General features: G+C 32.6%; 4 protein-coding genes, 1 long non-coding RNA gene and 1 pseudogene across 6 annotated transcripts in view; 3 read left to right on the forward strand and 3 right to left on the reverse strand.

The window, feature by feature from the left end:
• Positions 1-18,168: 18,168 nt before the first annotated feature.
• Positions 18,169-19,212, forward strand: LOC123221502 (UPF0481 protein At3g47200-like). The gene has a single exon (XM_044644342.1). It carries the CDS (start codon positions 18,169-18,171, stop codon positions 19,210-19,212), a length of 1,044 nt encoding a protein of 347 aa, XP_044500277.1.
• Positions 19,213-43,277: 24,065 nt separating this feature from the next.
• On the forward strand, positions 43,278-46,048 carry LOC123220539 (UPF0481 protein At3g47200-like). The gene is made up of 2 exons (XM_044642786.1): positions 43,278-43,642; positions 44,699-46,048. The coding sequence occupies exons 1-2, from the start codon at positions 43,509-43,511 to the stop codon at positions 45,960-45,962; spliced, it is 1,398 nt and encodes a 465-aa protein (XP_044498721.1). The 5' UTR covers positions 43,278-43,508; the 3' UTR covers positions 45,963-46,048.
• A 1,294-nt stretch (positions 46,049-47,342) lies between these two features.
• LOC123220110 lies at positions 47,343-48,607 on the reverse strand. The gene is made up of 5 exons (XR_006502991.1): positions 48,450-48,607; positions 48,301-48,356; positions 48,066-48,228; positions 47,517-47,551; positions 47,343-47,430 (listed from the first exon to the last, which is right to left on the reverse strand). It is a non-coding gene; the product is annotated as an uncharacterized LOC123220110 (long non-coding RNA).
• A 10,642-nt stretch (positions 48,608-59,249) lies between these two features.
• On the reverse strand, positions 59,250-59,830 carry LOC123221503 (annotated as a pseudogene).
• A 1,139-nt stretch (positions 59,831-60,969) lies between these two features.
• LOC123220157 (deoxyribodipyrimidine photo-lyase) lies at positions 60,970-63,780 on the forward strand. 2 transcript variants are annotated; one of them, XM_044642185.1, is made up of 9 exons: positions 60,970-61,420; positions 61,511-61,851; positions 61,934-62,174; positions 62,470-62,654; positions 62,776-62,812; positions 62,982-63,040; positions 63,172-63,253; positions 63,327-63,398; positions 63,479-63,780. In XM_044642185.1, the coding sequence occupies exons 1-9, from the start codon at positions 61,097-61,099 to the stop codon at positions 63,650-63,652; spliced, it is 1,515 nt and encodes a 504-aa protein (XP_044498120.1). In that variant the 5' UTR covers positions 60,970-61,096; the 3' UTR covers positions 63,653-63,780. The 2 variants fall into 2 exon arrangements, with proteins under 2 accessions (XP_044498120.1, XP_044498121.1); XM_044642186.1 differs by having other exon boundaries at positions 62,497-62,654.
• A 468-nt stretch (positions 63,781-64,248) lies between these two features.
• LOC123221019 (mitochondrial Rho GTPase 1-like) overlaps positions 64,249-72,089 on the reverse strand; it is a 7,901-nt gene continuing 60 nt past the window's right edge. Inside the window, exons 1-15 of the mRNA XM_044643684.1 lie at positions 71,834-72,089; positions 71,275-71,499; positions 71,017-71,149; positions 70,296-70,445; positions 69,732-69,908; positions 69,312-69,566; positions 68,195-68,263; positions 67,967-68,022; positions 67,152-67,233; positions 66,749-66,960; positions 66,577-66,643; positions 65,708-65,820; positions 65,270-65,420; positions 64,687-64,873; positions 64,249-64,584 (exon numbers count right to left, since the gene is read on the reverse strand). The exon at positions 71,834-72,089 is cut by the window's right edge and continues 60 nt beyond it. Coding sequence (XP_044499619.1) covers positions 64,511-64,584; positions 64,687-64,873; positions 65,270-65,420; positions 65,708-65,820; positions 66,577-66,643; positions 66,749-66,960; positions 67,152-67,233; positions 67,967-68,022; positions 68,195-68,263; positions 69,312-69,566; positions 69,732-69,908; positions 70,296-70,445; positions 71,017-71,149; positions 71,275-71,492 — 1,944 coding nt within the window. The 5' untranslated portion in view covers positions 71,493-71,499; positions 71,834-72,089 and the 3' untranslated portion in view covers positions 64,249-64,510. The remainder of the gene's footprint in view (positions 64,585-64,686; positions 64,874-65,269; positions 65,421-65,707; positions 65,821-66,576; positions 66,644-66,748; positions 66,961-67,151; positions 67,234-67,966; positions 68,023-68,194; positions 68,264-69,311; positions 69,567-69,731; positions 69,909-70,295; positions 70,446-71,016; positions 71,150-71,274; positions 71,500-71,833) is intronic.

A 72,089-nucleotide genomic window follows, 5' to 3' on the forward strand; every position in this document is an offset into this window, starting at 1 on the left:
CACGTTTCCCTGCTTAAGAAGAAAGTGGGCGAATCCAACACTGCTATAATTAATCTGCCACTAACAGATGATGATGGAGCAGTTGTTTTAGAACCTGATGCTATTCTGGATACCCGTTGGGTTAAAAAAGGCTCGCGTTTTGTTGAAGAAAGTCTTGTTAGGTGGAAACGCCTACCGGTCGATGATGCTACTTGGGAAGAGACTGCAGTCTTACAGGATCGCTTCATAAACTCGAACCTTGAGGACAAGGTTCTAGTGAAAGACGGGGGTATTGATAAGCCACGACCTCAACAACCACGAAGGTCTCAGCGAATTCAACGGCCAAATCAGAAGTATATGGACTAAGTCATGGGCAGCAATGTTCACAAAGAAGGAGTCACAGTGCAATTATGGTCTCATTTATGATGACACGTAAACAGCCATTTTTCCGGCACGTTGTTATTTAAATTGCCATGAATTAGTTTTTGTTTTATGCATGTAGTTAGTTTCTATTTATGCATGTAGGACGTGGTCGCAATAATAGGAGAGGGTGTTAGGAATCTTTTGTATTTAAACGCTTCTAATGAATAAAGAAGGGCAGAGAAAAATTTCTAAATATTGTGGTTTGTTCTCACCCGAAAAGAACTATTTGCTAGTTAATATATTAAGCTTGGACTGGGACCTATCATAGATGCAGTGGTGGCAGCGGCAGTCGGGGCATTGGCACGTGTACCATGAAGGAAAATATATCTTGACCATTCCAAAAATGTAGCAAGGTCCCACAGAAAGAATTTACCTATTATCAGGAAAATAGAAGAAATAGTATACTTGAATGTCTTCCATAATCTTACATTTTCAGAGCAACCGTTCCTTCTAGGGCTGCATTATCGGGATCATGTTCACAAATCTGGACAGGTAACATAAAAAATATTCTCACTTTGGAGTTGAAAAATATTCAAGAAAATTAAGGAAAACTCCAAAAAAATATATATTTATGTACAATTTTGTAGCCCATCTCGGTTTTGTATCCTCTACAATACGCCACAGCTGTTGCAGTGCCATCAAGATCATGGTGTTCATGGAGCTGAACGTCCAAGTTGATACTACAAAAACAGAATTCATCGTGTAAGTATAAAACTTAAGTGCCCACTCAACATACAGTCCAGGTCTGAAACCAAAATTTAAGCAAGATGAAGGGATAGTTAAATTACTATGATTGTGGAATTAACTTCCCGTTCAGTTAAGTCCTGAAAATTGCATCGAAAACAGTATTCATGAGAAATGCAGATCTATGTGATCAATTAAGTCATGTTTCAAGAAACCATGAAACCATAAATTAAATCACAGAGATAGGAAGCTAATGGTTCAACAATATCCAGACTGTGATGAGAAGCTTACTGTGCTATATTCCTTCAGGGGTAGCAAAGTGAGTAAGGCATTGTCCACACATGAAGATCGGCAAGCCTGAATCAAAATTAAATCGCTCAATATCGTTATTTACCATTGCAAGTCTGGTTGATAAAGATCTTCGGAACTTTAATGTGTGCTCTCAAGCGAAGAAGAAGAAGAACAAGACGGGAATCTCCAAGAAAATAGCAGTTAGATGAGAATTATATTTTATATACAGTTGGAGGAAGTGAAAGAAGCGGGAAATTAAGGTAGTTGATTCTGTTTTTTCTGTTATAACTGACATTTGACATCGAGTGTTTCTAAGCAATTTTTTTATATGATTTGTTTTCATAAATGTAAAACAAAGAATGCTCTGTTTTTCATTCAGTCTTGTATGGTCACGAATTGGGATGTGGATTTTCAAGGAGAGATGTGATTGATTAGGTCTTGTAGTCCACCACTTATCTCGTATAAGTCGCCCCCACGGTACAAGCCACATGACTCCATGGACAAATTTCTAACTACATTGAGCAAATTCAGTGGACATAAGGTAGAATAACAACAATGTGCAGAAAAACAGGAATGATCTATGGACAAGATAGGTACGAACTATTGATGACATGCGGCTTGCAAGTGTATGTATAAAGTATTTGTCAACTAACGTTCGTATATAAAAAGTTGTATTAAAATGTCTATATAGGCAGAGAATGTTGCATAATAGAAAGCAAAGACAAATATCATCTTTATTTACAATTTCTTATTATTAAAATTGCAAAAAAAAAAAAGTATACGATCAACTCATACTTGTTTGTTCAACTATTGACAATTTTCATCGTATTAGCAATATTATTCATCACTCCAACAAAACTTTAACCTGTCGAGGAACTTTTGATGGCATTTTGTATAAGCTTGAACGAGTTTAAACTAGATATTATGTTTTCAATACAAGCTCAAGTTGAACCTGGCTCCAATCACTTTCATACTTACAAATTAAAATATTACTATACAGACATTTTTCCATATAATTTTTTTCCACAGACAAAGGTAAAATATTATGCCCATGATCATCACATTACATTTTTTATAAAATCCAACTTGCATTCTTTATTTTAATTTTGTTTCACCCAATGTATTGAATAAGTTTTCTCAATGCCAACTCCAACTCAACTTTTCAGATAGCCTCTGCAGCCATTGATGGCATTGGTCAAGCATTCTTAATCCATAATCTACCATGACATTGGCAAGTACTTCATTATAGATAACATCAAATAACCAATTCCGTTCCAAATCTTTAGTCTGGTTCTGCAATAAGATTTTTCTATAATAAATACTACAAATATACACATAATTTAATATATTTCTGAAGAGCAATGCTATATGCAACCTGTTTTGAGTACTAAATTGGATAACCGGATGAGATAATGTGTCATATATCATCTAATCATATGATGACACATCATTTAGGTATTCAATTTAATACTCAAAATTGGGTATATATCATGTTATTAATTTCCAAAAACTTACATATACAGAGCAACTTTTCCTAGTCAAAATTCATAAGTGGGATCATTTTAAGATCCCCTACTTGTCATGATGGTGGTAGCAAAGACTTTCGAGGCAAGAGGGCCTTCTAGTCCAAGAGCAATAAAAAGAACTAGAGGGGCAAGAAATAGAGGAGAGAGGATTAGCTAAGGTGTGCTGATCCCTCTGCTTGCGTAGATGTAGGCAAAGGCATAGATTAAAAGAATTGACGATATGTATCAAAAGAAATGATTGGTATGTAGTTTGTGAGCTTAATTGACGTGGCATGTTGTAAGGGGTACCAACAAATGGATACTGCTTATGCGCACATTAATTAAGAAGGGAAGAACATTATGAAGGCGAACATATATATAGGCCCAAACACTTATTCCTACTTAAGATATAGTGAAATTCTAAACTCATATCAATTAACTTTTAAAAACTCAAACACTCACTCATTATTCAATTTTTATTAAAATTTTTTTATTAAAGTAAAGATAAAATCATCATTTTATCAAAAATATTAAAAAAATTATAATTTAATCATATTTTCTTTCTCAATATTTTAAAAACTAATAATTTTATCCAATCTCAACTTTTTTAATTTTGAAAAATAAAATTTTTCTCTCAAATTTCTAAGGTTTCTTTCTTCCCTTTCTAGCGACCATTTGAAGACGAGACAAAGAGACATCTCTTATCTTTGACAGACGACAACCAGCCTTTTGAACTAGCAAACAAGTATGTTAACAAATCACAAGAAGACTACGTACGTAAGACTACCCGTCAACATTTTAAAAATATTTCAGATGTAGACAGCAAAATTATTTAATTCTCATTCATTTCCACAAATCAAACAATTTTAATATCGGAAATGTTATATAATTGTTCTCTCTCACCAGCATTTAAGTATTATTTGTCTTTGTAATTTTATCACAGTAGTCTATTTGAGTCATCTCTCACCAACATTCAAGTGTTATCTGTCAGTCATAAGTATAGTCTTTCTTTAATCTGGTAATTACGCAACTTGTGCTTCGAAAGGACTGTTGAAGCATCTCACCACGAGAATTCACAGGCATACAGCCGAAGGCTTTTGCTGCTATCAGTGTAATTAAGAATTAACAGAATCGTCGACAACCAATCTCTAACAACAAGCACCGCTGGCACTTGATGAACGGACAAAGAAGCCAACAATTAGTGGTCATTGAATCAAAGAACACATTGTTAAATTACTGGGAAAATATATTTAATAATAGTTATTTAATACAGCAATTATGGATTTAATTTAATAATAATCGTCTTTTAACACGATTTCAATTATTGGGTATGCGCATAACTAAGAAGGTAAGAACATTATGAAGATGAACATGTATGTAAATGTACAGTGAAGATAGAGAGAAAACCACATTGCAAAGAGAACATATATGTAAATGTCTTTCAAGTTCTGGTTTTAATTTTATAGAATTGATTAATTTCAGTTCTGGTTCTGGTTCCACCTAATAAATAACAAAATTGAAACCGAATTAATAACTAATGATCTATCCAAGTAGTTGACGAAAACTGTGGTGCTCTGTTTCTATTAATTTGGAAGAGTACAATTCATTCATGAAAATGGTATTGGAGTGGAAAAATTATTTTGATACATGGGAATTAACAAGAGTCGTCATTATGCATCATGATGTCACCTATGATTCAAATTGCATGCAAAGACATTTGTCTGGTCAACTTGCCTTTCTATCAAATAATGTCACAGACAAAAGAAATTCTTCTACCTCGATCGTTTCAAATTTGGCTTTCATTTGATGGTCACAACCAATGAATGCCCTCCATGCCACTTGCATTTGCATAAAGTCAGCAGTAGCCTCGAGCCTGATTAATCTCCTCACTTCCCATTAAGGCCAAATCTATTTATTGCACAAAACGAATCCATTGAGTTTAACACTATAAATACACTAGAGGCCTTCACATATTTTCATCAACTGAATTGAGAAGAAAAAAGTTGACAACAATAAATACACTATATGTGAAGAAAAAAGTACTTCACATATAGACAGCAAATTATGGATTTAATTTAATAATAATTGTATTTTAACACTATTTCATCTAAACGATTTCATAATATGGTTTAAATATAACACCCTGGTAGTTGAATTGATTGTGATTAATTTTGTCTCAATTAAGAAGGGAAGAACATTATGAAGGTGAACATGTATGTATATGTATAGTGAAGATAGGGATAAAACCGCATGGCTAAGAAAAGGAAGCAACAAGAGTTAAACCTGGATTTGAAACAAGTCTATTCAAATTTGAAACAAACCCGAAACGAGCTTATCATAGACTAATCTGAGCATAAATACAAGCCTAAGATTAAAGCAAAAAGCAAACCTGAAGCAAAATCCGCATATCGGTTGTGCTTGCCTCGCGAGCCAAGTACAACTCGCCTATTGCCTTTCGAAGTTTTGGATGTGAAACAGTGGAAGCTTAGAAATTCAGAAACAAACGGCTGACTGGGTGAGTTTAATTTGCTGTAGAGTATATTTTAGACTAAAAAATAATATAATACATTATCTTACAATTCCCAAAAGGAGAGAAATGTAATTACGTGAGGAATCTCCTCAGGCTTTTCTTATCCTTCAACTTTCCAAATAAAAAGAATTAAAAATCCAGCCTTATCTTTGACTTTCAAAAACAAATATTCTAGTCTAGAGAGATGCTCTCATACATTCCTGTGAGAATTGGCGCTGGCATCTGGATGGTGGTGCTGAGAAAACTATCTTTTTTTCCGGAAATATTAACCAGGTTCTCATGCACTTAATTTTCTTCCTTTTCTATACGATTAATTTGCTCAAACTTATTTACCATTCATGTTTTTCTTTTTCAATTTTGCTTTATCCTGTTGAGTGTAATGATTTGAACTTTAGACCTTTGATTATGATACTGTGTTAACATTAAATTAGTTCAATCAATCTTTTAAAACTGTATCGGATATCAATTCAGTGTAGGAGCGATCTAGTCAACCAATATTTGGATCGGTTGATTGGTGATCAGATCGGTTAACTATTCAAAAATAATATTAAAAAAATTATATAATTTATGATCAAATATAAAATTTTACTTATTTAATATTAAAATAAACATAGTTTGATGGGATATATTTTCAAATAAGATAAATAAAATCTTGGTTCAAGTTTTCATAATAAATTTTTGCAAAAAATCAATTTTTTTTACTGACCAAATTAAATCTAGTTTTATACTTAGTTTAATCGGTTTGGTTCAACTGATTGGAATCCAATTTTTAAAACCATGAGTTCAATAAACATTTCCAGGCCATACAATTGAGAAACACAGTCTCTGTAATTTTTCTTAATAGAATGAGCACATCTTTTTTTTTTTTCTTTGTTACTAAAAAAGTAAGCTCTTACAAGGTAGAGTTAACTTTTATTTGAAATTTTTGTCTTTTTTGGTCATTAAACCCTATATATTGTGTCATGTACTGGTGTCTCTGTGAGAGATATTTTGAACAAATTAAAGCTTATCCACAATCAGTTTTATAAATTCATAAACAAATTCTGAATACTATTTTATGTAATCTAATTAATATTAATATCAAAGGCAGGCAAAATGATCTCTGTTTGAGGTTTAATGTCATCATTATGGTATTAACTAGGTACTACATTACGGACACGAAGATGAGTTATTCTTTTAATCGAGAGGCCGATCTATTGGTCAGATGACCCGGAGCCTGATCCTTCACATTGGTGTATCTATGGAGTCCCTCATAGTATTCGTAAAGGAAACCAAGAAGCTTGCACTCCTCACATAGTTTCAGTAGGCCCTTTACACCATGATAAAAAAGAATTAAGAGACATCGACAAAGAAAAACGGAGATATGTGAAGAATTTTTTCGAACGAATTGATAAGAAACTTGAGGAAGTTTTAGCCTTCATCAAAGACCGTGAGCAACAGATACGAAATTGTTATTCAGAGACATCTAACCTCGAGAGTAGTCAGCATGTTAAGGAAAATTCTATGTGATGCTATTTTTATCATGGAGCTCCTGTTGAGGAATTTTGATGGAGCTGACGACAGGCTGTTTTGGATACTAGCTCATCAAATTGCTTTAAAGTTGGACTCGCTGTTACTGGAAAATCAACTTCATACTTTTACTCGAGGGAACATACAATCCAATAATTTATAGGCCAAAGGAATAATTTCCATTTAAGTTTAAGTGTGTTTTTAAAGTCATATTTATAAAATTTAAAATTTTATCTATGTCATAATTATCGCTAAAATTTTCTGTTAAAAGCAAATATAAAATTATTATTTTATTAATAATATTAAAAAATATAAAATTTATTACATTTTCTTCACTAAGTTTTAAAAACTAATAACTTTATCTCTACCTAAAATTTTCTAACTTTAAAAAGTCACATTATTCTCTAAAATCTTTTCTTCACCTCTTCGGATATCATCTCCGATGTCGATGACCTCCCCTCTCCACCTTAAACCATTAGTAAAAACACGTAAACAAATCTGGAACATATTTCTAAGGTTTTAGAGGGAAGGAGAATGTAACTTTTCAAAGTTAAAAAAACTTTAAGAATGGATAAAATATTCGTTTTTAAAACTTAAGAGAGAAAAATATAATAAATTTTATATATTTTTAATATTATTTTTAAAATAATAATTTTATCTCTATTCTAAACAAAAAATTTTAACTTCAAGTGACCAATAGCTAAAACCTTAAATAATTCAAATTCCACAAATATGAGTTTGGCCTATTGTAAAATTAAATTGGTGATCCATCCAATCAAAACTTCTAACGTATAAAAATCAATCCTAACCTCTGGCTCTTACCTGTTTGTAATTTAATTGGACCAAAATGCACGTGAAAGCTGCCAAATATGGGATTAGCACGCGGAAAACATGCACATTGACCGAATCAAATAGACAAGCCAAATGTGAATGACAAGAATAAACCTTTATTTATAAATAAATTATATAAATTTATTTCTACAAAATTAATATAATAATTTATGATTAAATAATATAATTATTTATTTTTAAAAATTATTTATATAAATATTATCTCACCAATTTACATAAATAAATTTATATTATTTAATAAAATTATAATTATTTTTTTAAATAATATATATTTATATTTATTATTATAAAATTTAATAATTTTAAATTAAAAATAAAATAATCTTTAACTATATAATATATAATTATGTATTTAAAATAAATATATAAAATACTATCTGAAATTGACCGTATTTAGTTGTACGTAGTTGTCATTAATTCAGGTGAAATAATTGTACTTCCCCTTAAATTAAATTATTGTCATTAAGTGGCCAACAATTTAAGGCCCATCACCTCACCTTTCAATCTGACTCAGCAATTACTCACTCGTCCTCGTCTGGTTGAAACAATTATAATCAGTCACGTGGTTTGAGCCCACGTAACCTAATCAATGTCGCTCAGTAATCATTATCTAGATTTCCAAACAGTCTTATTATTATTTAAAAAAATTATCAAAAAAACTTTACATACAAAAATTATATTTTTATTTTAATTATTTTATATTTTTTTCCTTTTTTCCTTTTTCATTCTTACTTATTTACATGTCAAAAACCTACTAGAGTTAGACAAATGTACACATAATTGAAACTTGCGCAAATGAAAAGATATCTCAAAGTTTTAAAAAACCATAAAATTAAGTCAATGTAAAGCTCTTCAACAACAAATTTAGACATGAAGCCATAAATTTAAATATGAAATTAAAAAGTTCTGCGTATAATTGAAAATATAGGGATAATGAAAATATCTAATAATATAATTATAAAAAATTGAAAAATTGGTTGATGAAAATACATTTTTGAAAATGTGGCGACAATAAAAAAAATCTGAACAAACAACTATAAAAAATTGAAAAGTTGATTGATGACAATGCAAAAGTGACAATAGTAACAGAGGAATAATACTGCTGACAACTATTATAGTTTATCGTTTTTATAATTATTAATTTTTTTGATAAATAATTTATAAATTTTTAGAGGCAATTTGGTGGTGAGTATTTTTCTTTTTTACCAATTATATAAAAAATTTAATAGATTTTATTAATAAATTTTAGTGGAGAATAAAATTTTCAAACTTAAGTATCGAAAAACTTTTATTTTATCAATAGTTCGAACAAAAAAAATCATTCTAGCTTGTTTCATAAAAATAAGATTTTATATATATATAAATTTTACTAACTTATCATCTCACTCAATTTAATAAACTCTAGCATGATTAATATAAACAAATAAAAGGCCAAAAAACTTGTTTCCATCCAAAGTTTGTTGCTTTCCCAAAACAATACTTGTTAAATATTTAAAACTCGAACATCCACCGGTCAATGGTTAAAACTAACAAAACCAATTAATATTATCTATTTCCCCTTATTTATTAAACTTTGAAATATTACATTTTTCTCCTAGAGTTTCTTTCTTTTTCTTTTATTTTTCGACATCGTTACCAGCCGACTTCCCTCTCCCTTTCTTTGCCAGTGTCAAAAACTATAACAGATAGATGTTTGTTACTAGATGAAGACGTCGTCTTCGTCCAGTAATGAACATCTATTTGTTATGGTTTGGGGTACTGACAAGAGAAGGGAGAAGGAAGTCAATTGGTGATGATGTTGAAAAAGGGGAGGGAGAAGAAGAAAAAAAAACTCTAAAGGAAAGATGTAATATTTCAAAGGTTAATCCAACGAAAAATTGTTAGTTCTCTAAACTTATAAGAAAAATGGATAACATTTTATTATTTTTAATATATTTTCATCCAAAATAATTATTTTACCCCTAGAACTTAATTGATTTTGTCAGTTTTAATCATCTATAGATGAGTATTTGAATTTTTAATACTTTACAAGTATTAATTTGGAAATACAACAAACTTTGGATGGAAATAAGTGTTTTGGCCTAAATAAAATTAAGGCCAAAGGACTATTTCCCACTCAAGTTTAGTTGTGTTTTCAAAGTCACACTTATAAGGTTTGAAAAACCTAAAATCCCACCCATGATAGAATTACCATTAAAATTTTATGTTAAATGCAAGGATAAAATAGTTATTTTATTAATAATATTAACAAAATATAAAATTTATTATATCTTCTCCCCTAAGTTTTAAAAATAAACAATTTTGAAAAGTTACATTTTTTCTTTACCTCTCCAGCCACCACCTCTAACGCCAACGACCTTTCCTCTCTACTCTAAACCGTTAATCGATGTATATGTAAAAAAATATGGAATAGATCTCTTCATCAGAGATGAAGAGATCTAACGAGATCTAGGTAAAGAGATTTCAGATCTCTTTGTTGACGAAGAGATTTTGAATCTATTTGTCGGAGATGAAGAGATCTGAAATCTCTTCATCAGAGACAAAGCGATCCAGCGCCCAGATCCCTTCGTCAAGGAAGAGATCTAGATCTCTTTGTCGATGAAAAGATCTAGAATCTCTTCACCCATATCCCTTCATCAACGAAGAGACTTTGTCGTCATTCTTTTCAAATCATCGGAGAAAGTGACCAAATGAGAAGAAAAAAATTCTAAGGTTTTGGTTGGGGGGAGGAATGTAACTTTTCAAAGTTAAAAAACTTTAAGAGGGGTAAAATGTTAGTTTTTAAAACTTAGAAGTGAAAAATGTAATAAAACTTAAAAGAGAATTTGATTCGAACAAGCCCAAAACAAGCTCGATTTAAATGAATTCGAGCTTGAGCTCAAGTTCAAGTTTGAAAATTAAAAATTTTTTACTTTGAACTCGAGCTCAACTTTAAGAGGTGTTTGACTTACTAAGCTCATAAGCCTATAAAAATTAATATGAATAAATGAAAACAATATCGTTTTGACCAGTACATATCAAAACACATAATTTTGGTCATTTTTTGTTTGATTACAGTATCGAACTGAGTTCAAAGCTTAATTTGGTTCAATTTGAGCTCTTTTCTTTCCAAGTAAGCCGAACTTAAACAACTTTAAGAGGAGTTTGGTGAGTTCGAGCTCAAGTTTAACTTTATTCAAATCAAGTCAAGCTTGAGTTTAGCTTGATAAGACTCTAACTCTATAAACAAGTAATAGAGCCAAACTATGTAAGAGAAAGTCATTTGTATTTCTTACTTATCTATCTCTTTCTCCATAACATTATCTAACCCTCTCCCAATATATATATTTATGTTAATATTTATAAGCCACATTATATATATTAATATTAATAGTTATGTTTATTTTAATTTAAAATATATTTATGTTACTGTAACAATAACCCTCTTAAATCATGATGAACGGACAAAGAAGGCAACAATTAGTAGTCACTGACTCAAAGAGCCCCATTGATTAAATAACTGGGAAAATGTATTTAATAATAGACAGCTATTATGGATTTAATTTAATAATAATTGTCTTTTTAACATGATTCCTCCTGGACAATTTCATAATATGGTTTAAATATGACACGTTGGTGGTTGAATTGATTGTGATCAATTTTGTTTCAATTATTGGTTATGGACATAATTAAGAAGGGAAGAAGAACATCATGAAGGTGAACATGTATATATACATGTACACTGAAGATAGAGAGAAACCACATTGCAAAGAAAAGGAAGCGATTAGGGAGATACTAGTACATTCCTTTGAGCTTCGGCGCTGGCAACTCTGGATAGTGGTGCTGAGAAATCTATCTTTTGTATTGGGAAAATTACTCAGGTTCTCATGCACTTAATTTTCTTAGTTTTCTATACGGTTAATTTGGTCAACTTATTTACCATTCATGCTTGATGTTTGGTTGGAAGAAATTAATAACTATATATGAAATGTTGGAATGACTTTCTAGATTGACTCAGGATTGGAAATATCATTAAATTGTCTTTCCAGTCAAAAGTTTAATAATAAATAGTCCGAAAGACCTACTTACTAACATGAAACTTTTGATTTTTTTTTTCAATTTTTTTTATCCTGTTGAGTGTAAGGATTTGAATTTTAGACCTTTGATTATTATACTGTGTTAACATTAAATTAGTTTAACTAATATTTTAAAAACCTCTTTCCTAGAGACAAAGAGATCGTTCTAAAATGTACATCCCCATGATTCATCCCTTTCGTTTAGCGTATAAATTAAATTAGGCCAAACGACTATTTCCCACCCAAGGTATGCTGTAATGACGAGTTTCCACCCTTTAACTATGGAAACACCAAACACCCACCCATGGCCGGTTAGATTTAACCAAACCCTAACGGTGGTAAATTTAATTGCATTTCCCCCCCTAAAAGTTTAAAAACTAACATTTTTCCCTAAGCTAAGTTTGAAAATATTGCATTTCCCCCCCTAGGGTTTATTTCCAAACCCTTCCAATTTCCAAACCCTTTTCCGTCGCTTTCTCTGGCGCCATCACCGGCCGTCTTCCCCTCCCGACGGTTTCTCTTCCACCGACGGCGCCTCTCAACTCGACCTCAACGTATCCGACGCAGAGATAAGCCGTCTGGGAAGAGAAATCGTCTTCCCCGACGAAGTTCTTCGTCTTCCACAGCTTCTCCGACTCCGATTGGAAGTCCAAATGGGAGGAAAGAGTTCTCTGGAAGGTGAGGATGCTTCGGGAGGGAGAGACCGTCGGCAGTGGAGCCGGAGACCGTCGGCAATGCTTCGGGAGGGTGAAACTGCGATTTTTGAAAACTTAGGCTGGGGGGGGAATTTTAGTTTTTAAAGTTTAGGGGGGCAAAATATATTCTATTTTAGTTTATTTTTAATATTCTAGAGAAAATGACAATTTTACCCTTGCCACCGTTAGGGTTTGGTTAAATCTAACCGGCCATGGGTGGGTGTTTGGTGTTTCCATAGTTAAAGGGTGGAAACTCGTCATTACAGCATACCTTGGGTGGGAAATAGTCGTTTGGCCATTAAATTATTGTAATTAAGTGGCCAACAATTTAACGCCCTTCAATCTGACACAACAATTACTCACTTGTCCTCGTTTGGTTGAAATAATTATAAGGCCAAACAACTATATCCCACCCAAGGTTTAGCGTTTTCTCAAATGTGTCCCCTTTAACTATAAAAACATCAAACACCCACTCATGACCAGTTAGATTTAACATAACCCTAATGGTGATAAGGGTAAAATCATTATTTTTACTATAATATTAAAAATAAACTAAAATAGAATATTTTTGCCTCCCTAAACTTTAAAAACTAAAATTTTCCCTTAGCCTAAGTTTTAAAAAATCATAGTTTCACCCTAGGGTTTGGTTTTGAAATCTCCGGTGACCTCTCCGACTCCGTTGCCGACGGCCTCTCCCTCCCGAAGTAACCTCTCCTTCCGACGATTTCTTTTCTCTCATTTAGAGGCCTGATCGACGCCCGAAGACGCTGTAGGAGATGAAGAACTTCGTCGGGAAGACGAAGTTCTTTGTCTTCCCAGACGAAGATGAAGCCGTCGTCTTCGTCTGGGAAGACGGTCGTCTTCCCAAAGGTCTTCTTCTGGGAAGACGACGACGACTTCGTCTTCATCTGGGAAGACGAAGAACTTCGTCTTCTCGACGAAGTTCTTCGTCTCCCACGGTATCTCCGGGTGCCAATCGAACTTCCAAATGGGAGGAAAGATATCGCCGAAAAGAGAAGTTGCTTCGGGAGGGAGCGGCCGTCGGCAACGGAGCCAGAGAGGTCGCCAGAGATTTCAAAACCAAACCCTAGGGTGAAACTGTGATTTTTTAAAACTTAGGCTGAGGAAAAATGTTAGTTTTTAAAGTTTAGGGGGGCAAAAAGAGATAAAATTTTTAGGCATTAGGGTTCTGTTAAATCTAACTGGCTATGGGTGGGTGTTTGGTATTTCCATAGTTAAAGGAGGGACATTTAAGAAAACGCTAAACCTTGGGTAGGAAATAGTCATTTGGCCTAATTATAACTAGCCACGTGGTTTGAGCCCACGTAACCTGACCAATCTCATTTAGCAGTCATTATTTAGATTTCCAAAGTCTTGTTATTATTTAAATAATTACCAAAAAAATTACACTTACAAAAATCATATTTTTATTTTAATTATTTTATTATTTTATCAAAAAGTTTACGAACACTTTCAAAATCATACCTATATAATGTAAAAAACTTAAAGTTTCACATATAATATAATTATCATTAAAATTTTTTATTAAAAATAAGAATAAAATTATCTATTTATTAATAATATTAATAAAATATAAAATATATTATATTTTTTCCTTTAAGTTTTAAGAATAAATAACTTTACCCTTATTTAAAGTTTTTTAACTTTAAAAAATTATATTTTTTTTAAATTTTTTCTTCCCCTCTTCATCCACCATTTCCAACATTGACGATCTCCCCTCTCTATCTCTTCCTCAAAAATGAAAAAACTCGATGAGATCTAGGTAAAGAGATTTCAGATCTCTTTGTTGACGAAAATAAAGAGATCTGAAATCTCTTTGTCAAAGACAAAGAGATCTAAAGCCCAGATCCCTTCGTCAAGGAAGAGATTTAAATTTCTTTATCAATGAAAAGATTTGAAATCTCTTCACTCATATCTCTTCATTAGCGAAGAGATTTTTTCATCGTCCTTTCCAAATTGTCAAAAAAAGTAACTGAATGAAAAAAAAAATTCTAAGGTTTTGGTGGGAGGAGGGGGGAAATGTTACTTTTAAAAGTTAAAATAGTTTAAAAAGAATAAAGTATTAATTTTAAAAACTTAAAAAAAATATATAATAAATTTTATATATTTTTAATATTATTAATAAAATAATAATTTTATTCTTATTTTTAATAGAAAATTTTAACCTTAGATAACGGATGAAACTTTAAATTTTTTTGAATCCTATAAATATGAATTTAGAAATATATCTAAACTTGAGTGTGAAATTGTGATTTGGCCTATTGTAAAATTAAAACGGTGATCTATTCAATCAAAACTTTTAACGTGTGAAAATCAGTCTCAACCTGTTTGTAATTTAATTGGACCAAAATGCACGTGACAGCTGCCAAACCATTTGGGATTAGCACGTGGAAAACATGCACATTCACCTAATCAAACAGACTGTGAATGATAAGAATAAACCTTTATTTATAAATAAATTATGTAAATTTATTTCTACAAAATTAATATAATTATTTATGATTAAATAATATAATTATTTATTTTTAAAAATTATTTATATAAATTTTATCTTATTAATTTACATAAATAATTTTTTTTAATTTCAATTGGTCTATAAATAGAACTTTAGGGTTTTTAAATCTGTAAATGTGATTTTGAGAATATACCTAAACATGAGTAGGGAATAGTATTTTGACCTAATTTTGTATATATACACTTAACCCCCTTGACTTATTAAAAAAATCAATTTTATATATATACACTCACCCCACCATTTTACCACCTCATATTATATGTATGATATGTTATGCTATCAAGTGTATTTTCAATTTTTAAATAAGTAAACAAATAAAGTTGGATTTGAGTCGAACTTGTTTAAACTTAAAAAGAAATTTGATTCGAATAAACCCAAAACAAACTTGATTCAAATAAATTTGAACTTGAACTCTATTTCAAGTTTGAAAATTAAAAATTTTTTAGTTTGAACTCGAACTCAACTTTAAGAGGTGTTTGACTTACAAACTTATAAGCTTGAAAAAATCAATACAAATCAATTAAAACAATATCGTTTTGACCAATATGTATCAAAATAAAGTAATTTTAGTCATTTTTTGCTTAATTACAGTATCGAATTAAGCTCAAAATTTGATTTGTTCAATTCGAGCTCTTTTCCTTTTAAGTGAATCGAACTTGAACAATTTTAAGGAAAGTATTTGGGTTTGTCTGGTTCAATGATTTTGTCTCTTAAGATTAATAAATCAATCAATTACTAGTTAAAATATCGCCGCCAAATTTGAATTGATTGTGATCAATTTTGTTTCATTTATTGGTTACCGGCATAATGAAGAAGGGAAGAAGAACATTATGAAGGTGAACATGTCTATATATATGTACACTGAAGATAGAGAGAAAACCACATTGCAAAGAAAAGAAAGCGATTAGGGAGAGATACTAATACATTCCTCTGAGTTTCGGCGCTGGCAACTCTGGATAGTGGTGCTGAGAAAACTATCTTTTATTCCGGGAAAATTACTCGGGTTCTCATGCACTTAATTTTCTTAGTTTTCTATACGATTAATTCGCTCAACTTATTTACCATTCATGTATGATGTTTGGTTGGAAGAAATTAATAACTATATATGAAATATTGGAATGACTTCCTAGATTGACTCAGGATTGGAAATATCATTAAATTGTCTTCCCAGTCAAAAGTTTAAGGGAAATTATAAAAAATAGCCAAAATTTAGGGGGTCTAAGTAAAATTACCCAAAATATTTAGGTTTAAGCAAAAATGCCCATGTTTTGTGAAATGACGAAACTGCCCCATATATAAACATAGCAAATTTCCTTACTTCTCACGGTCAGTTCACTGTGCAAATTCAAAATTTCCCACTTTTCCACGGTCATCCCACGGTCAACCAAATTTTCGCCGATTTTCTTGCTTTCCGGCAACCGAAAATGACAAAGAAGGTTAGTATATCTCCCGTAATCTTGTTTGAATCAAGTTATTTCACATATGATTAAGATTTGATTGAGATTTTGAGGTTTAAAATTTTAGGGTTTCGACTTGAACAATGTTTAAAATGTTTTGATTCTTGGTTGTTTTTGTTGAATTGATTGAGGGGTTTTGTGTTATACAACGTGTAGATTTGATTTATGTAGAAATTGGAGGCTAAAACAACCAAATTTTTGGCTGAAAATGGCTGCAAAGGAGCTGCAGTTTGACCGTGGGAACAGTGTTTCCCACGGTCAAACAATTTCTCCCACGGTCAACAGACATTGACCGTGGGTTAGGGGGGTAAAATGGATTTTTTAAAATTTAGGGAGCCAACGAAAATTTCTTAGAACACAGTGGGTTTTTCGGAAATTTGTCATATAACAGCAGACTTGTTTACAATATAAAATATCCAAAAACCCCCTATATTTATCTAAATTTCCATTTAACCCCCATAGTGAGTGAGAGAGTTAAATAAATGAGGAGAAGGGTAATTTTGGTATTTTTTGCTTAGGAATAGTAAATTTGGGTATTTTTGCTTGGAAATAGTGATTTTGGGCATTTTTGCTTAATGGGAGGGTATTTTGGCTATTTTTTAAAATTTCCCAAAGTTTAATATTAAATAGTCCAAAGGACCTACTTACTGACATGAAACTTCCGAATTATTTTTTTCAATTTTTCTTTATCCTGTTGAGTGTAAGGATTTGAACATTAGACCTTTGATTATGATATTGTGTTAATATTAAATTAGTTCAATCAATGTTTTAAAAATTAGATTGGATATTAATCCAATTGATATTCGGATTAGTTGATTGATAGTCGGGCTAGAAAAAATTTGTATAATTTATGATCAAATATATAATTTTACTTGTTTAACATTAAAATAAACATAATTTGATGGTGTATATATATTCAAATATAATAAATAAGGTTTTGGTTTAAGTTTTTATAATGAATTTTAAAAAAAATTAATTTTTTATATTGACTGAATCAAATATAATTTTATATATAATTTAATCAAATTAATTGATCTGATCTGATTTTAAAACTATGAATTAAATAAACATTTCCATGCCATATAATCGATAAACATAGTCTCTCTAATTTTCTTATTAGAATGAGCACATTTGTTTTGTCCTTTTTAACTGAAAGAAGTAAACTCTTACTGGGTGGAGTTAACTTTTATTTGAAGTTTTTTGTCTTTTTTGGTCATTAAACCCTATGTATCGTATCAAGTACTAGTGTCTAGGTGTATATATATATACACACACACGAGAGATGTTTTGAACAAAATAAAGCTTATCCACAATCAGTCTTATAAATTCATAAATTAATTCTGAATACTATTTGATGTAATGTAATTAATATAAATATCAAAGGCAGGCGAAATGATCTCTGTTTGAGGTTTAATATTATCACTATCTATAATGTTATTAACTAGGTACTACATTACGAACACGGAGATGAGTTATTCTGTTGATGTCCCGGTGGATCGTTCGAGTTATTGGTCAGATGAGCCGTAGCCCGATCATTCACGTTGGTTTTTCTATAGAGTCCCTCATAGTATTCGTAAAGGAAAGGAAGAAGCTTACACTCCTCAAATGGTTCAATAGGCCCTTTTCACTGTGATAAAAAAGAATTAGAAGACATGGACAAACAAAAACGGAGATATGTGAGGAAGTTTTTCGAACGAACTAATAAGAAACCTGAGGAAGTTTTTGACTTCATCAAAGAACGGGAAAAAGTGATACGAGAGCGTTATTCAGAGACCTCTAACCTCATTAGTCATGAGTATGTAAGCATGATTCTACGTGATGCTATTTTTATCATGGAGCTCCTTTTGAGGAATTTTGAAAGAGCTAAGGACAAGTTGTTAAGGGTACCAGCTGATAAACTTGCTTTAAAGTTGGACTTGGTGTTACTGGAAAATCAACTTCCGTATTTTTTACTTGAGGAAATATGCAAGTCAATTGTCAGTAGCCCTTCCTTTACTGAAATTTGTTTAAAATTCTTCGGGTCTCTGTTTTTTGATCGTCGTATTCAAGCTGACCGCCGAACAGGTTTCAAGCATTTCACAGATTTGCTAAGACGGGCTCTGGTGCGACGCCTCCCTAATGACGAGTCGGGTTCGGAAATAATTGAAGATGATGAAGATTTACCTCCGTTACCTTGTGCCACGAAGTTAGATGAATCAGGAGTGAAATTTACAGGCTTTTCATCGCGGCACTTACTTGATGTAAACTTTGATGGAGGCGAGCTGAGAATGCCACAACTTTTAGTTAACCACCAGACAGAAACTTTGCTTCGGAACATAATGGCTTTGGAGCAATGTCTCTATCCACGTGACCCTGTCGTCTGTGATTATGTTAAACTGCTAGATTCTCTTATTGAAGAAGAACGGGATGCGCAGTTGCTTGTTGATACAGGAATTATTTCCAATTCCATAGGCGACAGTAAGGCATTAGCAAGTTTGTTTAACAAACTTGGCGCAGAAATTCCTCTATCCAGTTCTATTTACGATAAAGCTTGTAAGGATATGAAGGATTTCTCTCAGAATAAATACAATCGAAACAAGGCAAAATTGCAAAGGGTGTATTTCGGTGATATCTGGAAAGGCACAGCAACTATTGCAGCTTCTTTATTCTTGATACTCACTTTTCTACAAACCATAACTTCTCTCAAGCAATTGTGAATTAGTTATCTTGCATTTGAAGCTTTGTCCGTTTATTATTAATAATAAAATCTTTCTATTTACTTATTATTCATTTCTAATGTATGTTTATATGTTCAGTCATATACCATGATAATCTCTTTTGTTTTTAAGCCACTGTTTTACTATAATCACTTTTTATGACATGCCTTCTATTAATTATTCTTAAGAAACATATTGCATATTTTGATTTGATAATTGTTGAGATGAGATAACTAGGGCTGGATTCGAGCCGAGCCGAGCTCGGCTCAGTTTATATATGTGAGGCTCGAGTTCGGCTCGAGCTCAACTCGGCTCGAGCTGGACTCGGCTCGACTCTGTTCGGCTCGTTTTTCATTATCAAAACGACACTGTTTTTAATATATATTGATCAAAATGATGTCGTTTTGTATAAACAATTTTAAAAAAAATCTACCGAGCCAGCTCGAGCTTGGCTCGAGCTCGATCGAGCCGAGCAGAGCCAGGCTCGTTTCGGGCTCGAACCAAGCCGAGCTGAGCTCGAGCTTGAGCTGACTCAGCTCGAGTCCAACCCTAGAGATAACCAACAACCTCCTCGCATATTCATTTTTTTCACCCTTGGATAGGTTCAAGACGGGTCAACCACTAAGGAGAGTTAAAATTCCAAACTAGTTGGTCTAAGATTCTTTTATATTAAAGAGAAAACTCATACTATTCAAACCCTGGTTTGTTCAATGATTGTTAACAATTTTAACATTGGAAAATTCAAACTCATATCAAAGTCATCTATAGGGGTGAGTAGGGCTAGGTTCGAGCTGAGCCAAGCTCGGGTTCGGCTCGGTTTATTTATGGGCGGCTCGAGTTCGGTTCGAGCTCAACTTGGCTCGGCTCGAGTTCGGCTAGTTTTCAGCTCGACTCGTTTTCGGCTTGACTCGACTCATTTTTCATATCAAAACGACATCGTTTTTAATATATATGAATTAAAACGACGTCGTTTTGTATAAAAAATTTTTTTTAAAAATCTACCAAGCCAACCCAAGCCAACTCGAGCTCGATTGAGCCGAATAGATCCCGGCTCATTTTGGGCTCAAACCGAGCCGAGCCGAGCTCGAGCTCGAGCTGGCTCGGCTCGAGTCCAGCCCTAGGGGTGAGCAAATTAACCAAATCAAAATCGAAACTATCATGCACCTGATTTTTTGTTCTAATTCCTATCAAGAACTTGCTTGTCCCAAGTAATTACTGGTTTTAATTTAATAGAACCGACCAATTCTAGTTTTGGTTCTAGTTCTGGTTCTATCTAATAAATAATGAAATCGAAACCGAATTGATAACTAATGATCTATCCAAGTAGTTAACGAAAACTGTGGTGCTTTGTTTCTATTAATCACAATTCATTCATGAAAATGTTATTGGAGTGAAAAAATTAAGAGATACACGGGAATTAACAAGAGTCATCATTCTGTATCATAATGTCACCCTTGATTCAAATTGCATACAAAGACATTCGTTTGGTATGCCTGCCTTTCTATCAAATAATGCCACAGACAAAAGAAATTCTTTTAGATTGATTGTTTCAAATTTGGCTTTCATTTGATGGTCACAACCAATGAATGCCCTCCATTGTGTTAACACTATTAAGGCCACATCTATTGAAGTCAGTTGTTGCCTCGAGCCCGGTTAATCTCCTCACTTCCTATTAAGGCCACATCTATTTACAGCACAAAACGAATCCATTGTGTTAACACTATTAATACACTAGAGGCCTTCACATATTTTCATCAACTGAATTGAGAAGAAAAAAAATTGATGATATATATCAAAAGAAATGGTTGGTAGTTTGACATAGCAAATTGTAGGAGGTACCATCAGATGGATATTGGTTATGCACAAGGAATGAATATTATGAAGGTTATCAGAGGTTAACAAAGCTAGTGAAATATTATAATTTCTAAAAAGAAAATTTGGATTCGAGTTTTTATCACATTTTTTAAAATAAGACTACATAATTAAGCAATGTGAAATTCAAACTTTCTAAAAAACTTCATATATAGACAGCAAATTATTTTTAATTGTCATTCATTACCACAAATCAAACAATTTTAATATTTGAAAAGTTATATGATTGTTCTCTCTCACCAACGTTTAAGTATTATTTGTCTTTGTAATTTTATATAGGCCGATCTCGGACCAGAGTAATCTATTTGAGTCATCTCTCACCAACATTCAAGTGTTATCTGTCAGTCATAAGTACAGTCTTTCTTTAATCTGGTAATTACGCAACTTGTGCTTCAAAGGGACTGTTGAAGCATCTCACCAAGAGAATTCACAGGCATACAGCCGAAGGCTTTTGTTGCTATCAGTGTAATTAAGAATTAACGGAATCGTCGGCAACCAAGCTCCAACAACAAGCACCGCTGGCACTTGATGAACGGACAAAGAAGACAACAATTAGTGGTCACTGAATTTAAGAGCACATTGTTAAATTACTGGGAAAATATATTTAATAATTGTTAATTAATACAGCAATTATGGATTTAATTTCATAATAATCGTCTTTTAACACGATTTCAATTATTGGGTATGCGCATAACTAAGAAGGGAAGAACATTATGACGATGAACATGTATATAAATATACAGTGAAGATAGAGAGAAAACCACATTGCAAAGAGAAGGAAGCGATTAGAGAGATACTAATACATTCCTGTGAGCTTCGGCGCTGGCAACTCAGGATAGTAGTGCTGAGAAAACTATCTTATATTTCCGAAAAATTACTCAGGTTCTCATGCATTTAATTTTCTTAGTTTTCTATATGATTTGCTCAACTTATTTACCATTCATGTAGGATGTTTGGTTGGAAAAAATTAATAACTATATATGAAATACTGGAATGACTTTCTAGATTGACTCAGGATTGAACATATCATTAAATTTTCTTCCCATTTAAAAGCTTAAGATTATATCAGTCCAAGAGACCTATTTACATGAAACTTGGAATTTCTTTTTCAATTTTTCTTTATCCTGTTGAGTGTAAGAATTGGAACTTTAGAGCTTTGATTATGATACTGTGTTAACATTATATTAGTTCAATAAGCATTTCCAGGCCATATAATTAAGAAACTTTGTGCCGTTAACTTTCTGATTAGAACGAACTCTTTGTTATCTTTTTTACCAACAAAGTTAACTCTTACTGGGTAGGGTTAACTTTTATTTAAAATTCTTTTTTATTTTTTTGGTTATTAAAACCTAAAAATTGTGTCAAGTACTGGTATATTAAACTAGATATAGATCTTGCTGTTCTTGTCATCTGATCTTGTCATTTTAGATTTTGGACTAAATACCTATAACCTTAATCTGATTCAAAATAAAATTATGTCAAAATTTTTTAATGTTGATCCAACCTAATCTATATTCAAATTGGTATGAGACAATACAAATTGACTCTAAAATGTCTACTGTTTTCACTCTCTAAAGTATTTTTTAATATTTTAATTTATTTATTAAATTACCCTAACCGGCACTTATCAAAGCAAACAACATAGCCCTTTGCTTTATAAACAAATGGTTTAAAAATTACATATTCATATCCTTTAAAATATGTAATAATTTCAATAATTAAATCTCTCTCTTACTACTGAAAAAAAAAATTTTAAATAAAAATCAAGAATAACTGGAATAATTTCAACCATAGAGATAAACTATATATAATATATAAGGGTTTAAATTGTTTTTTATACTTATCCTTTATAATTTATTCAATCTATCCCTAACAAACTCTACTCTAGTAACATTTCTCTTACCATTTTGATTGGTTCAAGTTACTTTCATGTTAATCTGAACATAACAATTTAATTTCAAATCATGTTAGATTGATCTGAATTAAATTTTGTTAAGAAAAAACTTAATCTTAATTCGATTTTTTCACACCAAATTATTAATAATAGGGATGGCAACAAGGAGGGATGGGGAGGGGATCTCAATCCCCGTCCCTGTCCCTACTACGGAGATAAAAATGATTCTTCATCCCTCCCTACAAAGAAAAATCTTCTCTTTATCTCTGCGGGGAAAAATCCTCTCCTCATACCCTAAAAAAAAATCTCTTTTTTTTTTACTTTCTAAACACAATATAAATATATTAAATAATATAATTAAATAAAATTAAAATTAACCCACTATTTCAAATATCACAAATACAATATATTAATTACTTTAATAACTATTTTAATATATACAATAAAAACCTAAATAAATTTGAAAAACATAAATAATTTAAAATTATAAAAAATATATTAATATTTTAAATAAATATATTAATATAAATAGATGAGGTTGAGGGCGGGGAGGGGAAGGGGCGGGGAGGGGACACATGTATCCTCATGCTCGGCCCATCCTCGATTGCAGAGATTTTTTTCATCCCTGTCCCCATCCCCTTTCCTGTTTTTATCAGGTAATTCTCTCCTCGTTAGGGTCGGGACCCCTAAAGTCGGGTTTAAATTATCATCCCTAATTAATAGGTCTTATTGGAAATTACCAATTATGATGATATATACATATACGTGGCACGAGTTATTAAGAATATAAGGGGAGTGTGCATTGGACATATGCTTAATTTATATTTATATATATATATATATATATATATATATATATATATATATATATATATATATATATATATCACTGTCTATTATGTTATTAACTAGGTAGTACATTATGAACAGGGAGATGAGTTATTCTGTTAATAGAGAGGTCCAGGAGGATCGGTACAGTTATTGGCCAGATGACTCGGAGCCTGATCCTTCAGATTGGTGTATCTATAGAGTCCCTCATAGTATTCGTAAAGGAAAGGAAGAAGCCTACACTCCTCAGATAGTTTCAGTAGGCCCTTTTCACTGTGATAAAAAAGAATTAAAAGACATGGACAAACTAAAACGGAGATATGTGAAGAAGTTTTTCGAACGAACTGCTAAGAAACCCGAGGAAATTTTAGCCTTCATCAAAGCCCGCGAGCAACAGATACGAAATTGTTATTCAGAGACCCCTAACCTCGAGAGTCATGAGTATGTAAGGATGATTCTACGTGATGCTATTTTTATCTTGGAGCTCCTTTTGAGGAATTTTGAGGAAGATGAAAACGACAAGTTGTTAAGGATACCAGCTGATAAACTTGCTTTAAAGATGGACTTGCTGTTACTAGAAAATCAACTTCCATATTTTTTACTTGAGGGACTATACAATTCAATTGTCAATAGCCCTTCCTTCATTGACATTTGTTTAAAATTCTTCAGGTCTCTGGTTTTTTATCCTACCGTATCTGACAGAAAAGATTTCAAGCATTTCACGGATTTGCTAAGAGATACTCTAGTGCGACACTTCCCTGCGCACGAGTTCCGTCCTGTAAACTATGAAGTTGACGATCTAAACCCGTTACCTTGTGCCACGAAGCTACATGAATCAGGAGTGAAATTTACAGCCGTTTCATCGCGGCGTTTACTTGCGGTAAGATTTGAAGGAGGCGAGCTGAAAATGCCACTTTTTTTAGTTCACCACCAGACAGAAACTATGCTTCGGAACATAATGGCTTTGGAGCAATGTCACTATCCACATCGTACTATCGTCTGTGATTATGTTATACTGCTAGATGCTCTTATTGAAGACAAACGGGATGCGCAGTTGCTTGTTGATGCGGGAATTATTTCCAATTCCATGGGCGACAGTAAGGCATTAGCCACTTTGTTCAACAAACTTAGCGTGGAAATTCGTTTATATGGATATCATTACAATTATATTTATCAGGATCTGAAGGATTACTCTAAAAATAAATACAATCGAAACATGGCAAAATTGCGGAGGTTGTATTTCGGTGATATCTGGAAAGGTACAGCAACTATTGGAGCTTCTGTACTCTTGATACTCACTTTTCTGCAAACCATAAATTCTTTCAAGCAATCGTGAATTAGTTATTTTGCATTTGAAGCTTTGTCCGTTCATTATTATTGATAATAAAAGCTTTCTAATTTACATATTATTCATTTTTAATCTATGTTTATATGTTTCATCATTTACCATAATCATCTCTTTGATCTTTAAAACCACTATTTTACTATAATCACTTTTTATGACATGCCTTCTATTAATTACCCACCAGAAAAATTTTAGGCTAAACCAATTTAAATAGGTCTTACAGCCTTAGTCTAAAGAAATATATAACATATTTTAATTTGATAATTGTTGAGATAAGATAACCAACAACTTTCTCGTGTATTCATTTTTTCACCCCCAGATAAATAAACCCCTGAGACAGGATTAACCACTAAGATGGGTTAAGATTTTAAACTAGTTGGTCTAAGATTCATTTATATTAAAGAGAAAGTTCATACTATTCAAATTCTGGTATTTTGCAAGCGTCTCTTTCACTTCACCACTCAACTTAATCCTTCTTCGCATAGTTACTCTTTTTTGGTACATTATATTTCTCTGTTTTTAGTAACTAACAAAAAATGCATATTCTAATGAGTGTAAAGTTTGAAAAATTGAATATACAGAAGCCAATTATTCACATGATTTTCTCTCTATTCTCTCTCTAAACCTCTATCCTTCCTATGTTATCAGAACATTAAATACTAATGTCTAAAGCATGGTTAACAATTCTCTGTTTAATTTAAATCATTTTACTCAAGTAACAATAACAAAAGACATAACCGATGCAAGATTAATCTTCTACTCAAATCCTCAGCAATAATTAATTGTATACTCTCAATTTTGAATAACTTCTTATGAGAGTGTGTTCAATGATTGTAAACAATTTTAACAGTGGAAAATTCATACTCATATCAAAGTCATCTCTAGGGGAGAGCAAATTAACCAAATCAAAATTGAAACTATTGGGTACCCGATTTTTTGTTCTAATTCCTATCAAGAACTTGGTTGTCCCAAGTAAGTTCGGGTTTTAATTTTATAGAACCGACTAATTCTAGTTCTAGTTTTGGTTCCATCTAATAAGTAACGAAATCGAAACCAAATCAATAACTAATGATTTATCCAAGTAGTTGACGAAAATTGTAGTGCTCTGTTTCTATTAATTTGGAAGAGCACAATTCATTCATGAAAATGGTATTGGAGAGAAAAAATGAAGTGATACGTGGCAATTAACAAGAGTCATCATTATGCATCATAACGTTACCCATGACTTTTAAATTGCATACAAGGACACTCGTCTCGTCTGCTTGCCTTTCTATCAATTAATGTCGCAGACAAAAGAAATTCTTTTAGTTTGATTGTTTCAAATTTAGCTTTCATTTGATGGTCACAACCAATGAATGACCTCCATGACGCTTGCATCTACATAAAGTCAGCAGTAGCCTCGAAGCCCGATTAATCTCCTCACTTCCTATTAAGGCGACATCTATTTATTGCACAAAACGAACCATTGAGTTTAACACTATAAGTACACTAGAGACCTTCACATATTTTCATCAACTGAATTGAGAAGAAAAAAGTTGGACAACATAGATCAAAAGAATTGACGATATATATCAAAAGAAATGGTTGGTAGTTTATGGGCTTAATTAACGTAGCATGTTGTAGGAGGTACCATCAAATGGATATTGGTTATGCCCATATTAATTAAGAAGGGAAGAACATTAGAATGTGAACATGTATATATAGGCCAAAAGACTTAATCCCACCCAAGGTATAATGAAATCCCAAATTCATATATGTCAACTTTTAAAAGCATAAACACCTACTCATCACCCAACTTCTATTAGAATTTTTTATTAATGTTAAAGGTAAAACTATCATTTTACAAAAAATATTAAAAAACTAAAATTTAATCCTATTTCCTCTTAGGTTTTGAAAACTGACAATTTCACCTTAGATTCAACTTTTCCAGATTTGAAAAGTGACTTTCCTTCCCCCCCAAAATCCTTAGGGTTTCTTTCTTTCATTTCTAATAACTATCTGAAGATGAGACAAAAAGACATATCTCATCTCAACCCTTTGAACTAGCTAACAAATCATAATAAGACTACATATTTAAGCAACGTGGGACTTAAACATTTTAAAAATATTTCAGATATAGACAGCAAAATTATCTAATTCTCATTCATTTCCACAAATCAAACAATTTTAATATTTGAAAAGTTACATAATTGTTCTCTCTCACCAACATTTAAGTATTATTTGTCTTTGTAATTCTATGTAGGCCGACCTCGAATCAGAGTAATCTATTTGAGTCATCTCTCACCAACATTCAAGTGTTACCTGTCAGTCATAAGTATAGTCTTTCTTTAATCTGGTAATTACGCAACTTGTGCTTCAAAGGGAATATTGAAGCATCTCACCACGAGAATTCACAGGCATACAGCCGAAGGCTTTTGTTGCTATCAGTGTAATTAGGAGTTAACGGAATCGTCGGCAACCAATCTCCAACAAGAAGCACCGCTGGCACTTTATGAACGGACAAAGAAGACAACAATTAGTGGCCATTGAATTAAAGAACACATTGTCAAATTACTGGGAAAATATATTCAATAATAGTTAATTAATACAGCAATGATGGATTTAATTTAATAATAATGGTCTTTTAACACGATTTCAATTATTGGGTATGCGCATAATTAAGAAGGGAAGAGCATTATGAAGGTGAACATGTATATAAATGTACAGTGAAGATAGAGAGAAAACCACATTGCGAAAAGAAGGAAGCAATTAGAGAGATACTAATACATTCCTGTGAGCTTCGGCGCCGGCAACTCAGGATAGTGGTCCTGAGAAAACTATCTTTTAATCCGGAAAAATTACTCAGGTTCTCATGCACTCAATTTTCTCACTTTTCTATATGATTTGCTCAACTTATTTACCATTCATGTATGACGTTTGGTTGGAAGAAATTTATAACTATATATGAAATAACCAAAGAGTTAACAAAATTGATAAAATATTAAAATTTTTAAAGTTAAAGTTTAGATTCGAATCTTTGTCATACTTATAAAATTTTGACTTATCTAATATAGTGGTTGTCTAACAAATATGGGTGAGATTCCCGGCTTCTAGATTGAGTCGGGGTTGAACACATCATTAAATTGTCTTCCCATTTAAAAGCTTAATATTATATTAGTCCAAGAGACCTACCTACATGAAACTTGGAACACTTTAGACCTTTGATTATGATACTGTGTTGACATTATATTAGTTCAATAAGCATTTCCAGGCCATATAATTGAGAAACTTAGTCCCGTTAATTTTCTGATTAGAACGTGCTCAGTTTTTTTTTGTTTTTTACCAACAAAGTTAACTCTTTCTGGGTAGAGTTAACTGTTATTTGAAATTTTTTTTGTATTTTTTGGTCATTAAAACCTAAATATTGTGTCAAGTACTGGTATATTAAAACTAGATATAGATCTAACAGCTTTTGTTAGTTGATCGTGTCATTTCAAGTTTTGAATTAAATACTTTCAAACTTAATCCGACCCAAAATAAAATTGTATAAAAATTTTCTAACTTTAACTCACCTAATCTATATTCAAATTGGCAGGAGACAACACAAATTGACTCAAAAATATATGTTGTTTCCACTCTCTAAATATTTTTTAGTGTTTTAATTTATTTACCATATCACACGGAGTCTTACCAAAACAAATAACCTAGCATTTGCCTTGTGTACAGTAGGTTTAAAAATTATATACTAATACCTTTTAAAATATGTCAATAATCTTAATAATTAAATCTCACTCTTATTACTGAATAATAAAATAAATTTTAAATAAAAATAAAAAATAATTAAAATAAACATATAGAAATATAATTATATGTAATATGTAAGTATTTCAATTGTTTTTTATAATTGTCCTTTAAAATTTATTCAATCTATCCCTAACAAACTTTATTATAATAACATTTTTCTAACCATTTTGATTAGTTTGGGTTATTTTCATGTTATCTTGAACATAACGATTTAGTTTTGAATTATGTCAAATTAATACTAATTAAATTTTGTTAAGAAAAAATTTTGTACGGATTCATTAATGGGTTGTGTTGGAAATTACCAACTCTAACTATATATTAATATATACATATACGTGGCATAGCTTAGCTAGCTACTGCAAGTTATTAAGAAAATACGGGGAGTGTATATTGGACATATGTTTAATTTTATATATATATCCGAGATCAGTTGAACAGACGCTTTGTCACAACCAGTCTTATATATTCATAAATTAATTCTGAATACTATTTTATGTAATCTAATTAACATAATTAATATTAATATCAAAGGCGGGCAAAACGATCTCTGTTTGAGGTTCAATATTATCATTGTCTAATATGTTATTAAGTAGGTACTACAGTGTGAACAGGGAGATGAGTTATTCAGTTAATAGAGAGGCCCAGGAGGATCGGTACGGTTATTGTTCAGATGACTCGGAGCCTAGTCCTTCAGATTGGTGAATCTATAGAGTCCCTCATAGTATTCGTAAAGGAACGAAGAAGCCTACACTCCTCAAATAGTTTCAGTAGGCCCTTTTCACTGTGATAAAAAAGAACTAAAAGACATGGACAAACTAAAAGGGAAATATGTGAAGAAGTTTTTGGAACGAACTGCTAAGAAACCTGAGGAAGTTCTAGCCTTCACCAAAGCCCGCGAGCAACAGATACAAAAATGTTATTCAGAGACCTCTAACCTCGATAATAATCAGTATGTAAGGATGATTCTACGTGATGCTATTTTTATCTTAGAGCTCCTTTTGAGGAATTTTGACGACGATGAAAACGATAAGTTGTTATGGATACCAGCTCATAGACTTGCTTTGAAGTTGGACTTGCTGTTACCGGAAAATCAACTTCCATACTTTTTACTTGAGGAAATGTACAATTCAATTGTCAGTAGCCCGTCCTTCATTGATATTTGTTTAAAATTCTTCAGGTCTCTGTTTTTTTATCCTACCGTACCTGACAGAAAAGATTTCAAGCATTTCACGGATTTGCTAAGAGATACTCTAGTCCAACACTACAATGAGGGCGAGTTACGTTCTGAAAAGCATAAAGATGACGATTTAGACCCGTTACCTTGTGCCACGAAGCTACATGAATCAGGAGTGAAATTTACACCCCTTCGATCGCGGCGCTTACTTGAGGTAAATTTTGAAGGAGGCGAGCTGAGAATGCCACTATTTTCAGTTCACCACCAGACAGAAACTGTGCTTCGGAACATAATGGCTTTCGAGCAATGTCACTATCAACGTCGTACTATCGTCTGTGATTATGTTATACTGCTAGATGCTCTTATTGAAGACAAACGGGATGCGCAGTTGCTTGTTGATGCGGGAATTATTTCCAATTCTATGGAAGACAGTAAGGCATTAGCCACTTTGTTCAATAAACTTAGGGGGGAAATTCGTTTACATGGATATTATTACAATAAAATTTATCAGGATCTGAAGGATTACTCTAAAAATAAGTACAATCGAAACATGGCAAAATTGCAGAGGTTGTATTTTGGTGATGTCTGGAAAGGTACAGCAACTATTGCAGCTTCTGTACTCTTGATACTCAATTTTCGACAAACCATAAATTCTTTCAAGCAATCGTGAATTAGTTATTTTGCATTTGAAGCGTTGTCCGTATTATTATTGATAATAAAAGCTTTCTATTTACATATTATTCATTTTTAATGTATGTTCTCTTTGATTTTTAAACCACTATTTTACTATAATCACTTTTTATGACATGGCTTCTACTAATTTTTTATAAATGTAATACCATTCTTTACCCCACCAAGAAAAATTTTAGGGTAAACCAATTTAAGTAGGTCTTACAGCCTTAGTCTTAAGAAATAAATAGCATATTTTGATTTGATAATTGTCCTATTTGACTTCGTTGGACAAATAAACCCTTGGAGCAATGATTGGACTCATAATTCGATAATCATTCTATCTGACTTCATTGGACAAATAAACCTTCGGAGCAGTGATTGGACCCATAATCCTCGGGCAAGTCGCCAAGATTCTTTCACATGAGAGAAAACTCATGTTATTCGAACCCTGGCCTTTTACGAGTAATACTTTCACTTCACCTCTCAAGCTAACCTCTGAGATCATTCTTCACATAGTTACTCTTGTCTAATTCATTATGTTTCTCTATTTCTAGTTTCATTAGTAATTAACAAAAAAAAAGTATATTCTAATGTGTAGAGTTTGAAAATTTGAATATACAGAAGTCAGTTATTCACATGATTTTCTCTCTATTCTCTCTCTAAACCTCTATCCTTCTTATACTGTCAGAGCATTGAATACTAATATCTAAAGCATGGTTAACAATTTTCTACTTAATTCAAATTATTTTACTCAAGTAGCAATGCGAGTTCCTCTTTACTGAATCAGAGCTCTAGTTTGAATTTAATCTTCTGCTCAAATATTTGGATTACATCTCCAAAATTGACTTGATCAAACTATCAATTTGAGAATTGTCAAGAGTTATTTCCATTTGAAGCTCATGACCATAAAGAGCATATAATTGTTCATTTCTTTCTCAACGTCTTGAAACAACTGAAAAACTAAAATGAAAGAATAGTCAAGCGCCACAATTGCTTGTCACAGAGGTTACTGACAATTCAATGCCACTCCTCCATTGGAGGTGGCGTCTGCGACGGTGGTGATGGTGGTGATAGTGGTGGTGGGAGCTGTGGATGTTCCAACACCAGCGGGTACATTAGCATTGTCACACGTTTCATTAAAAAAAACACCCCGTGAGCAGTTCCATTCCAAATCTTCAGCATGGTCCCACAATAAGATTTTCCTATCAGGCCTACAGTAATGTACTTGAATGTCTTCCATAGATGAACAACTTCCACCAACTTACATATCCAGACCAGCTTTTTCTACTAGGAGTCCATAACTAGGATCTTCTTCATAAATCTGGACAAGTAATATAAAAGTTAGCTTACAATATTCCTGAAAACAAAGAAGGAAAACTATGTAAAAAAATATTACCATTTTCATGCCCAGCACCTCATTGCATCCTCTGCATTTCACATATGCTAGCCGCGAAGTGCCACTTGAATGAAGAAAATGGTGCCCAGGGGGCTCAGCCACCAATTCAATACTACATAATTCATCAAAATTATCAAGCTAAGTTTGTGCTAATAAGTCTGAAACCAAAATTCGAGTATAGATGAAGGGATTTCTCACCTCTCTGAGAAAAAGATTCTCCGACTCACCAAATCCTGCAAAATGCATGCAAACAATAGTTAGATCGAGCAGATTTTTTTATCATACATAATAACTGTGTATAGATTTTATTACAAATATTCCAATGCCAGTGCCATCAAACAATTGCATTCATAAAAAAAATTGTAAAGCAACCATAACACTCTTATGCAAATCCCATGTTGACCAAGCTTGGGTATGCATAGACATCCCAATTTGATTGGAAATTTTAAGAAAAGGTTAATCAAATAACTTCTAAACATTCAAAGACAGGTTTTGGCTTATAAAACTCAAAAGCAAAGCGCACTATCTTGACAGAGAGCCCAAAAGAGACGCTTTTTTAAATCAAGAAATAAGTATTCATGTTATCTAAATAAATACTTGTTATTGATTAGGTAAAGTAAGATTGCTACATACAGCGAAAGGAAGCTAATGGTTCTAAATGATGCAGATTTTGCAAATAAGCTTTCCGAAAATTATAAACCAAAGTCACTTGAATAGGTTCAGAAACACCGAGAGACAGATATGTTACTATTTTATACACTCCTTGCTTCCAAGCAACGTGGGTATTGCAAACTATACACAAGAAGAATGGAGGATCATGTAGATGCAGTGGTGGCAGCGGCGGTCGGGGCATTGGCACGTGTACCATGAAGGAAAATATATCTTGACCATTCCAAAAATGTAGCAAGGTCCTACAGTAAGAATTTATCGATTATCAGGAAAATAGAAGAAAAGTATACTTGAATGTCTTCCACAATCTTACATTTTCAGAGCAACCGTTCCTTCTAGGGCTGCATTATCGGGATCATGTTCACAAATCTGGACAGGTAACATAAAAATTATTCTCACTTTGGAGTTGAAAACTATTCAAGAAAATTAAGGAAAATTCCAAAAAAATGTATATTTATATACAATTTTGTAGCCTATCTCCGTTTTGCATCCTCTACAATACGCCACAGCTGTTGCAGTGCCATCAAGATCATGGTGCTCATGGGGCTGAATGTCCAAGTTGATACTACGGAAACAGAATTCATCATAAAAGTATAAAACTTAAGTGCCCACTCAACATACAGTCCAGGTCTGAAACTAAAATTTGAGCAAGATGAAGGGATATATATCTTACTATGGTCGTGGAATTAAAACTTCCCGTTCAGTTAAATCCTGAAAATTGCATCGAAAACAGTATTCATGAGAGATGCAGATCTATGAGATCAATTAAGTCATGTTCCAAGAAACCATGAAAACCTAAATTAAATCACAGAGATAGGAAGCTAATGGTTCAACAATATTCAGACTGTGATGAGAAGCTTACTGTTCTATATTCTCCTTTGGGGCTAGCAAAGTGAGTAAGGCATTGTCCACACATGAAGATCGGCAAGCCTGAATCAAAATTAAATCGCTTAAGATCGTTATTAACCTTTGCAAGTCTGGTTGAAAAAGATCTTCGGAACTTTAATGTGTGCTCTCAAGCGAAGAAGAAGAAGAAGAAGACGGGAATCTCCAAGAAAATCTTGCAGCAGTTAGGTGAGAATTCTATTTTATATACAGTTGGAGGAAGTGAAAGAAGCGGGAAATTAAGGTAGTTGATTCTGTTTTTTCTGTTATAACTGACATTTGACCTCGAGTGTTTCTAAGCAATTTTTTTATATGATTTGCTGTCATAAATGTAAAACAAAGATTGCTCTGTTTTTCATTCAGTCTTGTATGGTCACGAATTGGGATGTGGATTTTCAAGGAGAGATGTGATTGATTAGGTCCTGTAGTCCACCGCTTATCTCGTATAAGTCGCCCCTACGGTACAAGCCACATGACTCCATGGACAAATTTCTAACTACATTGAGCAAATTCAGTGGACGTAAGGTAGAATAACAACAATTTGCAGAAAAAACAGGAATGATCTATGGACAAGAAAGGTACGAACTATTGATGACATGCGGCTTGCAAGTGTATGTATAAAGTATTTGTCAACTAACGTTTGTATATAAAAAGTTGTATTAAAGCGTATATATAGGGAGAGAATGTTGCATAATAGAAAGTAAAGACAAATATCATCTTTATTTACAATTTCTTATTATTGAAATTTAAAAAAAAAAAAAAAAGTATACGATCATCTCATACTGTTTGTTCAACCATTGAAATGAGTCTGTCGTAAATGAATCTGGGCATAAATACGATCCTGAGATTTAAGCAAAAAAACAAACCTGAACCTAGATCCAAATATAGGTTGTCCTACCCTCGCGAGCCAAGTACAGCTCGCCTTCTTGCCTTACACGAAGTTTTGTATGTGCTGGCTGGGTGGGTTTAATTTGCTGTAGAGTATATTTTAGACTGAAAAATAATATAATACATTATCTTACAATTCCCAAAAACGGGAGAAATGTAATTAGGTGAGGAATCTCCTCAACCTTGTCTTATCCTTTAACTTTCCAAATAAAAAGAACTAAAAATCTAGCCTTCTCTTTGACTTTCAAAAACAAATATTCTAGTCTAGAGAGATACTCTAATACATTCCTGCGAGCATTGGCGCTGGCAACTGGATAGTGGTGCTGAGAAAACTATCTTTTGTCCCGGAAAAATTATTCAGGTTCTCATGCACTTAATTTTCTTAGTTTTCTATACGATTAATTTGCTCAACTTATTTACCATTCATGTTTGATGTTTGGTTGGAAGAAATTAATAACTATATATGAAATATTGGAATGACTTTCTAGATTGACTCAGGATTGGAAATATCATTAAATTTTCTTCCCATTCAAAAGCTTAATATTAAATAGTCCAAAAGACCTACTTACTAACATGAAACTCTGGAATTTTTTTTTTTCAATTTTTCTTTATCCTGTTGAGTGTAAGGATTTGAACTTTAGACCTTTGATTATGATATTGTATTAACATTAAATTAGTTCAATTAATATTTTAAAAGTCAGATCGGATATTGATCCAGTGTAAAGGATGATCTAGTCCAACTGATATTCAGTTTGATTGATTAGTAGTCAGACCGGTAAAAATTTATATAATTTATGATCAAATATATAATTTTATTTATTTAACATTAAAATAAACATAATCTGATGGTATATATATATTCAACTATGATAAATAAAGTTTTGGTTTAAGTTTTCATAATAAATTTAAAAAAAGGATCAATTTTTTATATTGATTAAATCAAACCTAATTTTATACATAATTTAATCAATTTAGTCAATGATTGATCGAACCAATTGATCAAATTCAATTTTTAAAACCATGAGTTCAATAAACATTTTCAGGCCATATAATCGACAAACATAGTCTCTATAATTTTCTCATTAGAATGAGCACGTCTTTCTTTTTTTTTTTTTTTCCTTTTTTACTGAAAAAGTGAACTCTTACTGGGTAGAGTTAACTTTTATTTGAAATTTTGTCTTTTTTGGTCATTAAACCCTTTATATTGTGTCATCTCTGTGTGTGTGTGTGTGTATACACACACGAGAGAGATTTTGAACAAAATAAAGCTTATCCACAACCAGTCTTATAAATTCATAAATTAATTCTGAATACTATTTTTTGTAATCTAATTAATATTAATATCAAAGACAGGCACAATGATCCCTTTTTGAAGTTTAATGTTATCATTATGTTATTAACTAGGTACTACGTTATGAACACGGTCCAGTTATTGGACAGATGACCCGGAGCCTGATCCTTCACATTGGTGTATCTATGGAGCCCCTCATAGCATTCGTAAAGGAAACGAAGAAGCTTACAGTCCTCAGACAGTTTCAGTAGGACCTTTACACTATGATTAAAAAGAATTAAGAGACATGGACAACAAAAACGGAGATATGTGAAGAATTTTTTCGAACGAATTAATAAGAAACTTGAGGAAGTTTTAGCCTTCATCAAGACCGCAAGCAACAGATACGAAATTGTTTTTCAGAGACCTCTAACCCCGAGAGTAGTCAGTATGTAAGGAAAATTCTACGTGATGCTATTTTTATCATGGAGCTCCTTTTGAGGAATTTTGATGGAGCTGACGACAGGCTGTTTTGGATACCAGCTCATCAAATCGCTTTAAAGTTGCACTTGCTGCTACTGGAAAATCAACCTCGTACTTTTTACTTGAGGGAACATACAATCCAATAATTTATCGGCCAAAGGACTATTTTCTATCTAACTTTAGGTGTGTTGTTAAAATCATATTTATAGAGTTTGAAAATTTATTTATGTCATAATTATCGTTAAAATTTTCTATTAGAAGTAGAGATAAAATCATCATTTTATTAATAATATTAAAAAATATATAAAATTTAGTATATTTTTTGTCTCTAAATTTTAAAAACTAACTTTATCACTACCTAAAGTTTTCTAACTTTGAAAAATCACATTTTCCCTTTAAATCTTTTCTTCACCTCTCCGACAACCATCTCCAACGCCAACGACCTCTCCTCTCTACCCTAAACCATTAGTTGACGCATGTAAACAAACCTGGAACAGATTTTTTCATCAAAGACAAAGAGATCCATTGAAATCACAGTGAAGAGATTCTAGATCTCTTCATCGACGAAGAGATCCAAAGCCCAAATCCTTTCTTCGAGAAAGAGATCTACCAAAGCCCAAATCCTTTCTTCGAGAAAGAGATCTAGATCTCTTCGTCGACGAAGAGACTTTATCGTCGTATTTTCCAGATTACAGGAGAAGTGGCTAAAGGGGAAGAAAAAATTCTTCGGTTTTGGAAGGGGGAAATATGACTTTTCAAAATTAAAAAACTTTAAAAATAAATGAAATATTAATTTTTAAAACTTAAGAGAGAAAAATATAATAAGTTTAAGAGAGAAAAATATAATAAGTTTTATATATTTTTAATATTATTCATAAAATAATAATTTTATTTTTAATAAAAAATTTTAACCTCAGCAATTTCAAATTTTTCAAATCCCACTAATATTAGTTTGGCCTATTGTAAAATTAAATCGGAGATCCATCCAATCAAAACTTTTTAACGTATGAAAATCAATCTCAACCTGTGGCTCTTATCTGTTTGTAATTTAATTAGACCAAAATGCACGTGAAAGCTGCCGAATATGGGATTAGCACGCGGAAAACATGCACATTCACCGAATTAAACAGACAAGCCAAATGCGAATGATAAGAATAAACCTTTATTTATAAATAAATTATGTAAATTTATTTTTACAAAATTAATATAATAATTTATAATTAAATAATATAATTATTTGTTTTTTAAAATTATTTATATAAATATTATCTCATCAATTTATATAAATAAATTTATATTATTTAATAAAACTATAATTATTTATTTTAGATAATATATATTTATATTTATTATTATAAAATTTAATAATTTTAAATAAAAAATAAAATAATATTAATTAAACAATATCATATATAATTATATATTTAAAATAAATATATAAAATACTATCTAAAATTGACCGTACTCAGATGTACGTGGCTGCATTAATTCAGGCGAAATAACTGTACTTCCCCTTATATTAAATTATTGTCATTAAGTGGCCAACCATTTAACGCCCGTCACGTCACCTTTCAATCTGACTCAGCAATTACTCACTCGTCCTCGTTTGGTTGAAATAATTGTAACCAGTCACGTGGTTTGAGCCCACGTAACCTAATCAATGTCCCTCCGTAATCATTATCTAGATTTCCAAATAGTCTTGTTATTATTTGAAAAAATTATCAACAAAATTTTGCATACAAAAATTATATTTTTATTTTAATTATTTTATATTTTTTTTCCTTTTTTTCTTTTTCATTCTTACTTATTTACATGTCAAAAACCTACTAGAGTTAGACAAATGTAAACTTGCGCAAATGAAAAGATATCTCAAAGTTTTAAAAAACCATAAAATTAAGTCAATGTAAAGCTCTTCAACAACAAATTTAGACAGAAGCCATAAATTTAAACATGAAATTAAAAAGCTCTGCGTATAATTGAAAATATAGGGATAATGAAAATATCTAATAATATAATTATAAAAAATTGAAAAGTTAGTTTATGAAAATACATTTTTGAAAATGTGGCGACAATAAAAAAAATCTGAACATACAACTATAAAAAATTAAAAGGTTGATTGATGACAATATAAGAGTAACAATAGTGACAGAGGAATAGTATTGCTGACAACTATTAGAGTTTATCGTTTTTATAATTATTAATTTTTTTGATAAATAATTTATAAATTTTTGGAGGCAATTTGGTGGTGAGTATTTTTCTCTTTTACCAATTATATAAAAAATTTAATAGAATTTATTAATAAATTTTAGTGGAGAATAAAATTTTCAAACTTAAGTATCGAAAAACTTTTGTTTTATCAATAGTTCGAACAAAAAATAATCATTCTAGCTTGTTTCATAAAAATAAGATTTTATATATATAAATTTTACTAACTTATCATCTCACTCAATTTAATAAACTCTAGCATGATTAATATAAACAAATAAAAGGCCAAAAAACTTATTTCCATCCAAAGTTTGTTGCTTTCCCAAAACAATACTTGTTAAATATTTAAAACCCAAACATCCATCTGTCAATGGTTAAAACTAACAAAACCAATTAATATCATTTATTTCCCCTTATTTAGCAAACTTTGAAATATTATATTTTTCTCTTAGAATTTCTTTCTTTTTCTCTTATTTTTTGATGTCGTCACTAGCTGACTTCTCTCTCCCTTTCTTTTGCCAGTGTCAAAAACTATAACAAATAGATGTTTGTTACTAGATAAAGACATCGTCTTCGTCCAGTAATGAACATCTATTTGTTATGGTTTGGGGTACTAGCAAGGGAAAGGAGAGGGAAGTCAATTGGTGGTGATGTCAAAAAAGGGGAGAGAGAAGAAGAAAAAAACTCTAGGGGAAAGATGTAATATTTCAATGGTTAATCCAAAGAAAAATTATTAGTTCTCTAAACTTATGGGAAAAATGGATAATATTTTATTATTTTTAATATATTTTCATCCAAAATGATTATTTTACCCCTAGAACTTAATTAATTTTGTCAGTTTTAATCATTTATAAATGAGTATTTGAATTTTTAATACTTTACGAGTTTTAATTTGGAAATACAACAAACTTTGGATGGGAATAAGTGTTTTGGCCTAAATAAAATTAAGGCCAAAGGACTATTTTCCACCCAAGTTTAGGGGCATTTTTAAAGTCACACTTGCAGGGTTTGAAAAACTCAAAATCCCACCCATGATAGAATTACCATTAAAATTCTATGTTAAAAGCAAGGATAAAATCGTTATTTTATTAATCATATTTAAAAAATATAAAATTCATTATATTTTCTCTCTTAAATTTTAAAAACTAATAATTTCAACCCTACCTAATGTTTTCTAACTTTAAAAAGTTCATTTTCCCCCCAATTTTTTTTTTTCACCTCACCGGTCGCCATTTATGGCATCGACGACCTTCCCTCTCTTCCTTAAATCGTTGATGGATACAATTAAACAAATTTGGAACGGATCTCTCCTGTCGAGACAAAGAGATTCAATAAGATTTGGGTAAAGAGATTCTAGATCTCTTCATCGACGAAGAGATATGAAATGTCTTCCCCAAAGACAAAAAGATCTAGAGCCTAGATCTCTTCGTCGAGGAAGAGATCCAAACCTTTTCATCGATGAAGAGATTTCATCGTCATCCTTTTCAGATCACAAGGGAAAGTGGTCAAAGGAGAAAAAAATTTTTAGGTTTTGAGATGAAAAATATGATTTTTCAAAATTAAAAAACTTTAGAAATAGTGAAATATTAGTTTTTAAAATTTAAAAGAGAAAAATATAATAAATTTGATATGTTTTTAATATTATTACTAAAATAACTATTTTACTTTTATTTTTAATAAAAAATTGTAACCTCAATTAATTAACAGATGAAACTTATAATAATTTTTATATAATTTTATATATAAAATAAATTCATATGATATTTCCTACAAGCGATCGTTCTAAAATGTATGTGGTTGTTGTCAACAATGTACATCCCCATGATTCATCCCTTTCGTTTAGCGTATAAATTAAATTATTGTAATTAAGTGGCCAACAATTTAACGCCCATCACCTCACATTTCAATCTGACACCGCAATTGCTCCACTTGTCCTTGTTTGGTTGAAATAACTATAACTAGCCACGTGGTTTGAGCCCACGTAACCTGACCATTCTCATTTAGCAGTCATTATTTAGATTTCCAAAGAGTCTTATTATTATTTAAAAAATTACACTAACACAAATTATATTTTTATTTTAATTATTTTATATTTTTTATCAAAAAGATTAAGAACGCTTTCAAAATCACATCCATATAATATAAAAAATTTAAAATTTCATCTATAATATAATTATTATTAAAATCCTCTGTTAAAAATATTGGTGAAATTATCATTTTATTAATAATATTAATAAAATATAAAATTTATTATATTTTTCCCTAAATTTTAAAAACAAATAACTTTACTTTTGTTTAAAATTTTTTAACTTTGAAAAGTCATATTTTTTTCTAAATTTTTTCTTCACCTCTTCATCTACCGTTTCCAACATTGACGACCTCCCATCTCTATCTCTTCCTCCGAAATGAAAAGATCCAACGAGATCTAGATAAAGAGATTTTAAATCTCTTTGTCAAAGATGAAGAGATCTAAAATCTCTTCATTAAAGACAAAGGGATCCAGAGTCCAAATTCCTTCATCAAGGAAGAGATCTAAATCTTTTTGTCAACGAAGAGATCTGAAATCTCTTCACTCATATCTCTTTATTAACGATTAGATTTTTTCAGCATCTTTTTCAAATTGTTGGAAAAAGTGACCGAATGAGAAGAAAAAAATTCTAAAGTTTTGGTGGAAGGAAGGGGAGAATGTGACTTTTAAAAATTGAAAAATTTTAAGAAAGATAAAATATTAGTTTTGAAAACCTAGAAGATAAAAATATAATAAATTATATATATTTTAAATATTATTAATAAAGTGATAATTTTATTCTTATTTTTAATAAAAATTTTAATCTTAATTAGTTAACAAATAAAACTTTAAATTTTTAAATCTCTATAAACATGAGTTTAGATTCTAAACTTGAGCGTGTGAAAATGAATCTCAACCTCCGGCTCTTACCTGTTTGTAATTTAATTGGACCAAAATGCACGTGACAGCTGCCAAACCATTTGGGATTAGCACGTGGAAAACATGCACATTCACCTAATCAAATAGACTGTGAATGATAAGAATAAACCTTTATTTATAAATAAATTATGTAAATTTATTTTTACAAAGTTAATATAATTATTTATGATTAAATAATATAATTATTTATTTTTTAAAAATTATTTATATAAATATTATCTTATCAATTTACATAAATAAATTTATTTTTTTAATTTTAGTTGGCCAATAAATAAAACTTTAAGGTTTTTAAATCTCATAAGTATGACTTTGAGAATATACCTAAACTTGAGTAGGAAATAGTTCTTTGACCTAATTTTGTATATATACACTTAACCCCCTTGACTTATTAAAAAAATCAATTTTATATATATACACTCACCCCACCATTTTATCACCTCATATTATATGTATGATATGTTATGCTATCAAGTGTATTTTCAATTTTTAAATAAGTAAACAAATAAAATTGGATTTGAGTCGAACTTATTTAAACTCAAAAAGGAATTTGATTCGAATAAACTCAAAATAAACTCGATTCAAATGAATTTGAGCTCGAGCTCTAGTTCAAGTTTGAAAATTAAAATTTTTTTAGTTTGAACTCAAGCTCAACTTTAAGAGGTGTTTGACTTACAAACTCATTAGCTTAGAAAAATCAATACAAATCAATTAAAACAATATCATTTTGATTAATATGTATCAGAGATAAAAGATATAACGAGATATAGATGAAAAGATTCTAAATCTCTTTCTCAACAAAAAGATCTAAAACCTTTTCATTAGAGACGAAGAGATCTGGAATCTCTTCGTCAAAGATGAAGTGATGCAAAGCCCAGATCTTTTCATCGAGGAAGAGATCCAAATCTTTTTGTTGATGAAAAGATTTAGAATCTCTTCGCCTAGATCTCTTCATTGATGAAGAGATCTAGAATCTATTCGTCAATGAAGAGATCCAGATCTTGACCCCCTTGACTAATTAAAAAAATGAATTTTATATATATATACACTCACCCACTATTTTACTGCCTCATATTATATATATGGCATCTTATGCTATGAAGCATATTTTTAATTTTTAAATAAGTAAACAAGTAGAGTTGGATTTGAGTTGAACTTATTTAAACTTAAAAATGAGTTTGATTCGAATAAACTTAAAGCAATCTCGATTCAAATGAATTCAAGTTCGAACTCAAATTCAATTTTGAAAATTAAAAATTTTTTAATTTGAACTTGAGTTCAAGTTTGAAGGGTGTTTGACTCTCTAAGCTCACAAGCTTTAAAAAATTAATATGAATCAATTAAAATAATATCGTTTTGACCAGTACGCATCAAAACAAAGTAATTTTAGTTATTTTTTGCTTGATTACAGTATCGAACTGATCTCAAAGCTTGGTTTGATTCAATTCGAATGTTTTTCTTTCAAGTAAGTCAAACTTGAACAATTTTAAGGAGAGTTTGGTGAGCTCAAACTCAAGTTTAACTCTCCTCAAATCAAATCTAATTCAAGTTTAACTTGACAGGACTCTAACTCTATAAACAAGTAATAGAGCCACACTATATATATTGGTATAAATAATTATATTTATTTTAATTTAAAATATATTTATATCTCTGTAACAATAACCCCCTTAAATATCATTTCTGGGTCCGCCGTGATAAACGGACAATGAAGGCAACAATTAATGGTCACTGGCTCAAAGAGCCCCATGTATTAAATAACTGGGAAAATATATTTAATAAGAGACAGCTATTATGGATTTAATTTAATAATAATTGTCTTTTAACACGATTCCACCTGAACGATTTCATAATATGGTTTAAGTATGACACCCTGGTGGTTGAATTGAATGTGATCAATTTTGTTTCATTTATTGGTTACCGGCATAATTAAGAAGGGAAGAAGAACTTTATGAAGGTGAACATGTCTATATATACCTACACTGAAGATGGAGAGAAAACCACATTGCAAAGAAAAGGAAGCGATTCGGGAGATACTAATACATTCCTCTGAGCTTCGGCGCTGGCAACTCTGGATAGTGATGCTGAGAAAACTATCTTTTATTCCGGGAAAATTACTCAGGTTCTCATGCACTTAATTTTCTTAGTTTTCTATACGATTAATTCGCTCAACTTATTTACCATTCATGTTTGATGTTTGGTTGGAAGAAATTAATAACTATACATGAAATATTGGAATGACTTTTTGGATTGACTCAGGATCGGAAATATCATTAAATTGTCTTCCCATTCAAAAGCTTAATATTAAATAGTTCAAAAGACCTACTTATTAACATGAAACGTTGGAATTTTTTTTTTTAAATTTTTCTTTATCCTCTTGAGTGTAAGGATTTGAACTTTAGACCTTTGATTATGATACTGTGTTAACATTAAATTAGTTCAATCAATGTTTTAAAAACTAGATCAGATAACGATCCGGTGTAAAAGATGATTTAGTCCAATTGATATCCATAATAGTTGATTGGTGGTCAAACCGGTAAAAAATTATATAATTTATGATCAGATAAATAATTTTACTTATTTAACATTAAAATAAACACAGTTTGATGGTATATATATTCAAATATGATAAATAAGATTTTAGTTTAAGTTTTTATAATAAATTTTTGAAAAAAAATCAATTTTTTATATTGATTGAGTCAAACCTAATTTTTTACATAATTTAATCGGTTTAGTTAACAATTAACGGTTCAACTAATCAAACTAAACATTTCCAGGCCATATGATCGACAAACATGGTCTCTGTAATTTTCTTATTAGAATGAGTATTTTTTTTTTTTCCTTTTAACTAAAAAAGCAAACTCTTACCGGGTAGAGTTAACTTTTATTTGAAATTTTTGTCTTTTTTGGTCATTAAACCCTATATGTTGTGTCATTAAACCCTATATATATATATATATATATATATATATATATATATATATGTATATATGCGCACACACACACACACGAGAGATATTTTGAACAAAATAAAGTTTATCCACAATCAGTCTTATATATTCATAAATTAATTCTGAATACTATTTTATGTAATATAATTAATATTAATATCAAAGGCAGGCAAAATGATCTCTGTTTGAGGTTTAATATTATCATTCTCTATTATGTTGTTGACTAGGTACTACAGTATGAACACACATATGCGTACTGTTACTACAGGGCCCCGGGTGGTTCAGCAGACTTATGGGCCGCCAGATGACTCGAGGACTGATCCTCCAGATTCCTGTATCGATAGAGTCCCTCGTAGTATTCGTGCAGGAAAGAAAGAAGCCTACACTCCTAAAATACTTTCAATAGGCCCTTTACACCGTAGAGGAGAAGAATTACAAGACATGGACGGACGAAAAGAGCGTCATGAGGAGGGGTTTTTCAGACGAACTGAAAGGAATCGTGAGTATTTTTCAGAGATCATCAATACACACAGCAATCAGATACAAAATTTTTATTCAGGGACCTCTAACCTCGAGAATGATGAGCATTTTGATATGATTCGACGTGATGCTATTTTTATCTTAGAGCTCCTTTTGAGGAATTTTGAGGGAAATGCAAATGACAGGTTGTTAAGGATACCAGCTGATAAACTTGCTTTAAAGTTGGACTTGCTGTTACTGGAAAATCAACTTCCATATTTCTTACTCGAGGAAATATACAATTCAATTCGCAGTAGCCTCAGTAACCTCGGAAACCCGTCCTTCATTAAAATTTGTTTAAAATTCTTCAGGCCTCTGTTTTTTAGTTCTGATGTATCTGACGAACATGGATTCATGCATTTCACGGATATGCTAAGAGATACTCTAGTGCAAAACTTCCGAGCAGAGGACCGTCCTGAAGATTATGAAGGTAACGATTCAGAACCGTTACCTTGTGCCACGAAGCTACATGAATCAGGAGTGAAATTTACACGAGATCAATCGCCGTCCTTACTTGAGGTAAAATTTGAAGGAAGCGAGCTGAGAATGCCACTACTTTCAGTTCACCACAAGACAGAAACTCTGCTTCGGAACATAATGGCTTTGGAGCAATGTAAGTATCACAGTCGTACTATCGTCTGTGATTATGTTATACTGCTAGATGATCTTATTGAAGACGAAAGGGATACGCAGTTGCTTGTTGATGCGGGAATTATTTCCAACTCCATTGGCGACTGCAAGGCATTAGCCAATTTGTTCAACAAACTTAGCGTGGAAATTTGTTCATCTGGATATCATTACAATTATATTTACCAGGGTCTGAAGGGTCACTATAACAGTAAATACAATCGAGACATGGCAAAATTGAAAAGCGTGTATTTTGGTGATATCTGGAAAGGTACAGCAACTATTGGAGCTTCTGTACTCTTGATACTCACTTTTCTACAAACCATAAATTCTTTCAAGCGATAGTGAATTAGTTATTTTGCATTTGAAGCGTTGTCCGTTCATTATTATTGATAATAAAAGCTTTCTATTTACATATTATTCATTTTTAATCTATGTTTATATGTTTCATCATTTACCATAATCATCTCTTTGATCTTTAAAACCACTATTTTACTATAATCACTTTTTATGACATGCCTTCTATTAATTACCCACCAGATAAATTTTAGGCTAAAGCAATTTAAGTAGGTCTTACAGCCTTAGTCTTAACAAATATATACCATATTTTGATTTGATAATTGTTGAGATGAGACAAACAACACCTCCTTGCATATTCAAGACAGTGATTGGACCATAACCCTTAAGCAAATTGGTCTAAGATTCTTTCACATGGGAGATAGGTCATGCTATTTGAAACCTGGTCTTTAATAAGCGATCCTTTCGCTTCACCTCTCAAGCTAACTCTTGGAGTCATTCTTCCCATGGTTATTCTTCTCTATTACATTATGTTTCTCTGTTTACAGTTTCATTAGTAATTAACAAAAAATGTATATTCTAATGTGTAGAGTTTGAAAATTTGTATATATAGAAGCTAATTATTCACATGATTTTCTCTCTATTCTCTCTCTAAACCTCTATCCTTCTTATGCGATCAGAGCATTGAATACTAATGTCTAAAGCATGATTAACAATTCTCAACTTAATTCAAATCATTTTACTCAAGTAACAATGGTAGAAGGCTTAACCAGTGTGAGTTACTCTTGACTGAATTAGAGCTCTTGTTTGAATTTAATCTTCTGCTCAAATCTTTAGATTACATCTCCAAAATTGACTTGATCAAACTATCAATTTGAGAATTGTCAAGTGTTATTTCCATTTGAAGCTCATGACCATAAAGAGGCTATAATTGTTCATTTCTTTGTCAATATCTTGAAACAACTAAAAAACTAAAATGAAAGAATAGTCCAGCGCCACAATTGCTTGTCAACGGAGGTTACTGACAATTGAATGCCACTCCTAACTCAACACATCTGCGACGGTGGTGATAGTGGTGGTGGTGGTGGGTGGAGCTCTGGATGTTCTAATGCCAGCGGGTACATTAGCATTGTCACACGTTTCATTAAAGAAAACACCCCATGACCAGTTCCATTCCAAATCTTCAGCATGGTCCTGCAATAAGATTTTTCTATCAGGCTTACAATTATATACTTGAATGTCTTCTATGAATTAACAACTTCCACCAACTTACATATCGAGACCGACTTTTCCTACTAGAAGTCTATAACTAGGATCTTCTTCATAAATCTGGGCAAGTAATATAAAAGTTAGCTTACAATATTCCTGAAAGCAAAGAAGGAAAACTTTGTGAAAAAATATTACCTTTTTCATGCCCAGCACCTCATTGCATCCTTTGCATTTCACATATGCTAGCCGCGAAGTGCCACTCGAATGAAGAAAATGGTGCCCAGGGGGCTCAGCCACCAATTCAATACTACATAATTCATCAAAATTATCAAGCTAAGTTTGTGCTAATAAGTCTGAAACCAAAATTTGAGTATACATGAAGGGATTTCTCACCTCTCTGAGAAAAAGATTCTCGGACTCACCAAATCCTGCAAAATGCGTGCAAACAATAGTTAGATCAAGTAGATTTTTTTATCATACATAACTGTGTATAGATTTTATTACAAATATTCCAATGCCAGTGCCATCAAACAATTGCATTCATAAAAAAAAATTGTAAAGCAACCATACCAGTCTTATGCAAATCCCATGTTGACAAAAGCTTGGGTATGCATAGACATCCCAATTTGCATGGAAATTATAAGAAAAGATTAATCAAATAACTTCTAAACATTCAAAGACATGTTTTGGCTTACAAAACTCGAAGGCAAAGCTCACTATCTTGACAGAGAGCCTAAAAGAGACACTTTTTTAAATCAAGAAATCAATATTCATGTTATCTAAATAAATACTTGTTATTGATTAGGTAAAGTAAGATTGCTACATACAGCGAAAGGAAGCTAATGGTTCTAAATGATGCAGATTTTGCAGAGAAGCTCTCTGAAAATCATAAACAAAAGTCGCTTGAATAGGTTCGGAAACACCGAGAGATAGATATATTACTATTTTATACACTCCTTGCTTCCAAGCAACCTGGGTATTGCATACTATACACAAGAAGAATGGAGGCTCATGTAGATGCAGTGGTGGCAGCGGCAGCCGAGGCATTGGCACGTGTACCATGAAGGAAAATATATCTTGACCATTCCAAAAATGTAGCAAGGTCCTACAGTAAAAATTTATCTATTATCAGGAAAATAGAAGAAAAAATATACTTGAATGTCTTCCGTAATCTTACATTTTCAGAGCAACCGTTCCTTCGAGGGCTGCATTATCGGGATCATGTTCACAAATCTGGACAGGTAACATAAAAATTATTCTCACTTTGGAGTTGAAAAATATTCAAGAAAATTAAGGAAAACTCCAAAAATATATATATTTATATACAATTTTGTAGCCTATCCCTGTTTTGCATCCTCTACAATACGCCACAGCTGTTGCAGTGCCATCAAGATCATGGTGCTCATGGGGCTGAATGTCCAAGTTGATACTACAAAAACAGAATTCATCATAAAAGTATAAAACTTAAGTGCCCACTCAACATACAGTCCAGGTCTGAAACTAAAATTTGGGCAAGATGAAGGGATATATATCTTACTGTGGTCGGGGAATTAAAACTTCCCGTTCAGTTAAATCCTGAAAATTGCATCGAAAACAGTATTCATGAGAGATGCAGATCTATGTGATCAATTAAGTCATGTTCCAAGAAACCATGAAACCATAAATTAAATCACAGAGATAGGAAGCTAATGGTTCAACAATATTCAGACTGTGATGAGAAGCTTACTGTTCTATATTCTCCTTCAGGGCTAGCAAAGTGAGTAAGGCATTGTCCACACATGAAGATAGGCGAGCCTGAATCAAAATTAAATCGCTCAAGATCGTTATTTGCCATTGCAAGTCTGGTTGATAAAGATCTTCGGAACTTTAATGTGTGCTCTCAAGCGAAGAAGAAGAAGAAGAAGGGAATCTCCAAGAAAATCTTGCAGCAGTTAGACGAGAATTCTATTTTATATACAGTTGGAGGAAGTGAAAGAAGCGGGAAATTAAAGTAGTTGATTCTGTTTTTTCTGTTATAACTGACATTTGATATCGAGTGTTTCTAAGCAATTTTTTTATATGATTTGTTTTCATAAATGTAAAACATAGAATGCTCTGTTTTTCATTCAGTCTTGCATGGTCACAAATTGGGATGTGGATTTTCAAGGAGATCTGTGATTGATTAGGCCTTGTAGTCCACCACTTATCTCGTACAAGTCGCCCCCTCGGTACAAACCATATGACTCCTTGGACAAATTTCTAAGTACATTGAGCAAACGCAAGGGACATCAGGTAGAATAGCAGCAATTTGCAGAAAAAACAGGAATGATCTACGGACATGAAAGGTACGACCTATTGATGACATGCGGCTTGCAAGTATATGGATAAAATATTTGTCAGCTAACGTTCGTTTATAAAAAGTTGTATTAAAGTATACATATAAGGAGAGAATGTTGCAGAATAAAAAGCAAAGGCAAATTTTATCTCTATTTACAATTTCTTATTATTGAAATTGCAAAAAAAAAAAAAAAAATGTACGATTATCTCATACTTGTTTGTTCAACCATTGACAATTTTCATCGTATTAATAATGTTGTTCACCACTCTGACAAAACTTTAACCTGTCAGCAAACCTTTGGTGGCATTTTGAATAAGCTTGAACAAGTTTGAACTGGACATTATATTTTTAAAATAAGTTTAAGTTAAACCCTAGCTTCGATCGTTTTCATCCTTACAAATTGAAATATTACTATACTGACATTTTTCCATATGATTTTTTTTTCACATACAAAGGTAAAATATTATACCCATGATCATCACATTACATTTTTTATAAAATCCAACTTGCATTCTTTTTTTTAATTTTGTTTCACTCAATGTATTGAATAAGTTTTCTCAATGCTAACTCCAACTCAACTTTTCAAATAGCCTCTGCAGCCATTGATGGCATTGGTCATGGTGATGGCAAGCATTCTTAATCCATAATCTACCATGGTGTTGGCAAGTACTTCATTATAATAACATCAAGTAACCAATTCCATCCCAAACAGTCTAGTCCTGCAATAAGATTGTTCTATAATAAATACTACAAATATACACATAATTTAATATATTCTTGAAGAGCAATGCTATATGTAACCTGTTTTGAGTACTAAATTGGATAAACGGATGAGATGATATGTCACATATCATCTAATCATATGATATGTGTATATTTGTATCATCACGAAGACCTTTTGCCAACGCCATGGCAGATGCTGGATCAAGATCGCTTGCCATCACCATAACCAGCGCCATCAATGGTTGCAAAGGCTGTTCGAAAAGTTAGTTGGAGTTGGCAGTGAGAAAACTTATTCACTACAAGAGAGAAAAGAAATTAAAGTAAAGAATGCGAGTTGGATATCATAAATAACGAATAAACTGACGAAGAGATTCGTCTTTGCTCTCTATTCCACCACACTCTCTCCCTATATTTACACTGCAATACAACTTTTTATATATGAACCTTTGTTGATAGGTACTTAGCACATATACTTGCCGGTTGCATGTACTCAATAGGTCATACCTTTCTTGCCTATGGGTCAATCTGTTTTTACGCAAATTGTTGTTATTCTACCCGTTGCATTTGCTTAGTGTAGTGAGAAATTTATCCATGGAGTCATGTGGTCTGTGTCGTGGCGGCGAAGCTCTCATCATACAAGATCAGTGGTGGTGTACATCGCCTAATCTCTTTGCTAAGATCATGTATCTTCTCGGAAATCCACATCTCAAATTCTCAATTATTGAATTCAGATAACCCCCTTTCAGAATTCAATCACCACTTCCCAATTTGTGACCATACTGGACAGAATGAAAAACTGAGCATGCTAGGTTTTACATTTATGCTTGGAAACTCTCAGAAGTGAAATGTCAGTTACAAAAGAAAATAAGAAGCAACTACCTTAATTTCCCGCTTCTTTCACTCGCTTCAACTGTATATGAATTAGAATTCTCACCTAACTGCTGCAAGATTTTCTTAGAGATTCTCTTCTTCTAAATCTTCACTTGAGAGCACACTAAGCTTCTCATCACAGTCTGGATATTGTGGAACCATTAGCTTCCCGTTTTTGCGATTTAATTTGGAGTTTCATGGTTTCTTGTAACTGAGGTAGAAACATGGAGATGCGGCAAGGCGTTTTGGAGTCTACGTGTTCAAGTTCATGAAGATATTCCCCATTGTAAAGATGATATGTAAGCATTTGGAAGAAGTTTGTAGAAAACATTCAACTTTATATGAATTTTTTTCTTTTGTTGGCTTCTGAATTTGATAGATAGTCTTGTTGGAGAGCCTTGCTGCAGCTTTTAAATGGTTGTCTACAAATATCATGGTTCATTTCTCCAAATCTATCCCACCATCACAACCCCCATACAAGCCTTTTCTTTCTCTTGTATTCTCCTGAAGTGTCTTTTCTCATTTGTGAGAGAAAAAGTGTTCTCTTAAGGTACAGAAAGGTTGTCAAGAGGGCGGCTCCAGCTCCAATCAATTTGTGCAAAGATGACGCGCATGACTCCATTCTGACACTCCCCAATCCTAGAGCAACTTTTACCCTTGCTATCACCATGAAACCAACAGCCTTGTACGCTCTTCCCAAGTTACTGCCCATGTCTCGATGACTCACTTTGAGCCATGACATAATTATTTGCTGGAATCATATTTTTGTTATTACTTCAATTTGGCTTTTCCTAGTGTTCCAGGTTACTACTAACTTTACTCAGATGCATTTTCCAATCAATAGCACATTGGCCAATGTTCATATGTAGAAGATGCCATACCCAATTTGCTTCACCTCAAGTAGTGCATAGGCGGTTAATATCTATACATCTTCCCTGTATGCGAGTGAATCTTTCACAACCAAAGTAAGATTTCCCTTAATCTTACTGCAAATTTTGGTTTCAGAATGTGCGCTTACGTTTAATAATCATGATGAATTATGTCTATGTAGTTTCAACTTGAACGTTCAGCCGCAACAGCACTGTCATGGCACTACCTTGATAGCCTGTATCTTGTACAGGATGCAATTCTTAGAGAGTTTTCTTTAATTTTCTTGAACATTTTCAACTGCAAACTGGGTTCAAATCTGGTCATCTGTTGCTTATTTCATTTGTCCAGATTCGTGAGTCTCATCCCAATCATGCATCCCTTCAAGGATTGGGTGCTTTGTACTTGTAAGATTTTGGAAATAGTTTATGGAAGGCATTCAATGAAGAAAAATAATCTTCTTGTTGATCCTTGTTGTGCCTTTGGAATGGTGAGGTTATATTTGCTTTAATGATGCCGTTGCTGATGCATCTGCCCCAGCTGCGGACACCGCATGGACATGATCAACCGTTATTCTAGTGTCAGGTATGCAATACCCACGTTACTTGGAAGCAAGGACTGTTTTATATAGTAATGTCTCCACCTCCTCTTGTTTTTTTATCCTATTCAATTGGGCTTGTTTAGATCTAACAATTTCAACACAACTTGTTAACCTGACATGACATTATATGTGAAAGACCAAGATAGAGTTGAGTAATTCAAGACAAAATTTAATTTGGATCAATCTGACACAATTCAAAAGTGAATTTAGTTATGTATAGGTTGACACGAAACCAATTCAAAATAACACGAACTAATTTGAATATTTACAAAATGTTACTAGAATTTGTTAGGATAATGTTATAGGATAAGTAGCATCAACAATTGGAATCATTATATATCGCATGCAAAGTAGCACGGAAAATCACAATGGAGTGCGTTTTCACGTTTCGATAATGTTTCCATTTTTTAAACTCCCAGAAACTTGTACAAAACATTTCAGGTTGTTTCAAAATTTTAGAAAAAATTTGAAATGTATTTTTTTAAAAGAAAAATCCTGAAATCGATTAAACACATATCTTTTGTATTTTTAAACCTAAAATGTCATTAAATCTCATATTGAATTCATCTCTTCTCCACTCTTCGATGTGTTACTCATCTTCTCTCCAACATATTATATAGATTTATGTATATTATTGCTTTTTTCTTAAATATCTGTATGTGTTTGCTAAAAAATAATTTTCAATAGATTTTATTATTCTATTTTATAGTATTCTTTCTCTTCATTATTTTTTTATTATTTATCTTTATACTATACAAGTTTATATATTTTTGTTATAAAAAATTTAGTATTTATAAAAAAACTCTCATATTTTTCATATTTATAAGTTTTTCCATATTTTTGTTTCCTATATTTTTCAAAAAATGCATTTCTATATTTCCGTTTTCACATTTTCACGTCTTTCTGTTTCCGTTTCCATGTTACATAGATCGCATGTAGTACCTTTGTGTAGTTATACTTTGATTTATTTTAATTTTTTCATGTAAATATTTTATTTAGTACCCTTTTTTTATAGTTTCCATAAGTCTTTCTCTGTTTGATCTGCATATTTTTGGACTATTTGTGTAAATCTTCTTTACCTATCCTTGTTAATATCAAATAATTATTTAGATAGTAGTTGGTACTCTATTCGCATGTTAGTTTAATCGAATACAGTAAGTACTGACTTGAGGGTTGGAGCGACCTAATGTAGTGCCAGTACAAAAATTTTTTATGCAGTATCTGATTGTCTTCAATGCTTAGTAAAAAATTTCCATCAATATGCAGTTGATTCATGACCTCTATTTTTGGATGGTAAATATTGCTCAAAACATGGAGTGTGAATCAAACCCATGTTTGAATTGAAATTGAGATACTAATACCAGTACTTCTCTTCTGAATAAGATAAATTTATATCAGAAAAAGGTTGACAATAAATTCTTTGAAAATTAACTATTTGTCCCTTTGTTAGAGGAGTTAAAAGAATGGTTATGATTGAATAAATAGTTCTACGAACTAATAGATCAGATTGAATTGGAAAATAGAAAGATTTATACAAATTATACCTTTCGTCACCACTTTATGGAAGATCATTAAGATGAATATGTTAGATACCTATGACTTGATTATCTATACAACCTTTATGAATAATCATAAACCTACATCATCTAACTATTATTTTTAATGGATTTTGTAGAATATGGAGAATCGGACAATATTCTTTTCAGATTGGTGAGATTTTTTTCTTTTTTGGTTAAGTAGTGAGATATCCCTTCATCTATACTCAAAATTTGGTTTTTAAATTAAACTGATACCATTAGTAACATTTGGCCTAATAACCTAACTCACTTTCAATATATTGATAGTTTATGAGTTTATATACTCTTTAACCAGTCTACCCAACTTTAAGTTTGATAAATTTTATGAATTATGCAGTATCAAATTGGCCGTGGATCCTCCAAGATATTACCATTATAGGCATCAGAATGGCACTATGGCACTAGCTTTTGTGAAATGCAGAAGATTCAAGACGGTGCTGGGCATTAAAGTGGTAATATTTTTTCATAAAACTTTTCAGATTGAGTTCAAATCTTGTAAGCTTATAGTTATGTGACTTGTACAGGTTCATAAAAATTATCCCACTTATGAATTCCGACTAGGAAAAATTGCTTTGTATGTGTAAGTTTTTGGAAATCAACAACACCATGTGCATCCGGTTTTGAATCTCTAATTAAATATCCAGATAATGTGTTATCATATAATTAGATGATATATAACACATCATCTCAACAGGGTATCCAACTTAATACTTAAAATATGGTGCATATAACATCATTCTTCAGGAATATATTAAATTATGGGTATATTTGTTGTATTTCTTATGGAAAAATCTTATTGTAGGATCAGACTGAAGATTTGGAATGGAACTGGTTAACCCGTCTTACTTGTAATGCAGCGCTTGCCAACGCCATGGTAGATGTCGGATCAATAATGCTTGCCACCACCATAACCAGTGCCATCAATGGCTAAAGAGGCAATACATTGAGAGAAATGAAATTAAAATAAAGAATGCAAGTTGGATTTCATAAAAAAATGTAATGATCATGGGGTATAATATTTTACCTTTGTCTTAGAAAAAAATTATATGGAAAAATGTTTGTATAGTAATACTCCAATTTGTAAAGTTGAAATCAATTCGAGTCACGATTTAGCTTTAGCTCATATTAAAAATATAATGCCCGGTTTAAACTTATTCAAACTAATAAAAGGTGCCACCAAAGGTTTGTCTGTGGGTGAAAAGTTTTGTTGGAGTGACAAAATCATGTACCTTTTTAATTTTTGCAATTTCAATAATAAGAAATTGTAAATGGAGAAGATATTGTTTTTGCTCTCTATTATGCGACATTCTCTTATTATATATACACTTTAATACAATTTTTTATATACAAACTTTAGTTGATAGATACTTGACACATATACATATATAGCTTGCATGTTTTCAATAGGTTGTACATTTTTTGTCCGTAGATTGTACCTTTTTTTTGCAAATCGTTGTTATTCTACCCAATGTCCACTACATTTGCTCAATGCACTTAGAAATTTATCCATAGAATCTTGTGATTTGTATAGTAGAGACTACTTGTACAAGATAAATGGTGGACTATAAGATCTAATTTCTCCAGTACTAGAGGTGTTTAAAATTATCCAATAACCACATTGAATTGATTTTTTGGTTTAATTACTGGTTCGTTTGTTTTTTAAAACCAATTAACTGAATCAGTTTTAAAAAATTTGAATAAGAAATTAATGAAATATTAAACATATTTTCAAAAAAAATAATAATCTTTTAAAATTTAGTCCAAAACCAGTTAACTAAAAATTTAGTTTAATTTAAAATCGTTTGGGTTTCTATTTATGATTTTCTTTAAACTAAAAATTTAGTTTAGTTCAAAAAATCCGACTTTGAAGACCCTTATCCAGTATAACCACATATATCTTTGGAAATCCATATCTCAACTCCTCACTTCTCAAATTCAGATAACCCCTTTTCAGAATTTGGATCACCACATCCCAATTTGTCACCATACTGGACTTAACGAAAAACAGATCATTCTATGTTATACATTCATGAAAATAAATCATATAAAAAATTTGCTTTGAAACACTCGATGTCAAATGTCAGTTATAACAGTAAAAACAGAATCAACCACCTTAATTTCCCGCTTCTTTCACTCCCTCCAACTGTATGTAAATTAGAATTCTCATCTAACTGCTGCAAGACTTTCTTGGAGATCCCTTCTTCTTCTTCGCTTGAGAGCACACATTAAAGTTCCGAAGATCATTATCAACCAGACTTGCAAGGGCAAATAACGATCTTGAGCGATTTAATTTTGATTCAGGCTTGCCGATCTTCATGTGTGGACAATCCCTTACTCACTTTGCTAGCCCTGAAGGAGAATATAGAACAGTAATCTTCTCATCACAGTCTGGATATTGTTGAACCATTAGCTTCCTGTCATTTAATTTAGGGTTTCATGGTTTCTTGAAACATGACTTAATTGATCACATAGATCTGCATTTCTCGTGAATACTGTTTTCAATGCAATTTTCAGGACTTAACTGAACGTGAAATTTTAATTCCACAACCATAGTAAGATATATATCCCTTCATCTTACTCAAATTTTTTTTTTAGACTTGGCCTGTATGTTGAGCGAGCACTTTAGTTTTATACTTAAATGATGAATTCTGGTTTTGTAGTATCAACTTGGACATTCAGCGCCATCACCACCATGATCTTGATGGCCTTACAAAAGCTATGGCGTATTGTAGAGGATGCAAAATGAAGATAGGCTACAAAATTGTATATAAATATATATTTTATGGAGTTTTCCTTAATTTTCTTGAATATTTTTCAACTCCAAAGTGTGAATATTTTTTATGTTCCTTGTCCAGATTCGTGGACATGATTCCAATAATGTAGCCCTACATAGAATGGTTGCTCTGAAAATGTAAGTTTATGGAGGACATTCAAGTATACCTTTTTTTTTTCATTTTTTCCTGATAATGGAAAATTTTTACTGTAGGAACTTGCTTCAGTTTTGAAATGGTCAAGATATATTTTCCTTCACGGTACACGTGCCAATGCCCCGACAGCCGCTGCCGCCACAGCATCTACATGAGCCACCATTCTTCTTGTGCATGGTATGCAATACCCACGTTGGTTGGTACAAAGGAGTTTATAGAATAGTAATATCTCTATCTCTTTCAGTTTTTCTGAACCCCTTCAACTAGCTTTTGTTTATAATCTGCATAATTTATCTTCCTTTCACAGTATGTGGATGTGGGAATCTTACTTTACCAAATCAATATCAAGTATTTATTTAGAGAACATAAATGTACATTCCTTGGTGATCTCTAAATGTGTCTCTTTGTTGTTTTGATAATCAAGTTTTCACTTATATATAACTTGAATAATGTTAGGTATCCCACATTGGTTGGGAATTAAGTAGACTCATTTGAAGTTCCAAACTGGTAACCTAAAGGCCAAGTTCGGTCTTTACTTCCCGGTTGGCCTGCCTGATTCGGAGTTTTGTTAGATATACCACGTTTGTTGGGAATTAAGTTAGATGTGGATTGATTACTTTTTGGGATGGGATGGACCTAATACTACTTTTGAAGGCCCTATCGAGTATTTCATTGTTAACTTTTGTTTGTTTATAAGGCATCAGCTTGTCTTGGTTGGTTAAAAAATTTTTCAATGGAATGAAACTGCTTGATAGCACAGGGATGGGAATATGGTATTAATATCTGTACACAGTCATTATAAAAAATCTGCTTGATCTAACTATTGTTTTCCATGCATTTTGCAGGATTTGGCGAGTTCGAGAATGTTTCTCTCTGACAGGTGAGATATTCCTTCATCTATACTAAAATTTTCATTCCAGATTTATTAGCACCACAACTGTATATAGACGTGGCTGACAAACTTAGCTTGGTAATTTTGATTAATAATGTAGTGTCGGATTGGTGGTTGAGGCCCCTGAGCGCCATTTTCTTCATCCAAATGGCACTACAAGGCTAGCATATGTGCAATGCAGCGGATGCAATGAGGAGCTGGGCATGCAAATGGTTTTTTTTTTTTTTACATAGTTTTCCCTCTTTTTCTCTTCAGGGATGTTTTTCTACTCCAAAGTGAGTTCAAATATTGTAAGCTAACTGTTATGTTACTTGTCCAGATTCGCGAAGAAGATCCTAGTTATGGATATCGAAAAGGAAAATTTGGTCTGCATATGTAAGTTGGTGGGAGTTGTTAATTTATATAAGGCATTCAAGTAATGCTATTGTAGGTCTCATAGGATTTAGGAAAATCTTATTGCAGGACCTTGCTGAAAATCTGGAATGGAACTGGTCATGAAGTGTTTTCTTTAATGAAAAGCAGGCCGACGCTAATGTTCCCGCTAGTGTTGCAACATCCACCACCACCACCACCATCAATGAGCACTTAGGTTCTCTTGAGTTGGGAGTTGGCATGCAATCAATTGTCCAGAGCCTCTGTTGACCAGCAATTGTGGCGCTGGACTACTGTTTCATTTCAGTTTTTTAGTTGTTTCAATTAACATTTGCATTGGATTGAATCTCAATTGTGGTTACTGTTAGAAAATTTATTGAAGACATCGAGGAACTAATGAACAATCATATGCTTTCTTATATCGCTCCTTTTATTGATGCTTCAATATTGACCAGAGCTGATAATGAATACTTCCCAAGTCAAATATCAGTTATATCTGAAATCAAAACTACCTTAATTTCACTTTCATGAATGCTTCAGTATTGATGCTTCATGAATACTTCACGAGTCCAAGGCTTGGACAATTTCAGATCTTGTTATCAGTAAGGGAGGATGATGATCTCTTTAAGTTGATATTCTGGCTTAAAAATTGGTGAACCTCTAATGTTGCACATGCTCTTCTTGAGTTTTAGAATATATTAAAATATCATCAATGAAAACTATAATGAATTCGTCTAAACAATTTTAAAACACCTTATTTATAAGGCCGATAAACACTATTAGAGCATTTATCAATCCGAAGAGCATAAGTACAATATCGTAATATCTATGCGTTGTTTTGAAAACAATCTCGAGTATATGTTAATCTGAAAATATCCTAACACTGTTTTTTATCTTTGAAAACACTGCTATATTTTTTAAAATCTTTTATTTATTTAAAAAAATAAATAAATATGGCAATAAAATTTCTCCTACTTTGTTTAAGGTAACAAAAACTAAAACTCACTTGTCTCTGCATAAGCAGGAGAGATTTGGCATGAACCAACAGGCATGGTAACTTTCGGTTTTATTCTTCTCAATTCCCGCTTGTAAACCCAGTAATCCCCTACACGCATCACCATATGATCACATCTAAATATCTCAATCATGGGTCCACAAGACCCTTCAAACAGCACGTACACCGTCCGATCAGAATCCGGCTTCACGTGCCCACTCTCCACCGCAAGATTTGCCACCACGAAATTAACCTGTAACCTAAACGCATCCCTAATCCCCTCTCCTCCTCACCATCTCCTCCTCCACATGGAACTCTCGCCACTATCATGTCGAGGTCCCTGTACTCCTCCAGCCTCGGCATTGAAATCTCCGGGCACGACGGCGTGTGCCATTTCTCATCTTCATCAATCCATTCCGGGAAAAAATCATTCAATGTTTTATCCTCGGAAACACGATTGAAATGTATATGAACTGTTTCAACCAACTGTCCATTGACGTTATTATTTATACAATTATCTACATTGACTAAACCAACTTTGGTTTTATCACCAGCGACATATTGTTGAATGAGTTCGAGTCATCTGGGCTTGTTTCTGATCGGGACAGGAAGAGTTTGGAATGTGCCAGAGTAATAGAAATGGGATTCTTGGGGCTTGAAGGAGAGCACGATGATGAGGAGAGAGGAGGAGAGGAGGAAGAGAGAGATAACGAAGAGCTTTTTGCTGAAATTCGAGGATTTAGAGGAGAAAGATTCAGCCATTTTTTAAATCAAGAGTGCGGCGTTTGTTTATTGTTCACAGAGGTGATGAAGTGAAAAGATGCTGCGTGGATTGCAAGTTTGTCCTCTTTGGTGTGAGTATGATTAAATTGAAACTCTTGATACCTTATGGAACCTGAGGTAATTTTATGGATGTCAATTGGCCAGCTCTCACCCAAGGTTTGATAAAATGATTTTCCACCCGTTAAATTTGCAAAAACCAATTTTCCACCAATTTGTTAAATTTACAGCAAATTTTGTTATTTTTTTAAATAAAATACCGAAAAGACCTAAAAATCCGAAGGTAAATAACACTTTACTCTAAAAATTGTATTAAATAATTTTATACCCTAATTTATATTAATTTTAATTAAAAATAATAAGAAATTAATAATATAAATATAAATAAAAATGTCAATGACGCATAATTATAAAGTTGGGATAAATTATTATTTTAAAAATATCAGGATGTTGATACATTTTAAGGGGTTTTTGGAAATTTGAAAAAACTTTAAGAGTGTGTTTGAATTTTTTAAAATTTTAATATATTTCTATATAATTTCAAATTAACAGTTACACTTTTAAAGTTTACAATAAATAATAGATATAAATATTATATTATAAACTAATGAAATTATATTATATTTTTAAAATATATGAGATAAATATATTAATTTATTAAATAAGATAGGTAAAATATCATTTACCTTTAATAAGCTTTTAAAAAATAACATTGGTACTTTACAATACATCTCTATTATAAAATGATATAAAATTTTTTATTATTAAAATTAATAGTTAACTTTGACAAATTTATGAAAATTGACATTTTCAAATATAACAGGTAGAAATCTGTCATTTGATCAAACCTTAGGTGAGGCTTGAATATTTGGCCTTTTAGATACCATAAAAGCCTACGTGTTCAAAGTTTAACTTGTCTACGTACGCCGTTTCAAAGCCACCAATTCGTCTGTAAATGTTTCCCCTTCCCTCCATTTCCTAACCCCTTTTTCTCGTATTTTTCTCCCTTAACCTCCTGCCTTGGCGCATATTAACAGAAGCCTCCGCGCATCCATGGCCTCTCTATCTCCGCCGTCGGCCTCCGTCCAACCGGGCCGCATTCGGGTTCTAAAACAAGGTTCCCCCCCACCATTGGATCGACATGCTGGTCCGGTTGTTTACTGGATGTTCAGAGAGCAACGGCTGAGAGACAACTGGGCTTTGATTCACGCTGTTGATCAAGCGAACAAGAATAACGTGCCTGTGGCTGTGGCTTTTAATCTTTTTGATCAGTTCTTGGGTGCTAAGGCGAGGCAACTGGGCTTCATGCTAAAAGGTCTGCGTCACCTGCACAAGAGTATGGAAGAAACTTTTCAGATTCCATTTTTCTTGTTTCAGGTTTGTCTTTTTCAAACTTTAAGATTATTAAAATATGTAATCTCAAGTAGCTTGATTTAGTATATTGAATTTGGGGATTTAAATTTATAGGGAGATGCTGAAGAGACTATACCGAAATTTGTAGAAGAATGCGGCGCTTCATTGTTAGTAACTGATTTCTCACCTTTAAGGGAAATTAGGAGATGTAAAGACAAAATATGCAAGAGAGTGAGCGATTCGGTAGCTATACATGAAGTTGATGCACACAATGTGGTACCTATATGGGTGGCCTCTGAGAAGTTGGAGTACAGTGCCAAGACCTTACGTGGGAAGATCAATAAATTGCTTCCGGAGTACCTCATTGAGTTTCCTTTGTTGCAACCTCAACATACAAAATGGCCTACCACTAGACGGTCGATTGATTGGGATAGCGTTATTGCTGATGTTTTAAGGTAGATATTATTTTGTTTGAGTGAGGTGAGATGAGATTTCTTGGTTGTCTAATCTTTTTTTTTTTAATTGTTTTTTTGCTAGGAAAGGGGCTGAAGTTCCTGAAATTGATTGGTGTCAACCTGGAGAAGATGCAGCAATGGAAGTATTGAAGGGAAATGAAGATGGGTTTTTAACAAAGAGGCTGAAGAACTATCCTACAGATCGGAATAACCCACTGAAACCCAGAGCACTTTCCTGTCTCTCTCCATATTTGCATTTTGGGCAGATATCTGCACAGAGGTGTGCCGTGGAGGCACGTCTTGCAAGGAAACTCTGTCCTGAGGTTAGTGGTATCATATTTTTTTTGGGGGGGGGGGGGGGGGGGGGGGGGGGGGGGGGGGGGGGGGGTGGGGGGGTGTGTGTGGGGGAGGGGAGGTGTGTGTGGTGTGGTGTGGTGTGGTGGGAGGATTTTCTTGTGCCTATTTTAAGTTACTGATTGAAAGGGAAGCATGATTAATATACTCTTCAATATATTTTTTGAATGTATGCCTGATAACCACAATGAGCTTCGGTTCACTATCACATTGGATTATTTTCTCTCTTGCTTTTTGTTAATATTTAGTTTATCTGATGTATAGCTTCTGTATCTACCTGCTACTCTAAAGGCAATTGATACATTTTTGGAGGAGCTGATTGTGCGAAGAGAACTTGCTGAAAATTTTTGCTTCTACCAGCCACATTATGATTCATTAAACGGGGCATGGGAATGGGCTCGTAAGTCCTTGAAGGACCATGCCTCTGATAAACGAGAGCATATTTACACGTGAGTAGAATTGTGTTTGTTTATTTGGTTACACAGATTGAAGTGCTTCCCTATCACGGGCAGCTAAGTTTTGTTCAGTGGTTGAGGTCACTGATGTTTCAAATGAAAATTGAATTTGCAGGAAGGAGCAATTTGAGAAGGCACAGACTGCTGATCCTGTGAGTAGATCTAGATCCATTATTTTGTAGTATCTGGAAGCATTTGAATGCTGCAGATTGTTCTTATTTGAGCATTTCACTACTGTTATTATAATTATGTTATGTTCTTTGGGAGGGTTTCTGTTGCACTGTGCAAATAATCTTCCAACCATTCTGTTGTGACTTTCAGCTTTGGAATGCTGCTCAGTTGGAGATGGTTCACCATGGGAAGATGCATGGTTTTATGCGGCAAGTAACTTACTGTTGCTTTATATACTTATCTTTGATGCTTGTTGTGCTATATTTCCTTTTTCTTTTAAACTTAATCTTCGTGTCTTGGAATGTCAACAACCCCACTTCATTCTCTTTACATTGTGTAGGATGTATTGGGCAAAAAAGATTCTTGAGTGGACAAGAGGACCCGAAGAAGCCCTGGCAATATCAATATATCTAAATGACAAGGTAGTTGAGTTCTGAATTGGTGGTTGTTTTTACCAGTTAGTATCCAGTTTGTTAACCTGGTTGGTGTAAGCAGTATGAAATAGATGGGAGGGATCCAAATGGATATGTTGGCTGCATGTGGTCAATATGCGGTGTTCATGATCAGGTTTGAGTTCATGGCTTCTTTTTTGTTTGTATTTGGTGAAATCAAGTTGAAATTGTTCCATGGGCAATTCTTAATTTCAGGGCTGGAAAGAGCGACCTATATTTGGGAAAATACGTTACATGAACTATGCAGGCTGCAAGAGGAAATTTGATGTTGATGGGTACATTTCCCTTGTGAAGAAGCTAGTAGGCCAATCTAAGAAGAGAAAAGCAGAAACCTCTCTCACTGGAAAACCAAAGCAACTCCATACATAGGGAAATTTTAATCAACATAAAATCAGAAGCCTTTTAGTTTTATGTATTTTGAAGCTTAGGTCACTGCACTGGTTAGATTCAGATAATTTTTGTGCAATTAATATCCTATCATATATCCCCCATGCAAATGATATCTCTCATGTCAATGTCAATTGAATCATGTATCATATTATATATTAAAAACTTAATATATATTACAATTTTTAAGAAATAAAATAAAATATATATATAATAAACGTGTCACTATTTTGAAAATTTTCATTAATTCTTCTAAAATTTAAAAATTTTCTTATGTAACTTTATTACATCATTATTTTATTTAAAAAATATATTAATTCATATTAATAATACATATCATATCATATGATATATTTACTATATTATATTAATTACAATATATTTAATGATATATATTATTTTTTATTTGTATTACATTATATTATAAGATTCGTATTATGTATCTAATGATACTAATAACTACAATATTTTTTATCTGACTCAAGTCTCTTTAGATAAAACTTTGAGAACAATTGAAAATTAAAATTAACAACTCAAAATATTGAGTAATCATCAAAATCGCAATTTTGGTAACAATGTAAAGCAAAAATGTTTTTATTGCACAAGCCCTGCAAAATAACTTGTTCAATCGTATAGCATTTGATATTGTACTACTAGAAACTCTTCCATCCAAACTAGCTTGCCAAAATAAAATACTTCAAGGACATTTGCATTGAAATTAAATCAGATGAGCCATTTTAATTTACCCAAGAAAGTTATCTGACAGCAAACGACCTCCACATGATACTTAAACAGGAAGGACTTGGGCAGTTGAATGGTGAATAAGTGTTCCTTTATCCTTCAACCAGAGGTGTTTTTCCTTGCTGCATAGACACGGTATGCTGCCAGTCCAACAATGGCCACTGCAGCTCCAACTGCAATGGTGAAACAAGATATAACATGTAGATGAAATCTTATTAAGCTGCTATCTATGATTTTAAGGATAAAAATAATCTTAGACCAGTCAGTCAACACACCTGAAACAAACATAAGCGAGCGATTAATGAGTCGATGATATTGCTTCCGGGTTCTCCCAGCTTCAGTTTCTGGGATGCTCAAGTGCGGATGCTCTGCTGCAACTACAATCCTCCGGAAAAGATTATTGAAGTCACCCAACTTTGAACTAATTGGAATAGGAGCCTCTATTCCCATATCCTGACTAACCTAAAATAGCAAACATTCCAACAATGTTACTGTATTAGCAACTCAGCTTAAAAAAAGATATAGATTTGGAAGGAAAAAGTGAAACATCATATAATGCTGCATTTTACTGAGGCAATGCAGCAAAGATGAGCACCAAACATTCAAGTTCTAGCATTGTTCATGACTGCAACAATAAAACTGTTTCAGTTACTTCATAATTTAGAATAACCAAATAAAACATCTTGATAGATATTGACTTCTATGGTCTAGACATCTTTGCTCAGCCAAGAAAAATATGAGCCGGCAAAGATGAGCTTCTGACAAAAATAAGTTAGCCACAAGAGACCCCAAGATAAAGTACTTAATCAGGCAAAAACCTTTTCAGATCATGCAAAAATCATCGAAGAAAGTAAATACCCTGGTAGAATCTTGTATTGCAGTTGGAAATGAATCCAGATCATCTTTAGCAGCAACAATGAGGCAAGGCACCTCATAGCCAGTATCCTCACCATGACCAGAAACATCTACAAGTAACTCAGTTGCTTTTTTCCATGATGACTCATCAGAACTGCAGAAGCAAATGGAACCATCATAAACGAACTAAAAATACGAAACTACAAAACTTACAACTCCTAGAGTGATAGCTGGCAGAAAAATGCACATTAAAGAGTCACAAAAATAAAAACCTCTTTTACATTCGCATCCATAGAGTTAAAATGGTTTTGTTAAGCTAACCATGATTTTTTATTTAAATCCTGGATTCTTATAAATACTTGAAACATATAATTTAAAAAGATTAAACATCACAGTTCATAAGATGATTAGAAGTGACACTCATTCTAGCCTTCAGTGTACCTGTCATGAACAAAAACTGCTACATCACAAGCAGCCAAAGAATCTTTATTCGAGAGTAGTTTTCCAACTCCATCCTCAGGAATTTCTCGCAACACAAGGATTTTTCTGGTTCCCTGCAAAGAAGCAAAATACAGTTAGTCAAAGAAATGAACAATCCACACAGTTAAGAATATAAACAGAAATCAAATAACATTTGGGAGGAAAAAGAAATTGTGTGCCATTAAAACTAGGAAGTAGAAAAGATCTAGGTAATCCTTTTAAAAAAAGAAACAAGATCTTACAAACGATATGTTTTATGAACTTTAAAAATCAAAAGATAGAAACAAGAGAAGAAAGTCAACTCCTAAAGATTTACTCATCAATCTAATATTTGATCCAAAAGCTGATGGAAATTATGTTATCCATTTAAAAGATAGAAGCATGTTGTGGCCACATATTTTGAATGGGTAAATAAATTCACAGTTTGACAAAAAATTTGGGATGCATTATCTTTAGTATTGATAGGAGAAGAATCTTTGCCATTTATTTATAACATACAGCTAATACCAACTCAATAAAGCTACAAAAAAAGATGACTTTAAAAAAGAGATACAATTTGAAATGCATGCAATGACAAGTAGTGCAATCAAAAAATGAATGAACCACAGCATTCAATTAAGTGTTAATGTGTATTCTTTCAACTCTTCTAAATGTGGAAACCAGAGACAAATCAAACACACTATAAAATATCATATATCTATACATTCCCAACCATCCAACAAGAAAATTTGCATGTTTCAACTTTCAAGACAAGTGCAAAAGTTTTGTGCAAATATGTGCTATAAGAGAGAGAGAGAGAGAGAAAGAAACCCCATACTCTATCCACTTACCCCAGGTTGATTAACAACATGCACAGCATACCGCTCATCAGTATTCAGACGATTATCATTGAAGGGTCTGCAATCCGCATTTCAAGTTTAGATTCCAAATTAACACGTCCAAACCAGACGACCACAGAATAACATGTAATTGAAATTATAGCTAAGGATTCAGGTGAAAGACCTTCCCAGAAAAGAATTTAATAATGCGGACTTGCCAGCATTCTTTGGCCCAAAAACAAAACACTGGAAAACATTTCTTTCTGATTGTTGTTTTTTACGATCTATACGTCTTCTCCTTGTTACACGAACGGCAGAAGAAGGGTCACCAGGATATCCAATATATATCAGATTTTCCACAGTGAAAGCTGGGTCTAAAAGTGTCATAAGTGCCCACTGAAACATAAATATTTATTATAAATTTGGAAGCACAGGTCTCTGGAGGATTAAAAAGTTCTACCAGTTTAAAGTGACATATGATAGTGAAAGTAAAATCAATACGCTGAATACATAGAACCTCTAAACTAAAGTATAGACTTAACACTGATGTTGTTTCCAGCTGATTTATAAATTCTTTAAACAAATACCTGTGACAAAAACCCATCAAGTGATAGTCCTCCCAGTGCAGTTATCTCAGCAGCATCCTTATAAGGTCCTTCATCCCAAGGACTGAAGTTAATGAAAAATAAGTCAAACATAAGTATATATTTATATATAGGGAAACAAGCGATCCACAAAAATTAGGACTTGTTTAAAGGATTACAAAAATATCTATACAGTAATAAATAGATCTTTAAACATGCTATGAATGACCCAAAAATCTACATCAATAGCACAACATTAACTAAAGACCCCTTTTAAATTAAACGAATAAGGAAAAGAGAAGTTTCCTGACAAGCTTTTACATGCCAAAGCCCAAAGAAAAAGCAACCAAACAGACTCTATACACAAAATAAAGATATCTTCCTCACATCTATCTCCAAAAATCTTTTTGTTTCTTTCTTGCCAAATCACCCATAAATTAGGTAAAACAGCACCATTCCATAGGACTTTGTCCTTTACTCCTTTACCAAACCATAAATGTGTTCTGAAAGAAATGAGTCAAATGTTATGTAAGAACAGTTTCAAAGTGGCAGCTTACCATAAAAGACATTCAATCTAGCATGAATAATATGTGGAGACCCCTATTTATACCCAGATAACCATGTTTTTATAAAGTAATAATGTTCAATCATCACCTAAAGAATTATGCTTCAACAGCTATTCCTTAATATTCATCAAATCAAATTAACAACAGAAGAAGTTGATTGACTTGTTGGTCCAACAGAAAATTACATGGTTCCTTACCATATAAGTAGACAATTTATTGCAATTAGTTTAAAAAAAAAAATCATTACAATACCACTCGGGTGCTGTAGAGAACAGATCATCAACTTCAACTGGCCGCAGGGTATTGTCCTGGTATGAAACTCTTATAGTTAGGATCTTGTAAGCAAGTGCACTACTGGGCAAACAGTTAATATCTCAACCATACCATAATGAAAGCATTAATTGTGCAAAATAAACTTGAAACTTTGTTAGCAATGCAGTTAAACGTCAAGTATGCACCAAAACACAAGCAAGGACATACATTGTCGGAGTCAAACAGTTCAAAGATTCCCCTCAAAAAGTCAACAGCTTCATTAGTCAGCTCCACGCTCTACACAAAAGAGAATACTAAAAGTAAGCATCTAACAAACATTGAAAGCTGCATACAAACATAAAGGCAAACATTGAAAAAACAACAATAATGTAATTAAATATTTTCAACTTAAAAACTAGATAAAGTAAAATGTCTCACCAACAAGGTAACAAAAAGCAACCTAAAACCCACAAACATAACAGGGTTATAAAAACAACTCTTCACCTATCTAGAATCTATGCTCAGCACAACCCAACCAGATATCAAATTTACATGTGTTATATAACTTTGGTTTCAGTCTTGAAACTTGTAGACCAAGTTTATCCCCTTGTTACACTTGATTTTTTCAATAATTTTGTAACACTCTTGATCAGCCATCTTGAGTTCCTAATAATTTGTCTACTAGTTTGGTGATGCTGCTCTGATCAATCCCAACCAACAGTAATAGGATTTTTGGAAAAGGTAAAAGGATGAATTTCATCACAAAGAAGAACCTGTTTAAATGAAAATAGAGTGCGAAGGGAAGAATTATGGTTCAAGATTAAGAAGGAATGCATCTAGAGAAAGTAGACAATATCTGCAAGTTCATTTTATTCCTTCACCATCTAAATTCAAATGATAAGAAGTTTAAATTATATAACTTTTCTTAGAGTCTCAAGGACCAAGGGCAATCAATAGCTGATATAACAACTGCATGCACAAGGTCATAGAAGCCATGCTAGCCAAATTTCAACCAACAGGAGGGAGAAGTGCACAAACTAGCCAAAGTTCTTTTAGTCCACTTCCAGAAGCAAAGTAGAACAGTTTTATCCCAGTCCTGCAAAATTACTTAAACTTCTTCTTAATAAATTCTTAACTAGTGGCCAAAAGACTCCAGTATTTTAAATATGTTGTCAATGAGTTCAAGTTGGGTATGTCATGAACCTAGAGCTTCAAAGTAGTAAAATCACATGTTTCTATATGGAAATTCTCCTATAAAATGTTTAAAAAGCTTCTTTACAACTTAATACAGTTTCTATTAACAAATAGATCACTAATGTTGAACTAGAGTGATCATGATCCTTACCTGATCAGGCGCCCGTTTGAATGATGAATGTGGAATAAATTCATCCGCAAGTTTAATATCATTATTATATCCAAATTTCCTAAGGACAGTCCATGTTGTCTCGAGGCGTCCTTTCTCAATAAATAGTGCATGAAGGAAAAGAAACCCGGCCAATGTAAGACCGCGATCATTGACTCCTTCTCGCAATTTTTCTTGCACAACCCTCTTAACACCCACTATTTCAGAAGGTTGTAATGGAGAATTGAAACACTTGACCTGTTAACAACAATTATCAGGACCTTCACAAACCTCAAAGACAAGATGTTGCAACTTCATAAGAACTTGTTTCAAACTTTGTGAGAATTCAATCAAAGAAACATTATACAGACACTATTAAACCTCCCTTTCCTAAAACAAGGAAAAGATGAAAGAAGAATCAACCTGAAAATCATTCAGCTCTGCATCACTAAGGGAACCGTCTCTATCATGATCACAAAGAATAAAGATACGCTTCAAGGCTCTCACACACCGGGGCTTCAAAGCTTGTGTTTCCTGATCAAATAGAGGGCCTGTTGGATGAAGCACTGCTTTTTGCGCATAGTAGAAAACCTCAGGGATCTACAAATTGGTCAATTGTAAACATCAATTTCAGAATATTTATATATCAATTTTACGGCACATGGCATGGGTTCTTATAGCAAAGATCATCCAACTGAACACAGAATTCATTAGAGTAACAACATGTCCTTGTAGCCAGTAGCTTCAACTAGATCAATGATGCAAGAAGGTGTATCAATATGCAAAGCTTATGACAAAATCAATAGCAAGTGGTGAAACTCAGAAACCATAAAGAACTTCTTGAATTTTACAAGATTGAAAGAAAAGTGCTTAAAATATCTTACATGAATTCAACAATACTCGTAATTCATTTAATTGTAAAATATCAATACATTCAATCCTATGAGACAACATAAAATTAAGATCACATGAGGACCTGCAATATACCTGAATTTGCTTCAATGCAGAGCACTCAATGCAAGTTTCAATCTCTCGAAACTGTTGCATTATAGGCATCATTACCGTTTCCAGGCTCACTTGATGGCTCTCATCTCTTAAATCAAGCTTACAACCCACTACTATAACAGGCACTTTCACCTGATCATAAAATCACAGACCCATTAAAAAGACATATAAATGCCAGAGATAAAATAATTGCCAAATCGAAATCCTACTCTATTTACCAACGGTTCAGGATCTTGAAACTCAAATTTTTTAACTTATAATGAGACATAAATTCACAACCATTTATCAATATCACTCCAGGGTTCAGAAGGTCACTTAGTTAAAAACATTAATTAATTAAAAAAATGAAGCTTCTTCCTATTTTAACTTAAATCCAAGTCCAAAACCATTAACTCAAAATTAAAATTATTTTAATATAGCTTCAACAAATTTCTAAGTAACTTCTTCTCAACTTTTTAGCTTATAGGATCCCCTTTTAAGCAATTAGATTTGAAACTGTGATAATTTGCTAAAACTGATATTTAAGGAGATTACAGACAGCAGTAGGTTCCTTAAATTATCTGGGCACAGCAAATTAAATGGCTCTTTTCATAAGTTATTCAAAGTCTTTTCTCTATTGGTTAAGAATCAAAGGACCCAGGCTAGCAAACCAACAAAACGAGAAGCAATACCACAGAAAATTTAAGTACACAAAAATTCAAACCTCTAATTGGCGAAGTTCCGGAAGCCATAATTCACTCAATTCTTCAAGGGTCTCAGGCCGATCGCACGCATAAGTAAGCACAACAGCATCAGCCCGCCTCAGTTCTTCGCTTAGTTTACCTCTATCCTCCGTACTAAATTATTAAACCCAAACCCCACACGCAGCAACAATTAGAAATATTACCAAATTCAAGCTCAACATTATTATAACAACTGGCACAAACAAGTTCAAATTTCGACCCATAAAAAGAAGACAGACCTTGAAGAGGTGTCTATAATGGTGATGGGCACACCGTCAGGGTAGAATTCCTCGGGTAGCCGTGTAGGCGGCAAAAGGGGCGGCACATTGGCAGGAAACGAATCAGTGGCGGCAGTTACAATCAAGCTTGATTTTCCGGTACCCTTTCCGCCACAAACCACAATTCTTACGCTGGTTTTACCGCCTGGAGGTGCATTCTTAGCTGAAGCTTTAGCCATCTAACAACTGTAACAAAAAAGAAATTAAAACAAAAATTAACAAACAGATTGATTATGTAATTTTAAGGGCTCAAAGAGTTGATTGGATGAAAGAAGTTGGAGATCGAGTAACTGCGAGAGCGAAGAAGAAATAAACAAATTTAAAAACTGAAAGTTTAAAAAAATAATTCATAAAAGTTGGTCCAAATTATCTATAAAAACAGAAGCTCAAGCTACTGAAACGCAGTAAATATGAGAAAATAAATCAATCAATCAAAAGACTCTACGAAAAGAAACAAAATTAAAGGAAAAAAGAAGTGAAGAAAGAAGCTGGATTGTGCAGTGGCAAAAGCGTTAAAAACCTGAGGTTTAAGAGACAGAAGAACAGAAAAACCCTAGCGCAGAGACGGTGAGTTAAGAGGCTTAGTTTAGAGAAGATTGCGAAGGCAAAAGCGTTAATAAACGTGAGTGGAGTTGTGGAAAAGGACGAGTTGTAAATCCTCCTGAAATCCCTGGATCTTAGGAGGAGGTGACGAAGCGGCGGTCGCGCGTCGGCGGCGTCGTTCAACTTACGAGATAACTTCTGTAAAGAAGTTTCGGGGACACAATCAATTTTGA

The sequence above is a fragment of the Mangifera indica genome, chromosome 7, assembly GCF_011075055.1.
Source record: "Mangifera indica cultivar Alphonso chromosome 7, CATAS_Mindica_2.1, whole genome shotgun sequence".
NCBI classification, from domain to species: Eukaryota; Viridiplantae; Streptophyta; class Magnoliopsida; order Sapindales; family Anacardiaceae; genus Mangifera; species Mangifera indica.

Excerpts from the sequence above, each read along its gene's own strand:
- LOC123221502 (XM_044644342.1), top strand. The coding sequence starts at position 18,169 with ATGGACAAACAAAAACGGAGATATGTGAGGAAGTTTTTCGAACGAACT.
- LOC123220539 (XM_044642786.1), top strand. The coding sequence starts at position 43,509 with ATGGAGAGAAAACCACATTGCAAAGAAAAGGAAGCGATTCGGGAGATA. Across the intron at positions 43,643-44,698 it reads ATTCCGGGAAAATTACTCAG|GTACTACAGTATGAACACAC; the intron begins GTTCTCATGCAC and ends GTTGTTGACTAG.
- LOC123220157 (XM_044642185.1), top strand. The coding sequence starts at position 61,097 with ATGGCCTCTCTATCTCCGCCGTCGGCCTCCGTCCAACCGGGCCGCATT. Across the intron at positions 62,655-62,775 it reads AAACGAGAGCATATTTACAC|GAAGGAGCAATTTGAGAAGG; the intron begins GTGAGTAGAATT and ends TTGAATTTGCAG. Across the intron at positions 62,813-62,981 it reads AGGCACAGACTGCTGATCCT|CTTTGGAATGCTGCTCAGTT; the intron begins GTGAGTAGATCT and ends TGTGACTTTCAG.